Source organism: Asterias rubens, chromosome 10 (assembly GCF_902459465.1).
Source record: "Asterias rubens chromosome 10, eAstRub1.3, whole genome shotgun sequence".
Taxonomy (NCBI): domain Eukaryota; kingdom Metazoa; phylum Echinodermata; class Asteroidea; order Forcipulatida; family Asteriidae; genus Asterias; species Asterias rubens.
In genome coordinates, this window is record NC_047071.1 from 9,306,804 (window position 1) to 9,372,143 (window position 65,340).

General features: G+C 39.1%; 5 protein-coding genes and 1 long non-coding RNA gene across 10 annotated transcripts in view; 5 read left to right on the top strand and 1 right to left on the bottom strand.

Annotated features, from left to right (window-relative positions):
• The window catches only part of LOC117295747 (uronyl 2-sulfotransferase-like), a 48,665-nt gene extending 45,761 nt beyond the window's left edge, over positions 1 to 2,904 (bottom strand). Inside the window, exon 1 of the mRNA XM_033778477.1 lies at positions 2,866 to 2,904. The gene's annotated coding sequence lies outside the window, so the exon portion shown is untranslated. The remainder of the gene's footprint in view (positions 1 to 2,865) is intronic.
• Positions 2,905 to 10,453: 7,549 nt separating this feature from the next.
• LOC117296169 lies at positions 10,454 to 11,619 on the top strand. The gene is made up of 3 exons (XR_004519718.1): positions 10,454 to 10,491; positions 10,735 to 10,934; positions 11,490 to 11,619. It is a non-coding gene; the product is annotated as an uncharacterized LOC117296169 (long non-coding RNA).
• Positions 11,620 to 29,262: 17,643 nt separating this feature from the next.
• Positions 29,263 to 36,390, top strand: LOC117296087 (phosphorylated adapter RNA export protein-like). Its single transcript, XM_033778960.1, has 4 exons — positions 29,263 to 29,606; positions 31,203 to 32,028; positions 34,259 to 34,336; positions 35,187 to 36,390. Exons 2-4 carry the CDS (start codon positions 31,249 to 31,251, stop codon positions 35,508 to 35,510), a joined length of 1,182 nt encoding a protein of 393 aa, XP_033634851.1. The 5' UTR covers positions 29,263 to 29,606; positions 31,203 to 31,248; the 3' UTR covers positions 35,511 to 36,390.
• A 1,746-nt stretch (positions 36,391 to 38,136) lies between these two features.
• On the top strand, positions 38,137 to 42,487 carry LOC117295913. The gene is made up of 2 exons (XM_033778703.1): positions 38,137 to 38,435; positions 41,626 to 42,487. The coding sequence occupies exons 1-2, from the start codon at positions 38,405 to 38,407 to the stop codon at positions 42,048 to 42,050; spliced, it is 456 nt and encodes a 151-aa protein (XP_033634594.1). The 5' UTR covers positions 38,137 to 38,404; the 3' UTR covers positions 42,051 to 42,487.
• A 10,221-nt stretch (positions 42,488 to 52,708) lies between these two features.
• LOC117295965 (transmembrane protein 53-like) lies at positions 52,709 to 57,031 on the top strand. Of its 3 annotated transcripts, XM_033778784.1 has the most exons (4): positions 52,709 to 52,934; positions 54,159 to 54,248; positions 55,499 to 55,601; positions 55,946 to 57,031. In XM_033778784.1, exons 3-4 carry the CDS (start codon positions 55,535 to 55,537, stop codon positions 56,689 to 56,691), a joined length of 813 nt encoding a protein of 270 aa, XP_033634675.1. In that variant the 5' UTR covers positions 52,709 to 52,934; positions 54,159 to 54,248; positions 55,499 to 55,534; the 3' UTR covers positions 56,692 to 57,031. The 3 variants fall into 3 exon arrangements, with proteins under 3 accessions (XP_033634675.1, XP_033634676.1, XP_033634674.1); XM_033778785.1 differs by lacking the exon at positions 54,159 to 54,248 and having other exon boundaries at positions 52,709 to 52,939; XM_033778783.1 differs by lacking the exon at positions 54,159 to 54,248.
• A 2,571-nt stretch (positions 57,032 to 59,602) lies between these two features.
• On the top strand, positions 59,603 to 64,522 carry LOC117295907. Of its 3 annotated transcripts, none has more exons than XM_033778698.1 (3): positions 59,603 to 60,026; positions 62,675 to 62,777; positions 63,426 to 64,522. In XM_033778698.1, the coding sequence occupies exons 2-3, from the start codon at positions 62,711 to 62,713 to the stop codon at positions 64,169 to 64,171; spliced, it is 813 nt and encodes a 270-aa protein (XP_033634589.1). In that variant the 5' UTR covers positions 59,603 to 60,026; positions 62,675 to 62,710; the 3' UTR covers positions 64,172 to 64,522. The 3 variants fall into 3 exon arrangements, with proteins under 3 accessions (XP_033634589.1, XP_033634588.1, XP_033634587.1); XM_033778697.1 differs by lacking the exon at positions 59,603 to 60,026 and adding an exon at positions 60,659 to 60,833; XM_033778696.1 differs by lacking the exon at positions 59,603 to 60,026 and adding an exon at positions 60,659 to 60,828.
• Positions 64,523 to 65,340: the final 818 nt, after the last annotated feature.

Below are 65,340 nucleotides of genomic sequence, written 5' to 3' on the forward strand. Positions count from 1 at the left end.
CATGGTGTTTTCTACCCTATACCCATGGGGTTTTACCCATGGTGTTTTCTACCCTATACCCATGGGGTTTTACCCATGGTGTTTTCTACCCTATACCCATGGGGTTTTACCCATGCACCCTATTTTTTATTTTGTTTACCCTATACCCATGGAGTTTTACCCATGCTCCCCAGGCACCGAGGTGTTTTTTAACCAATACAGCTCATGGGGTTCTATTCGAACCCCCATAATGGTCTGCACTCCATTTGTAGGTTGACTTACTAGGCCTATGAAAGCAACTATATTAATTCAAAAGATGCAATCATTCTTTAGTTACAATTGTGCTCTGGAACACGTTTATTTGATACTGATGCAACAATTATTGGAATTAGAATTAACTTTGAAGATCATGGCCCAATTTCATAAAGCCTGCTGTTAGCACAAAAATGTGCTTAGCATGAAATGTCTTCCTTAACAAAAACAGGATTACCAACCAAATTTCCACACGATCTCCAGTATAAGCAAACAACAGCCGAATGCCAGTAACAAGCAATACGCGACAAATTCAAATTTGGCTGGTAATCTTGTTTTCATCAAGGAAGAAATTTCATGCTAAGCAAATTTTGTGCTTAAAGGCTTCATGAAATTGGGCCCATATATATGTACAAACAATTATAGTGAATTTAAGAATACTATTATCTTGACTTGAAAAACATTTCACACAAAGATTTCTGTAACTTTTTCTGTGAAATGCTTTTTAAAGGTGAAGAGTGTTTGAAATATTACTTTTATTCTCGACTCTGACCAAGCAAGGTGATTACAAGTGGTATGGCAAGATGGTAACAGTAGCACATAATTTTCAATGCATGACACAATTAGGCCTTAACCATTAAAACCAATCGAAAGTGACAACAAACAAGTTAAAGTGTGTACTGCATTTTCAAAACTAATGGGATGTTGATGCTGCACATTGGATGTTGATTCTACCCTATACCCATGGGGTTTTACCCATTTTGCTTTTATTGAGTTATTTCAATATAATACAAGGCTTTACTGTAGATTATTTACACAATAGTCTTTTGGGGGGTACTAGATACTTTGCATCTTTATGGTTTGACTCGTCAAATCATAATGAGGATCATTATATTGGCAACCCATGATAAGGTAGATGAAAGACTGACAAGTATTCAACCTCCAAACAACTTAGCTCGAGCACCAAGGTCATTGTTACATAGACGATTTTGGAAAGGGTCTGAATGGAGGTCTTGGATTATATTTTTTTCTATCCCATGATTAATCGGGATTCTTCCAGATAATTATCTAAAACATTGGTTACTGTTGGTACAAAGTCTTGCAATTTTTTTTTGTGAAGAGCTCGTAAAGTTTAAACACGTTGTTGCAATAAAATTGACGAAGAAAACTGCTTGTGTATCAATTATGTGTATTATTCAACAACTGTGTGTGATCCTGAAACAAAAAGAACTAGACATTAGGTGTTTGTGAACAAACACAAAGCTGTTCCGTGTTCTTTTGCTTTGATTATGTGTTAACAATACCAAGGAGTCTATAACTGAATGTTTGAAAAATACTGTACAGTGTCTTGAGTTACGGTGCCACTTCATGGGGTCACGGTAACCTAAGGCTAATCTCTAACGCCCAAGGAGTCTGTAACTGAAAAAAAGTTAGAAAATCGGTTGTGTAGTTCTTGAGATATGGTGCCACTTCTGGTTGACCCGGAAGTAGAGGTCAACTTGGGGTCATGGATTTTCAAAGTTTATTTTTAATGCCTTAGGAGGATAAAACTGAACCAACAGGATTGAAAATCGGTTGTATAGTACTTGGCGTATGGTCCCACTTCCGGTTCACCCGGACGTAGAGGCCAACATGGGGTCACGAGTTTTCACAGTCAATATTAATGTCAAGGAGTCTGTAAGTGAAAACAAATTGAAAATCGGTTGAGTAGTTCTTGAGATATGGTCCCACTTCCGGTTGACCCGGAAGTAGAGGTCAAATTGAGGTCACGGTTTTTCCAAATTTTTCTCCTATCCCCAAGGAGTCTTATAACTACAAACAGTCGACATTCTTAAAGAAGAATGTCGTCTTCCTGTGATAATTTATCTCGGGATGTCGACATCCTAAAAGTAGGATGTCGTCTTGCTGTGATAATTTATCTCGGTATGTCGACATCCTAAACGTCAGTTGTCATCTTCCTGTGATAATTTATCTCGGGAAGTCGACATTCTAAAAGAAGAATGTCGTCTTCCTGTGATAATTTATCTCGGAATGTCGATATCCCAAAAGTAGGATGTCGTCTTCCTGTGATAATTTATCTCGGGAAGTTGACATCCCGAAAGTAGGATTTCTTTTGTTGAAAGGATTTTACTTGTATACGTTTTGTTAACTAGTATTACATTTCCAACAATATTTATAATATCCATGGTCATAAACTACGTTAAACTGAAATAATGGACGAAACAAAATGTCCCACCTAAAACTCCATAAGGTTTGGAACATAATGGTCCCGCAAGTTCAAATACGCGCGAGACTTGCTTAGTCTACACAGAAGGTAATAAATCATTTATTACAAGCAAATGCAATCGTACAATAATAGAAAACAAAAACTAAAAATCAATGCAAAACACATGTAGGGGATGGAGGGGCCCATAAAAAGCAAACCTTGACGAGTACGGACCCCCCCCCCCTTTTTCTAACGAAGAAAGCAATGTAAGCAATTCTATTTAGTGGGTGTAATCTTATGTAGCGGCAAAACAATTCAAATGTACAGGAAGAACAAACACAAAAACAGTTAAGCCCCACAACTCTTGCTGGGAAAAAAACCATGTCGAAATATACCATTGTTATCCATTAGAGACGTTTTGTACTCACTTTGGTTGGGGAGCGAGGAATCTAGCAAAAACACACGAAAATCCAATGGCTGGGACATCAGTTTATACACCAGACAAATCTATTATATGGATATTCTTTTGAATATATATTTTGTGCATATGGTCCGTGATTTATCCTTTTGATCACCATCAGCCGGGCCCCATGTATAATAAACTTCAAGGGCTGACGATTGCACTTTTGGTATTGTCATTGTTAAACTCCGGTTCCATTGTGTGCTGTCTGTTACCCTCCACGCATAGATTTTCTTGTGAATAGTAGCTGTGTATGATTCATGGTTCGCTGAATAACGTGGCGATAACAAACTTTTATCCTTTTGAACTGAATGCTTGATTTATTATCTAGAGGTAAATGCTTTAGGCCAGTAAGAGTATTGTGCACGTACACCATGTAGTTTTTGTTGGAAACCGTTCGCTAACAGCCATTTATGTTACCCTTTGAAATAAAATCAGAAAATTTATAAGTTTGCTTGTTGCATAAAATTAAATTGAAGATGATGCCTGAATTGATTTTTACGATCAGAGTTGGACTCTAGACTGACGTGTTGGACTCCTTGAACACTCCAAGTGGTTCAATAGGTAGTGCAATTCCAATACTTATGCTGATGTTCTCATGATGTCAGCATCAACAGGAAGTTCCAACAACGTTGTCCCCTTGTACAATTAAATATGCAAATATGGGTCACGTGGTTAATACATAACGATTTAAAAAAAAATTTGGGTCGGTGGTTTGATGTTTGATCTAGTACAAGTTGATTTCACAGAACTCTTAACCACCAAACTCTGCGCTTATGATCACCATTTTTCGCTTACTGTGTTTTTAAACATCATCGTGTCATGCATGCACACAGGTTATGTTGGGCTAACATTTGAGAAAAAGAAAAGGCAACACTATCGATATAAAGATACGAATCAAACTTAAATATTACAAAAAGAAATATATTTTTAGTTTTGGGGGATAAAAAAATATTGATTTCGGACGGAGATTCGAACTCGCAATTCTCAGATGTGTAGTCGCGACTGATGACCGCTAGGCTAGAAGGGCACGATATAAAAATGGTGGGTTTTTACATGTGTGCATCAACAGAGGGGATTATGATCCGGCGAAATAGTTCTCGTTTCATGATTTTGCGACCATTGTCACTAAATATGAACTGCTAACGCCTATAACTATTAAGTAGGGTTGAAATGTAGTATTAGATGCCTTAAGGGGGTTTTTGACGACGACGTCGATGTCGTCAAAAACCCCTATCTAATCACGCACGTTCGTTTTAACGAAACCCATGCACAGAGTAATTGGTCCAGAACGCGGTTAGAAAAACAAGGACAAATTTAACGCACGTTCTAACGAAAATCCCAAACCTCCGTACTTTGTGTGTGTACAGAGTAATGTGTCCAGAACGCGGGTAGGAAACAAAATAGTATAGACTCCTCTCAAGAAGTCAACAACTCATTGAGGTACATACTGTGTTGTATTACCAAAGAGAATGTTTCACAATAACATGAAAGTGACTGCATCAAGTTTACAAATTAAAAATTCAACTGAAGACCACGTGGTTAATTAATTAAGAATTTTAACACTTTTTTGTTAGAGTAAAGCTTATGTTCTAAGCTTCAATTTGATATATGATTTAACTCTTTTATCCTCATACTTTAGGAGACGGGGCCTGAACAAAAACGCTGTACAAACGCTATGGGGTTTTAGGCGGAAACAAAGAATAGCAACAATAACTAGACATTAGGTGTTTGTGAACAAACACAAAGCTGTTCCGTGTTCTTTTGCTTTGATTATGTGTTAACATTACCAAGGAGTCTATAACTGAATGTTTGAAAAATACTGTACAGTGTCTTGAGTTACGGTGCCACTTCATGGGGTCACGGTAACCTAAGGCTAATCTCTAACGCCAAAGGAGTCTGTAACTGAAAAAAGTTAGAAAATCGGTTGTGTAGTTCTTGAGATATGGTGCCACTTCTGGTTGACCCGGAAGTAGAGGTCAACTTGGGGTCATGGATTTTCAAAGTTTATTTTTAATGCCTTAGGAGGATAAAACTGAACAAACAGGATTGAAAATCGGTTGTATAGTACTTGGCGTATGGTCCCACTTCCGGTTCACCCGGACGTAGAGGCCAACATGGGGTCACGAGTTTTCACAGTCAATATTAATGTCAAGGAGTCTGTAAGTGAAAACAAATTGAAAATCGGTTGAGTAGTTCTTGAGATATGGTCCCACTTCCGGTTGACCCGAAAGTAGAGGTCAAATTGAGGTCACGGTTTTTCCAAATTTTTCCAAACTACAAACAGTCGACATTCTTAAAGAAGAATGTCGTCTTCCTGTGATAATTTATCTCGGGAAGTCGACATTCTAAAAGAAGAATGTCGTCTTCCTGTGATAATTTATCTCGGAATGTCGATATCCCAAAAGTAGGATGTCGTCTTGCTGTGATAATTTTTCTCGGGAAGTCGACATTCTTAAATTAGGATGTCGTCTTCCTGTGATAACTTATCTCGGGAATTAAGTTGACATCCCGAAAGTAGGATTTCTTTTGTTGAAAGGATTTTACTTGTATACGTTTTGTTAACTAGTATTACATTTCCAACAATATTTATAATATTCATGGTCATAAACTACGTTAAACTAAAATAGTGGACGAAACAAAATGTCCCACCTAAAACTCCATAAGGTTTGGAACATAATGGTCCCGCAAGTTCAAATACACGCGAGACTTGCTTAGTCTACACAGAAGGTAATAAATAATTTATTACAAGCAAATGCAATCGTACAATAATAGAAAACAAAAACTAAAAATCAATGCAAAACACATGTAGGGGATGGAGGGGCCCATAAAAAGCAAACCTTAACGAGTACGGACCCCCTCCCCCCTTTTTTTGTAACGAAGAAAGCAATGTAAGCAATTCTATTTAGTGGGTATAATCTTATGTAGCGGCAAAACAATTCAAAATTACAGGAAGAACAAACACAAAAACAGTTAGCGTAAAATAAAACTTAACCATATATTTAAATGAAACAGATAAACAAAATACCCCAAATAAATACTAGAGAAATTGGGCCCCACAACTCTTGCTGGGAAAAAAACCATGTCGAAATATACCATTGTTATCCATTAGAGACGTTTTGTAGTCACCTTGGTTGGGGAGCGAGGACGATTGCACTTTTGGTATTGTCATTGTTAAACTCCGGTTCCATTGTGTGCTGTATGTTTACCCAACGCATAGATTTGCTTGTGAATAGTAGCTGTGTATGGTTCATGGTTCGCTGAATAATGTGGCAATAACAAACTGTTATCATTTTGAACTGAATGCTTGATTTATTATCTAGAGGTCAATGCTTGAGGCCAGTAAGAGTATTGTGCACGTACACCATGTAGTTTTTGTTGGAAACCGTTTGCTAACAGCCATTTATGTTACCCTTTGAAATAAAATCAGAAAATGTATAAGTTTGCTTGTTGCATAAAATAAAATTGAAGATGATGCCTGAATTGATTTTTTCAATCAGAGTTGGACTCTAGACTGACGTGTTGGACTCCTTGAACACTCCAAGTGGTTCAATAGGTAGTGCAATTCCAATACTTATGCTGATGTTCTCATGATGTCAGCATCAACAGGAAGTTCCAACAACTTTGTCCCCTTGTACAATTAAATATGCAAATATGGGTCACGTGGTTAATTAATTACGATTTTTAATTTTTTTTGGGGTCGGTGGTTTGATGTTTGATCTAGTACAATTTGATTTCACAGAACTCTTAACCACCAAACTCTGCGCTTATGATCACCATTTTTCGCTTACTGTGTTTTTAAACATCATCGTGTCATGCATGCACACAGGTTATGTTGGGCTAACATGAGAAAAAGAAAAGGCAACACTATCGATATAAAGATAAGAATCAAACTTAAATATTACAAAAAGAAATATAATTATAGTTTTGGGGGATAAAAAAATATTGATTTCTGACGGAGATTCGAACTCGCAGTTTTCAGATGTGTAGTCGCGACTGATGACCACTAGGCTAGAAGGGCACGTTGTAAAAATGGTGGGTTTTTACATGTGTACATCAACAAAGGGGATTATGATCCGGCGAAATAATTCTCGTTTCATGATTTTGCGACCATTGTCACTAAATATGAACTGCTAACGCCTATAACTATTAAGTAGGGTTGAAATGTAGTATCAGATGCCTTAAGGGGGTTTTTGACGACGACGTCGATGTCGTCAAAAACCCCTATCTAATTACGCACGTTCGTTTTACCGAAAACCCATGCACAGAGTAATTGGTCCAGAACGCGGTTAGAAAAACAAGGACAAATTTAACGCACGTTCTAACGAAAATCCTAAACCTCCGTACGTTGTGCGTGTACAGAGTAATGTATCCAGAACGCGGGTAGGAAACAAAATAGTATAGACTCCTCTCAAGAAGTCAACAACTCATCGAGGTACATACTGTGTTGTATTACCGAAGAGAATGTTTCACAATAACATGAAAGTGACTGCATCAAGTTTACAAATTAAAAATTCAAATGAAGACCACGTGGTTAATTAATTAAGAATGTTAACACTTTTTTTATTAGAGTAAAGCTTATGTTCTAAGCTTCAATTTGATATATGATTTAACTCTTTTATCCTTGTACTTTAGGAGACGGAGCCTGAACAAAAATGCTGTACAAACGCAATGGGGTTTTAGGCGGAAACAAAGAATAATAATAATAAAAACTAGACATTAGGTGTTTGTGAACAAACACAAAGCTGTTCAGTGTTCTTTTCCTTGGATTATGTGCTAAATTGACCAAGGAGTCTTTTACTAAAAAAGGACGAAAATGCCGAATAGTGTCTTGAGTTATGGTGCCACTTCCGGTTGACCCAGAAGTAGAGGTCGACATGGGGTCATGGTAACCTAAGGCTAATCTCCAATGCCCCAGGAGTCTCTAACTGAAAAAAGTTTGAAAATCGATATTTCCACACTTTGGGTTGACCCGGAAGTTAAGCTCAACTTGAGGTCACAGTGTTTCAAAAATGTATCTCCAATCCCAAAGGAGTCTATAACTACAAACAGTCTAAAAATCGCCCGTGTACTTCTTGAGATATGGTCCCACTTCCGGGTGACCCGGAAGTAGAGGTTAACTTGAGGTCACAGTTTTACGAAGTTTATTTTCAACGCCTAAGGGGTCTTTACTTGAAAAAGTTAGAAAATTGGTTGTATAGTACTTGAGATATGGTCCCACTTCCGGTTGACTCGGAAGTAGAGGTCAATTTGAGGTAAAGTTTTTTGCAACTTATCTCCAATCCCCCAAGGAGTCTATAACTACAAACAGTCTAAAAATATGCCATGTACTTCTTGAGGTATGGTCCCACTTCCGGTTGACTCGGAAGTAAAGGTCAATTTGAGGTAAAGTTTTTTTGCAACTTATCTCCAATCCCCCAAGGAGTCTATAACTACAAACCGTCTAAAAATATGCCATGTACTTTTTGAGATATGGTCCCACTTCCGGTTAACCAGGAAGTAGAGGTCAACTTGAGGTCACAAGTGATCAAAGTTTATCTTTAATGCCTAAGGGATCTAAAACTTAAAAAAAGTTTGAAAATTGGTTGTATAGTACTTGAGATATAGTTCCACTTCCGGTTGACCCGGAAGTAGAGGTCAACTTGAGGTCAAGGTTTTCAAAGTTTATATTTAACGCCTAAGGGGTCTAAAACTGAAAAAAGTTTGAAAATCGGTTGTATAGTAATTGAGATATAGTTCCACTTCCAGGTTGACCCGGAAGTAGAGGTCAACTTGAGGTCACGGTTTTTCAAAATTGATTCTAACGCCCAAGGGGTCTAAAACTGAAAAGTTTGAAAATCGGTTGTATAGTACTTGAGATATAGTCCCACTTCCGGTTAACCCGGAAGTAGAGGTCAACTTGAGGTCACGGTTTTTTCAAAATTAATCTCCAATCCCCAAGGAGTCTATACCAACAAACAGGGTAAGAATCTGCCGTGAACTTCTTGAGATATGGTGCTACAAAGATTTCCCAATTAAATATGCAAATGAGGGTAACGTGGTTAATTAATTAAGAATTTTAACATTTGTGACATTTAGAATTAAGCTTAAGTTCTAAGCTTCAATTTGATATATGATTTAACTCTTTTGACCTTGTGGTTTGGGAGATTAGGAATAAACAAACAACGTGTACAGATGCAATGGGGTTTTAGGCGGAAACAAAGAATAATAATAAAAACAATAAAAATCTCGACGAAAACAATACCTGTTCCGACGGTAGGTCGGAACAGCTAATAAAAATAATACAAATCTCGACGAAAACAACACCTGTTCCGACGGTAGGTCGGAACAGCTAAAAATAAAGAAACCTTGTATAAGTACAGGTACACACTATAATGCAAAACTGAGACAAATATCCTTAATCTAGCTAATCTGAACTTGTGCAAACCCTAGAAAACTCTGAGTACACTAATGCCTATAGCAAGAAATCACCCAAAAAGGCAAAAACACACTCTAACTACACTGGCCTAGCTAAAGCCTAAAAACGACTGCAGCGAGACTAACTCTGGGCGGCGACTCACCAACCTACACAGACAAATATCAGTCCGCGTCACTGAATGACCGTGGCACCACTATACTAACTTGCAACCAATCACAACAAAAAGTAGTGCGTTGTAACGATCGCCACGTATATCAAAACACACCAAAAGGAATCAACTAAGAATGACATTAGTAAACACCTGAACCTATCGCAGATAAATCCTACACTCCTAGTTATTTAAACCACCAGCACTTATGAGAACTAAAGAGGGGCAATTCCTAACTGAACGGGGAATTTCCAACAAACGATCTAAACCTACACTAAAGAGCTTAACAAGGAGTAATGCAAACCTACAGACCTAACCTGCCTTATCCTGAAATAATCCTACGATAGATAAGTAAGATCTACATACCTTATATCGGCATAAACTTGAGAAAAATACGGGAATCTGGAGAGTAAACTCTAACGTTGAAAACTTTACGAACTCGTGTGTAGAAGTGGCTAGTCTAGAACTCAAGGCGCACAACCGCAAACTTCACACATCTTAGGAAACTATAGTAAACAACATGTCATGTCATGACACTTTCATCAGAGTCTATTTCACTAAATGATTTAATTAATGCAGAAATTATGTTAAAGGAACACGTTGCCTTCAGATTTCACAAAATTTCACGTTTGAGGGTGTTCCTTATACTTATTAAGAGTTGTTCTTGCAATAAAACACATTTAATGTGTTGTAATTAGTGAATGGTAATTAAAAAAAACAAACACTGACCTCTGACCCCGAAACATGGCCCGCGAAATATATACGTTTTTCAAGCCGTCAAAACGATCGTCCGTTTATGCGCGATGCACAGCAGTTAGGCTGGCGCCGTAGCCAATGGCCTGGTAAACCTACCAGAAGAACACGAGGTAATATACCGTTCTCTACCATACGACGTTGTGTGAAATGTAAACACACCATTTTGCTGTCAAAATGGATCGCCGAAAAACACAGATTCAGCTCATTGCTCTACGCAAAGAGATGATTGAAGACACGTCCAAAAAGAAGGAAAGGACACCTCGCCAATCAGGGTAAGAATAATGTAGTGGGACATGGACTAGCCGCCGAGAGAGAGAGAACGGACCGTGATTGTTTATACCCAATGCAATGTTATTGTTAGTTATTATTGTGGACATGACACGTAAATTCACAGCCATGAGACAGCCGCAGCACTGAGTTGTGAGAGTACATAATGTACATGTACTATGACTAGTTTACATATAATTTTGTAGATCTATTCACTCGGTGCAATGGTTTTCAATTTCTTGTTGAAGGTACTATGTGAGCAGATGCCAGGACTTGGCGTAAACATCTTGGAGTCCTCATCAAACCCGGCACCTCCAAGTCCACATCATCCACCTCCGCAAAGCTCTTGCCAAGCTGGTGGGTTTGTACCAACTGTAGGGAGATGCCAACACAACAGGACAGGTCATGCTGCAAACAAAGGCCGGATGAATGCTTCTCAAACTTGGCAGTAAGAGACTGATTATTTCATACTGTCAATGGCATGTGCATGTATAACAATATACACATGTACTGTCAAAGCAGTCCAGTTTTGTTACATGATATTTTGATCTGTGTCCCCCCCCCCCCCAAAAAAAGGAAACAAAGTAAATGTGTAAACAAACATTTAATAAGGAAACACAAATTTAAGCTTTCATTCATTGTAGTTACTTGTAAACAGCCTCCTTCGCCAACGTTGCATTACCAAAATACTTCACACTGAACAGCCACATCCTAATAACATCATGTCTTTGACCAGCAGCCGATTTCACGAAACTTTACGCAACTGCGTAAGTCCACTTGTGCAACGTTTATGGAGCAACTTGCGCCATTAAAATTGCGCAAGTGGACTCACGCAGTTGCGTAAAGTTTCGTGAAATCAGCTGCAGGGAGGTAGTATTTGCTAAAATGTCACTTTAATGAATCAACATCAAGTGCATGGGTTTTATGTTCCATATACATGTACAAATAACCAATTTTTATTTTGTTAATTGTTTCAAAAAATTTTGTGTTTATATTTGAAAAGATCTTGAGGCACCTTGTTCTGGACCACCATTAGAGTTGGCACGACATCACAGGAATGACATGTTCACCAGGGCAGCATGATGTACACAACAAATGACTTTGCCACCCAGCCAGCCTTCACAGACAACATGTGTCATGTCAGAATGGTACTGGAAATAGAGTAACACTACCTGGTTACTGTGTTTGTAAATCAGGGGTATATTTCCAGATAGTTTCAACTTTCATTTACACATGATTTATGCAAAACAGGTTTAACAAATGGCAATATTTCCCGTTGTCAACAAGTAGATTCTTATTCCTAAATTAACACATGTCAATACTTAAACTTATTATAATTTTTTTTTTGCACATTACTTATGTCAACAAATCATTGAATGTGATGTGAGCAGAGTTTGTTTTCATCACAACGACATATGATTAAGTTTAATTTGAAGTACATGGCCAATTGTTTATACAATCATATTTATTGTATTATTTGAGATTTCGATATTTTGTAACAAAAAACACACAAGAACAACAAAATGCAAAAACATAAACAATCCGTATTCAAATAAATTTATCTGAAATATCTTTATTCTGTATTCATAAAGAGACATGGATCATAGATGCAACAAGTTTGATAAACACAGTGCCATTTCAATTTTTTAACCTTAACCCTTGCAAGTGTATTTTGATTTCAAACCACATGCCTGTTATGAAATGCTGTTTTAGAATGATGTTTTAGAACTAGTCATATTGTTGACTAGCAGACCATGTTAGTTCGAATAAGTAAAAGTTTTAAAGGAAAACCACCCAATTTCAAGTCATACTTGTGTTGATCATTCTATTCTACTTTTAAAACATCCTTTCTAACCATACAATGCATTTTACAACCAAATCACTCGATTTAAGGCATTGGTCTCTCTAAAGGGACTTTATACCTTAGATGTTGGTAATTACTAATTTGTGATCATAAAACTCACTTGATAAAGTCTACATGATGAGAGGCATGTCAAAGGACTTGTTTCTATACTGCAATGGTGTTTTTCTTTCACTGTTTCTTGCAGCTTTTATTGCCAAATTTAGCCCAAATTGTCACAGGTTTATTATTTTTATGCATAAATATTGAGGAGATACACCAACTATTACTAAGGATACTGCATGGGACTATAGTGTTCTTTGACAAAGGACAAATTTAATTAATGTTTGCAAATACATCGTGTACTGCTGTGAAATGTAAAAACATGTCTCAATAAATTGACCATATTGTTTTATAAAGTTCCTATAAATTTGTGACAAAGATTCTATTTGATTACATACAAACTCTACAACTTGCCAATAATGCTAATAATGCACTGACCTTATGTCTTATGCACACCTGTACAGACATTTTTGTAGCCAAATTGTGGAAATTAAATTTAAGAAGTGGAAAATCTGGATTTGTGTTTTGCTACAAGTTCTTCTGTTGGTAGTAGTGGTGGTGGTATTAGGGGGGGGATGGCGGCTGTGGGTAGAAGCCATCCTTGCACCATTAGCGGTAAGCCTGGGCGACTAGTGTCGGACTCCAACTATTGAATCCTTAGTCGAGTCGCGACTATTGTTTTCAACTATCCGGTTAAACGTGCTACAAAAATAGTTTAAAAAAAATTGTGTCTACCTGTTTGGTGAACCAATTTAGTCACTCATTACTATTCATGACAACATAATTTACTTACAGAACACAGTCAGACATCAGTGACACAAATCTTCAATCTTTTCCGCTTGAATTAGACTATATTGTGCTTGCGGCACACATTGCCACAGTGCATCGTGATAATTAAAAATTTGTCGCGACTAGTGTCGTAGTCACAACTATTGGATGGAGGTGCGACTAGTCGATTAGTAATTTTCACTGGTCGCCCAGGCCTAATTAGCAGAGTTTTCCTGTCCTGCGAAGAAGCTGGTTGTCATCTAACCGTGCTTGGAAAACTTCTTTGATGTACGTGTACTCTTTCTTGTCCATACCGGCTTCAATAATCACATCACCACCCAACTTTCACTGTGACCTGGCAATCAAGTATCAATACAAAAATGTTACAAAATAATAAAATTGTTCCCCGTTTCTGATTTTGTTTTGTAATTTTTGAAAAGAGTTCTTCTAGACTATGGCCCTTTTTGAAACCACGGCTTTGGCTTTGGATTCAGCTCGGGCTAGCTTGGCCCCGCAGATGTTTGGACAATACTGAGCGTGCTTTGCGTAGGGATTCAGACAAGAGGACGGAGTCTGAAGCCGAATCCAAAGCCGAAGCCGTGGTTTCGAAAAGGGCCTATGGAAGCTTCATTTTTGTGGACAAGAGTATTACTTTATTTTAGCTTTCCTTGCCAACTACCATTTGCAGTATGTGCTCCCTGTTCAGATGCATCACACAGTAAATTTTGCTGTCAAATGATTCTGAGCAATGTAAACAGGAGCTACCTCAAATAGTACCGTCCAAGACCAAGGTCAAGGAATTACATCCCCATAATAGACATAAACATTATTTTATAAAACAATGAATGTATACCCCGAAGAAAGGATCATGTTGGCAAATAAGACAAGTGACATCTATCCTATGGCGATGGACTAGTATTAGATAGACACCACTGTCCTGTTGCCCTGTGACTCTACATGTACATGCAAACAGCATAGGGAAAGGACAGAGAAGTAAAGTCCCTGTAATTTTGTATCTAAAAACGAACTGTGGGGTATATATGTGACTCGCAATTGCATACTATACTTACGCGGTAAACACGGTAAACGCCTCTCCGACATGTCTGAGCAGATGTTTTATGAGAGGATGAATTCTGTAGCTGTAGTTTTGTTTCAACTCCACTCGCTAGTTGGTATTAAATAATCTCGTCTTTTTGCTGCAAAGGCCCGAGGCAAAAAGAGACACACGACTACAGAATCACATGCACTATTAGTATTAGTAAAACGGGTACTAGACATTCTTTCGTGTACAAAGTATTCGCATTACTAGACTGGCCCCGCTAAAATCCTACATCGTACGAGCAAGAACGGGGAGTTCAGTGCGTCTGGGGAGGTCTGGCCGCGGGGGATGATGGCCCGCTGGACGGCAGCCGCTCGGCCCCGGGACGTGGGCTGAACTTGCTGCTTAGATAGATTTATAAAAAGTTAATTCAACGTAGGCCCTTTTATTTTTGTTCATGAACTGTTTTTTGTTGTTGGTAACCATGGAGGAAGAGATAGATACAAATGGGGTTCGTAAAATGGTTAATAATTGCTCAGTCGTATAGTTCAAAGGCTGCGACTGGAAATAAGACTAGTGAATTTGGCGGCCATTTATGGGAGTCAAAATCTTGACCCCCATAAATGGCGGAGCGTTTTGTTTCGAGAAAGTTAGCAAAAGCGAAGCATTTCTAAGGCATGTTTGTGTAGATCATTATATTCTACTTTTTTAACATCTTTCCAACCGTAATCATTTAACATCAAACGCTTGTCATAGCCCAAAAACGCCCAATAAAGCGCAACCCGAAGCCAACGTGTCCCTTTAACAACTTGCCCACAAGTCTAGCTCTGTGTAGGATTCCTACTCACTACTCCATAGGGTGTGTACTAAACGCCTTCAGTGTGGTACATCCATGATACAACAATACGTACCTCGTACGCTCTGCACTGTAGACATACACAGCGACCTCTATTGACAACACTATTGGAAATGTATTGCCTGCATATCCCGACGGGTGCGAAAGAACGTTGCACAATATAATGTTAACCCTTCTTTTTTGTAGACCCTACAACCCTACTCCATAAAACACAGTGTTAAAGAAACCCTACACACACTCCTACTCGCCGAGAAAACCCTACACGCATCTAATGTACGTAAATGAAAAATCGGCATTTTCCTACCCCTGTCATTTTGTAGACCCCACAACCCTACTCCATAAGACACAGTGTTAAAGAAACCCTACACACACTCCTACTCGCCAAGAAAACCCTACACGCATCTTATGTACGTAAATGAAAAATGGGTTTGTTCATGTAAGAAAACTATATAATATATAAAAGGAGACACTTTCCTGCCCCTCTCATTTGATTGTCTCAATGGTAAACCGAACAACCCATACTCCATCAGACACAGACTCCCAATTGCACAAACAAAAACTCAAAACATGTTTGTTTTCTAAAAAGGTCAAGGTGGTTTATTTTGATTTATTCTCATTAATTAGTGCACAGTGAATCTATGAAAAACGTGTTGCACATTCTGTATCACACAACATTACTTAAATCAGTTGCTTTTTAATTGTTTCCTATGGTTCGAAGGCACTGGGTTGCTCAAAATAATTGTTAGCAACTTGGTTATGGAGAGCTGTTGACAGTAAAACATTGTGAGAAACGTGGTTATCTGAAGTTGAAGAACTGGTCGCTACCCTTTTAGTTCCTTATAAATAGTATCACAATTTTCAATACTTAAGTTGGTCTAAGGATCTGCATTTTAATGGGCTAGGGGTATGATCGGGACATTGTTGTACTTTTACTTCAACAAAACTGTACATAACAATTTTGACAATTCTTACAGCTTCCAAGACAGGTGATAGGCAGACCAAAAAAACATCGAGTGAGTATGTTTTTATTGAATTTTTGTGTGTGGGTGCGTGTGTTTGTGAATTGTGCATTATATGTTAATAATGTATTCTCAGCTTGCATTTATTTCGAATTTCCAACAAGGTTAGATCTTAACTAGTAAATGACAATGTGACGCCATCATTTATCAAGTGTCTATTATCATGTAAAAATCATAGAAAGTTCGTCCAGGGGTAAACAATGCCTTGGCTACCATTCCAACACTAGCAGAGTCTTTCCCTCCTTTCTGAAAGTTTATGGTGGGGTCAAAACGTCAGGCCATTAATTGTTTTTTTTTTTTTTCATTTATACCATCGGATCATTTTGTTAGTAAGTTGTTTGCAACAGCTAATTCTATTTTTACAATAATTTCATCAGTTTTTTATTATTGTGGAAGTTAAATAAATTTGTTTAGCCGATGTCTGAGTGTTTCTGTAATAACAGTGCTAACAAATTGTATGACACTTTTGGTGTTTCTTATTACAAGAATCTTTTTTTCCAAGTTTCTAATACTGAATTTTGAATCCTTGTCATTACTATTGGCTATTGAGAACCAGGTCTGACGCTCCTGCCACTTGAGTTATTTGTTTTGTATTTCATTTCAGCATCAACAAACAAATCAATTCCTGTGCCAGGAGAGCAAGCTCTTGCTGGTAAGTGTTATTTAAATATATATATTTTTTAAACGCAACAAAAACTAAGAAGGCATAAGCTTGGGCAGAGATGTACCAAGTGAAATAAGGAACGAATCTGGACATTGGGCCATCAAAAATGGAAATGTCTCAGAATTATGGAGAAAGAAAAGCCTTCACAGTGTAGCCAGCAATGAACAAAATTAAACATTTTCTAAATGGCTGCTTGTTTTTAAAGAACAACTTTTTTATTATGCTTTTTGCTGCACCTTTACTATAATCCCAGATGTACATTAGATACATGTAGCTTTGCCATACTGTGAACTAAATGCTGTTTCTATTTGCAGGATCAAACGAAACAACAAGTGTGAAGAGTGTGAAAACGTCGTTTGGTAAGTGCAGTGGTTGAACAAAAATGTGCATTTTGCAAAATGATTAATAGTTTACATATCTGATGGTTAATATTTTCTTTTTTATTATACCAGAAATAAATAAAAAGTAAGCAGTTACAAACATTCTACAAAATGTTCATCTGAACATTTTGTGGTGTTAATTTTTTTTTTAATCAATACATTTTATTTAATTTGCTTTAACATTAATATTGTTGTAAATACATGTACATGTGATTCAATAACAGACAACAAGATTAAATTGTGTTTGACATTTGTACATCTCTTAAACAGCATCGATGAACCTGGAGAGAAGTGTAAAGGCACCTACTTCATCTTGTAAGTAAATACATATATATTGGTTATCCAAGGTAGAGATTCAATATTTTTTAGTAAGAAATATGCCTTTTCCGCCAAAATTTTCAAGTTGTGTTATATCGTCAATTACCACGACATGTTTTGTTCACCACATGTTACAGCGTTTAATCAATGGTTTCTCCCTATGGGTTAACAACGAAGGAGATGGTTGGCAACAGTATACAGAGAACCATGGCCTTCCACAAGCTTCATTAACCACTAAAGCATTCCCTATTATTACAATGCTAAAACATTTTATGCTATAAAAAATACTTCAGGTCTGTGCTACTTAAATAACAAAAGTTTTTCTAGAAGTAGGACAATTTGTGCCAACCTATGTTTAGTTATATTCGAGGCTACTTACACAAATCAACAGCCATCGATTGTAAACAAAAGACATGACTCTGTTTTAAATTTGTCTTCAAGTGTATTATGAGAGTAAAACTTGTGCAAGTTACTTTTTGTACTAACCCATTGTCATAATTCCTTACAAAAAAAGGTCGACGAAAGAAAGGTGTTACGAAACTGTTCACCAGTAAGGATGACGAGCAAAAAAGGTTTGTGCCATTTGAAGCCTACATGTATGGATATACTTCCTTTGTATTATTTTAAGTGGGTTAGTTTTTCTGAAAAGAGTTCTCATTATTTCAAAGACACTCACATTTTCTTACTACCCTTTTACATTTTCCTTTTTGGAAAACTCTAAAATTTACACATTTTGGGAAAAATTTCGGTTTCAAAATCTCAACTGGTTATATTTATTGTTTTTGAATAAGTTCGGAAATGGAACTTATTTTTAAGCTTTAGACTATAGTTCTGATAATTTTAGATTCAAGTAAATGACAATTATCTACACTTTGATGTTATAGCTAAAGACTACCCAGGATTCAAAAGACTGTTGTTCAAGTTGTACACGTGTTGACAGTTGGATAACAACATTTCAATGTTCGTTAATAATGCAATAGCAGGAAAGGCAGGTCACATAGCAGAGATAGTCTAGCAACACCCTTAGCTGTTGGAAACCAGGGAAATGAGGTGAGTAAAGGAGGGGGGAGAGGGAGGAAGTAAATTATTTATTTATTTATTTTTTTATTTGATTTTTCAGTGCTTTATTTCAAGTTCAATCTATCTAGCTGTCTATATATACATTTTAAGTAAATGGGAAAACAATTTTTTGTTTTAGTGCTGGACTCGAACCCGCGCCCTCTCGATTAAGCTAACTGAGCTAACAAGCTCTATATTGATGAGCGGTCAGGTGCAGCGCAAACCTCTTTGCTTCTTGCCTGTTCCTGATTAAAATTTAGCCAATGTAGTGGCTACCTCTGCTGATGGCCTCCCACATGGAAAGAAAAGTAACATATTTTGTGTGTGTCTTCAAACAGCCCCATTATGAAAAGAAAAGAAAGAGAAAACATTGACATTCAGTATACAACATTAGGAAAACTGCACATTGTGTTCACGTGAAAATGAGAACACAAGAAGGTTATTTTACACATATTGAATTAATTACGTTGTGCTTTGCTGTTTTGCAGGAAGAAGTATGCTATGAGTGCAAGTCATTCAACTTGCGTGGAAAAACAGCAAAGGTGAGATGGTGCTAAAGACAATCAGAAGTGCACACTGTCCCCCCCCCCCCCCCCCCCCGTGGCTAAAAAACAGCACAAGGGTTGGGCTTTGATTGAGTGTCTTAAGCCTGATACATACTTACTGCGCATACAATGTGAAGCAACGTCACGGTAATGTTTTTCGTAGCGATTGTTCCCAGGGTTTTGCGAATATTTCTTTACTAATTTGTGACGTCAAAAAACTTGCTTGGCATTCGCAGAATGTAGGAACTGTGCTTAAGCCTGGTGTGTTATATGTGAAAACCACGTGTACCCATGGGTTGATTTTACAAAGAGTTGGGACTCGTCTTATCTCGAGTAAGAACAAGTAAATGGGGTAAAAATGACATATTGAGGTAGTTTATCAGTTTAAACCAAAAAGCTATAAAAGTGCATTATCCTCTAGTGTCATGTTCATCAAATCAACTAGCCTATTATTCTGTTACGGAGAATGGACGAGAAAGTGTATATTCGTGAATAAAAGGCGAGCTGTAGGCGGGTACATTGTATTCACAAATCTACACTTTAGAGTCTATTCTCCGACTTAAACGATTTACCCCACTGGTTAGGTAACACAGTTTCAATTAATTTGATTTCTCAATGGTAACACAACACTTGTTAGTCTATCAAGTTTCATATATGTTGCCAAAGCGACTTCTGTCAGAGGTTTGATTGACAACAGATTTACAAGTGATTGAATAAAACACAATAAGATCAAACTTATGATTTTTAGTTCACCAAGTAAATAAAGCAGATGAATTTGGTAAACCTACAGTGTTAATTACAGTTGCGGAACTCTCTGGATCAGCTGATTTCCTCTTTCTATAATCTCAGTTTTACCATTCACATGTAAAAATACTATAGGATATCTTTGAAGCTTTGTAGTAAAATCTTTTTCGGTAAAGTTACAGTTTCATGCCTGATATAAATAAACTAATAATTATTATTATTTTATTACAGATTGACTGGATAGCGTGCGACACTTGTGGAATGTGGTTCCACCAGCGATGTGTGAAGTTGGGCACACATGCTGCAGGCGAGGGCTTCATCTGCCTAAAATGTCAGCCTTAGGTCTAATATTTATACTTTACAGACATTGGACACTATTGGTAATTGTCAAAGATCATTCTTCTCACTTCGTGTATCTCAACATATGCAACAAATATTAAACCTGTGAACATTTGAACTGAAATGTTGTGAGATAATGGTACACTACAGTGAGAAATTACTTCGTTCTCAACAAAATAAGTTACTTCAGAGAGAGCCGAAGTTTTATAGTATCAACAGCTCTCCACTGCTTGTTACCAAGTTAGTTTTGATGCTAACAGTTATTTTGAGTAATTACCAATACTGTCCACTGCCCTTAAGTGATCTACCCTTTGGTTTTGTACAATAGTGTACCAAGGACTGTTTTGTATGGTGTTTTATACAAAATACAGAACCTGTGTGACCAACTATTTTGATTACTCCAATAGTCTTCAGTGCCTTTAAGAAATTACAGAATTGGTCAGAAAAATTCTATCTGAAATGTTGTGTTTGATGAGAACAAAAATCAAATCATTTTCACGTTTTGAGTCCACAATGAAGGAGCATTTTATTGGTTTGTTCTCCATTGTTTGTTTAACTCGGAGTCATGCAAAGAAACGTTGGATATTTTCTTTTGACCCCGATGACCAATTGATCTCAAACTTTCACATAATATTTTCAGTTTATATATATGGTGGATAACATAAACCATCAACTGTTTTTAGCAAAACACTTCTGTAATGTTCATTTATGGTTTTCCTAGACTATTTCAAGTATAATTAGGTTAATCTTGGCGTGGTTGTTTTTGTTATTAAACATGTAAAAGTACGTCTGGGCAATTCAATGTTTAGTTTTGCTTCCACTTGTAGCTGCTTGGCCTTTAACATGAATATGAAGGCATATGGTTTTTCTCAAGCAGGATAGAGCTGAATGCTGGAGCAAATAAAACTATTTATATAATTGTATGGGCATTATAGATAAGTCTTTTGATAGAAAGCAATAAAACAACTTCTATTATTTCCAATCATTGTCCAAAAATCATGGTTAAATTACAGCTACAGCCGGCTTGTTCGGCGGCTGTAGGATAAAGGCCCGAGCTGAAGGCAAACCTTAATCGCACGGCATCGACCCTGCAAGAGTCACTACTCTTTTATTCCCATTCATAAATGCCCTTTTGTTAAAAAACGTTAACAAAAATACAATTATAGACAGTATAACAATGCAAAATTCGAGGTTTGAAATACTTTTTTTCAAAAACTTTGTTAAGAATTTGTTCAATGTGCGTGGGTTGTGTATACGCGCACGCGCTCAGATAATGCGCTGCTTCTATAGCCATGAATTGTGTTCCCACAAGATAATCTTGCGCGCCTGACACACAGTAGCCAGCTGGTTACAAACACTGGTCATTATCAAAGGTTGATACACCCCAACGTGACGCGCTCTCCACCAAAAGGGAATAGGGAAACTGTTATGAGGTATTTATGAATCAAGGTTTTTCACTATCAGTAAAAAATTTTTCTTCATACTTACGGGATGGCATGGTGTCATCAAGATCCAGTTCAGTCCTGTAATCTGAAATTATAAGCAAAATACTGGAATGACAACACTCTATGAAGCATTTTTCAAACCATATTCCCAATAAACTGACAGATATCAACCCATCCAGGCCCTGTATGATGTGCAGGATTAAGGTTGAATGCCACTTATGAATGATCTTAACTTATGGGAGCATCTAATAACTTATTTAGTAAAAAGGAAACTTACTTGTCTTTCTTTTGGCCTTCCTCGCAGTTGTTGAACCTGTCACAATTGTAAAGAGAAACAAGACAAATAATATGAAGAAAAAATAAAATTAGGTTAAAATGTGTCAAGAACAAACACACTATTTTGATTGAGTAGTGTCTTAAAAGCTTTTTTGAGCATGTATCAATATTTTCTATCATTTCATGCATTTGTGGTGTGTTAGATGAATACAAACAATTACAAATTAATTTGACATTAATTTAACAGTCTGCATTGGCACCTTCTGCAATCTTTTTTCCAAAGTTTACAAGTTTCCTTGGATTATACCTTTCAATAATCTAACAAAAATAAAAACACCACCAAACATTGGAGCTATCACATAGGTTCTGTATTAGGTAAAACATCATACAATAATGGTACATTGCTTAATAAGAACAATTTAAAAACAAAATCGCTTAATAAGAACAATTTAAAAACAAAGTTGAAGTTCTTGGTATATACAATTTGTTTGAATTTTTGCATCCTTACTTGGTATAATTTGTAGTCAATCCTCCATTATTGTATTCATTTTGAGATACAATTTTATACATGTGCATACATTGAACTATATATACAATGTACAAGTACTATAATAAAGAATGTTACTTTATAACTGTTGTGCATGGAATCTTGAACATCCACATAAGCATCCAAGTCCACAAGGCCATCCACATGCACAGGGCCATCCACGTCCACAAGGTCATCCACACTCACAGGGCCATCCACGTCCACATGATCCAAATCCGCATCCACAGGTTGAACTGCAGTATAATAATAACATTGTGAGTGAAGGCTTGTTACACTTATGAATAAAAACATTTTTATAAACAGTTTATGTTTCCAGATTGGCACACTACCATTCATTTTCTTTGAATTATGAAAGAAGCAGGCTTGTCGAAAAAAAAACAAAAAACTATATGATTATTTTTATTGAGAAAGGTGACTTGAGTACACAAGTGAAAAATATGAACATGTTCATTACTTTGGTGTCACGAAACAGGCTGTTGGACAAGGAAGACAATACAGTGTATTCGGAAGTACATTGCTCTAGACAATTTAATTTCAATCACAACCGGAAAAATCAAAAGCACACTGTAGTTACAATCAGGTATTATGCCAAATAACTACGACCCCCTTAACAAATGGCCTTTTCTGCAAACTGATCCACTTATTTTGAAACTAATTTTACAGGGGAGAGCATTCCCGATCTACTCCTTGACCTATCTCTTGTACATTACACTAAACATACAAGAATCACACATGTTCTGTTTTAGGTAAAACATCATACAGAAGAGTCCTCTGTTCGATATTGTACAAAACTAAAGGGTACAATCTTGGTAATTACTCAAAATAATTGTTTGCATAAAATTATATGTGGTATCGAGCCATGGAGAGCTGTTGATAGTATCAAACATTGTGAGAAACGGCTCCCTGTGAGGTAAAGTATTTTTTGAGAAAGAGGCAATTTCTCACTAAAACATTTGAATTGCTCGAAGTCACGGCATCTCCAAGCACACAACTTGGGCAACATGTGTTTTTTTCTTCCATTACTTTTGCAACGTTGAAGACCAACTGAGTCCAAATGTTTCACAGGTTTGTTATTTTATGCATCTAATACATTAAGTGAGAAGTCTGGTCTTTGCCAATTCAAAGGTGTCCAGTGGCTATAATAAGAAAAATTAGGTTGGAAGTTCTTGGTTTACTTCATCAAATATGTTTGGTTTCCAAGTATTGTTTGAAGCTTTACGTAAACTACAAATAAATATTAAACTTGCTGGTACAACCGTGTGTACAAATTTCTTTTGGGGGATCGTTGGCTCTAAAAAGAGCCGGCGTTGTCTCGCTGTTTCAAACAGTAACTCAACTTGCTTCAGGAAAAAAGCTGTTTGGTTGGAGTTCGTTTTTTTGATATAATTTGCAGTCAATCCTATGGTGGCTTTAAAGGGACATCGCAAATATATATTGACGCCAATATTGACGCCAATATTTGCGACTATTACCCCAAGTTGCAAATATTGACGCCAATATTGACGCCAATATTCACGACTTGGCCCAAAGTCGCAAATATTGACGCCAATATTCACGACTTGGCCCAAAGTCGCAAATATTGACGCCAATATTCACGCCAATATTCACGACATGGGCCCTATGTCGCAAATATTGACGCAAATATTGACGCCAATATTCACAACATGGGTCAAATGTCGCAAATATTGACGCCAATATTCACGCCAATATTCACGACATGGGCCCTATGTCGCAAATATTGACGCCAATATTCACGCCAATATTCACGACATGGGCTACACGTCGCAAATATTTACGCCAATATTGACGCCAATATTCACGACATAGCCCAAGTCGCAAACCCACTCAGGCGTGAATTTTTTTTAAAGCAACTTGGGGAGTCAGAGCGCGCGAGCGAGATCGGGACCAGTGCGCCAGACTATTTTCTTGCCCACCCAGCTACCTAGGTTGCTAAAAAAACAATGAATATTCACGCCTGAGCGGGTTTGCGACTTGGGGCCCATGTCGTGAATATTGGCGTAAATATTTGCGACTTGGGGCCCATGTCGTGAATATTGGCGTAAATATTTGCGACGTGTAGCCCATGTCGTGAATATTGGCGTCAATATTTGCGACTTGGAGGCAATGTCGTAAATATTGGCGCCAATATTGGCGTCAATATTCGCGACTTAGGTCATGTCGTGAATATTGGCGTCAATATTGGCGTCAATATTTGCAACTTGAGGCTATGTCGTAAATATTGGCGTCAATATTGGCGTCAATATTTGCGACATAGGGCCCATGTCGTGAATATTGGCGTCAATATTGGCGTCAATATTTGCGACATTTGACCCATGTTGTGAATATTGGCGTCAATATTGGCGTCAATATTTGCGACATAGGGCCCATGTCGTGAATATTGGCGTCAATATTGGCGTCAATATTCGCGACTTTGGGCCAAGTCGTGAATATTGGCGTGAATATTGGCGTCAATATTTGCGACTTTGGGCCAAGTCGTGAATATTGGCGTCAATATTGGCGTCAATATTTGCAACTTGGGGTAAAAGTCGCAAATATTGGCGTCAATATTGGCGTCAATATATATTTGCGATGTCCCTTTAAAGCCACCATACAATCCTCCGTCATGGTATTAATTTCAGTTTTTTTTTACATGAACATGCATTGAACTACATGTACTAGTACTAATAAAGAATGTTACTAACTGCTGTGCATGGAATCTTGAACGTCCACACGGGAGTCCAAGTCCACACGTCCATCCACATGCACAGGGCCATCCACGTCCACAAGGTCATCCACACTCACAGGGCCATCCACGTCCACATGATCCAAATCCGCATCCACAAGTTGAACTGCAGTATAATATAACATTGTGAGTGAAGGCTTGTTACACTTTAATAGGAAACAGGAACATATAAACACTGCACAATCTGTATCCATGTTTTAAACTAAGATGGCGTTTTACTGTAAGTGAGTGGACCCTTACAAAGGAGCTGAAAATCTACATTGTGTAAGAATGATCAGGTAACATCAACTGAGCACGCATCAGGAATGTACGCTGGTCGAATTGGGACACGCCCTTAATCCATAACCAGGCTCCTCTTACATTATTGAAGTTGTACGTTATTTTTGCCTAGCTTATATAAGGCATGTCAAGGTATGTCAAGCTTTTATATAAACTTTTTTTATAAGCTTTTGTCAAGTAAAAACAAAAATCAAAAATAATCATGCCAAAAAAATAAAACTAGAGCTAAATTGCATTTGTGCAATGATGCAGAGCTGTTTCATTAATAGCATTTTCAAATTTCACAACTTAATTTTAAGTTTTCTTAGCATCATAGCAGAATACTTCAAAAAACAATTTGGATTATACCATGTTCAGAGAGCAATTTATGATTTATTTATGGTGAAAAGATTGAAAAAAATCATAACAATTAATGTGGTGTGATGACGTCATCATTAAATTTACAAGAACTTGCCAGTATTTACATTCTACCAACTTTCTCGCATAATTGCTTCAGGAGATATACGATTTCAAAAAGTGCACCTTTAATGCCACGTCTTGTGACCTATATGATGACGTCATCAATCTGAAACATCACACATATGACGACTGCCTGTCGATCAACATGTGTGTAAATATTGAGGTCATTACAAAAACTTCCCCCACACATCTTCAAAAAGTTCATTTTGATGAGTTTTCAACCTGTCGCTAAAGGGCGCTGTTGCACTTTGTGACGTCATTTATGGGTTTTTGGAACTGCCCACCCTTGCCAGGCACTAACATCATTGAAAGCAACTTGATACCTTTTCCACTTTTGAATTAAAGGGGCACTTCCTGTTTCGACGGGAAGTAGAGGTCATGTGAGGTCACGCAGACAAAACAAAATGGAGACCTAATTTATCCCTCCCCAAGAGACTTTTTATGTATTATATATATGGGTGCACATGTCTTATATATATGAAACTACGTCCAATATAGAGGGCGCTGTTAAATATTTGTGTCTGTCATTTATATTTGAGGTTTTTGGTCCTTTATATATATTTGCCGTTGATCCTTTATATATTTTCGGTGGTCTTCTATATGTCACAGGTTTTTACCTCTTTTAAATAATCAAGAGCCTACGACGTGGTTCGATTAAGAATATCGGAATGTTTGCTAAGAAAGAAAACACAACAGACAGCAATTTAGTTAGATTCTCTTCTCTCTCAATTATAGTTATTATTATTATGAAAATTATCTCAATATCTCAATATCAAGGACTCAACAAATACAACACAATCCATTCAGTTATAAAAACAATCAATAAGGCAATGGTTCAAAATCATATTAACTCCTTCAGTATTATCAACGGTTCACAACTGTGCGAAATGATATTTGAACGGCAATTCACCAAGGTGAAACAAAAAGTAAAAATACTCAACCATATATGAGTCTGAGGAAATATTAACAATCGCAGGTTTGTAAAATGAAACAGCAATAATAAATACTGAAACAGTTAATGGCAATGAAAATACACAATGATATATAATAGGTCTTAGCTGGTTCCGCGCTTCCACTGGACTTGGCAGAGACTCTGTCTTGGGAGGTCGACATCAGATTGGCTCCGAAGTCCAAGAAGTGACTCTGACGAATTCCAGGAAGACGACGAAGGGGGTTGAGAGCGGGACTGGCGAAAAGTTGAACCGGGTCAACTTCCCAAGCGAGGCCTGTGGGCTAGTCTGTATCAACAGAGCACGTGGTAAAGATGCAAGAAGGGGATTTAGGAACGTACTTAGGGAAGTAACAAATGTTCCAAACAAAATCTACGCAAAGTGTAACTATCTAAACACTTTCAAGAAGTCTTCCTTGCATTAGGCCGATTTTCGCTCTGTTAAAAGTATTAACTCATCATAAACTAATTCAACTATGACTTACACTATAAAGAACATACAACAAAATATAAAACGAACACTCTTCCAGTGCGTACTGATAACCTTCATGAAACTTAAACATAAGGGAACGATAAGAAACTTCTGTGCGTTTATGTTGTGTAAAACACGATAGTGGTCAATCCAGATCAAAGGTCACAACTGTTTACGTGCGTAACAGCAAACAGTCGTCTAGCCTACTTAAATGGAAAGGAATGTGCTCGGACATCTTCAAGTGTGAAAAGGGGTTATCTAAGGACAATGCTTGTCCAGCACAACTAAAGTTACGTATTGCCATGGTATTGCTTAGCAAAAATGTAGGAACATACCAATAACAAAGTATATCATAAATACTAATCAGAAATAGTTCAATCACATAATGATCAAATGTGGAAGGCGCTCTGAGTGAAATCACGGTATATAAAATAACAGGTGTTTCGATAAACCAAATAGGTTCTATCAAACAATAAAACGTATCGAACGGAAAAAGAATAGCACTGAGTATAAAATCTAACTGGCTAACTAGCAATAAATGCAATAACTAAATCATATCGGCAATAGAAAGTAAGAGGAATATACGATTAAATAGACGGAACTCCTAAAGCTTTTCCGTACACATGATAAACAACAAAAAGGATTACACAATAAAACACTCAAGGAATTTATACATCTTAGCAGCAGTGTTCGAACAATCAACATAATGGTTTAAACTCATATTGAACTGTACCATCCATCTTGAGTCTTACTCCAACTACCTTGTCGAACAAATCTTTCAAACGGCAAATGCACAAGTGATAAATCTTATACAATATGAAAGAAATAATCAAAGCTTACCTGTATCAACAGAGCACGTGGTAAAGATGCAAGAAGGGGGTTTAGGAACGTACTTAGGGAAGTAACAAATGTTCCAAACAAAATCTACGCAAAGTGTAACTATCTAAATACTTTTAAGAAGTCTTCCTTGCATTAGGCCGATTTTCGCTCTGAGGATCCAGAGGAAAACGAGCCAGGATATACCAAGCTGGTCACGCACTCGGACAGGAAAGTTAAACTATGATTGGCCAGAAATATTAAAACAATAACATTCTGGTTGGGCTTGACCAATGAGAAAAGAATTAGTGGCCTAAGTTCTTAAGAAAACGTGTGGCAGCTAAAGACAATCAAATCCGGGCACAATTCAAGGAAACTACTGACCTTGCAACAGTCATTGCAACATAGCCTTACGTCATGTCCCTGGGGGCAACCAACTGCTATGTCTTATGGTCAAGGAATTCCTGGACAGTGACTCTGGCCACTCCTCTCAAGGATGTGGTACTATAAACAAATGCTTCTCAGAATTATAAAACTAAGAGAAACTAACACCCACACAGGAGGTGAAAGTTGAAACAATGACTCTATAATAAACTTAAGAATCCTCGTTGGACAACTTAAACTAAATAAAATAATCTTCGTCGGACTATTAACTAAAGTAAGAATTCTTCGTCGGACTAATAAAATTATGTTATAATATGCAATTTATAACAGAGTCCGACATATATATTTGTTTTGATCATTATATATTTATTATTTTGCTCTTAAATATAATTGGTTTGCTCTTATGTATGGTTTTGCTCCTATAATACGGGTTTGCTCCTTTATATATGGGTTTGCTCCTATATATATGGGTTTGCTCCTATATATATGGGTTTGCTCCTATATATATATATGGTTTTGCTCCTTTATATATAGTTTTGCTCCTATATATATGGTTTTGCTCTTATATATATGGGTTTGCTCCTATATATGGGTTTGCTCTTATATGGGTTTGCTCATTTAGTCATAAACGGCCCCTCATAGTAATACGTGCACAGTGACATAGATGCCCAAACAGTCACTGCTGTCATTTGTGGGCATCTACTGCACGTGCGTTGTATCCAATGGGAATCACTGGATCTAGCGGCAGCGACCTGTCTTTATATTATAAAGACAGGGCCCAGTCTAGACCCGTGTGAGCCCCGAGCGAAAATTACAAACTTGAGGGCGCGCTTTATACCGTTCCCGCACGCAATTTTTGTTTCTGTACCGCAAAAGAGCCAATACCCACACGCATAAGGTATGGGCGCTTTCCCGGATCCTTTCACAGTTGACCCCGTAGCCAGCGTGTGGTACATAACAAGAAATTGCTTTACCTTGCGACGTCTAGGGGGTACCGCGTCTAGGCGCGCGTAGCTAGGTTCATGTCATTAACAAAAAATGTCAGTACAAAAACGTGGTTGTAAGTGTAAGTAAGTAAGCACCTTTTACTTCTCACCCCGAACCAAATCAGATGAGGTAAGTTTTCTGGATAACATTCCGTATGGCGCCACCACTTTTTCACTTATTTTTACAAAAAAGGATATCTCATTGAGGTAAATTAGATACTATATTATTTCATAGCGAATGAAAAAGTGGTGGCGCCATACGGAAACTTTTCCAGTTTTCTAGTTCATGGTGTATCCACTATCCTTGGGTTGTGTCCTTCGACTCCCAAATAATGATTATTTCGTGTTCATTCATGAGGAGATGCAACCAAACGGCATATACAGTCAGACTTTGTTTTTAGGGGACTTTAATTTAGCCTTTTTTTTTAGGACATTGACATATAATAATATAATAGTAGTATAAAATGCAACAAAACACAAGTACATAGCCCAAGTTGGACTCCTCAGTTGCAGGCAACAGTGGCACTGTCTGACGTCCTACCAAGGCTACACAAGTACAGTGCATGTGATTGTTGTAGTATTTAGCTAACAGTAACACTCATTTCAGTAGGCCTAAAATTTAAAGGCAGTGGACACTCACTATTGGTAATTACTCAAAATAATTATCACCATAAAACCTTTTTATTGGTTATAATATGAGTAATAATGGGGAGAGGTTGATGGTACTATAAAACATTGTGAGAAACGGCTCCCTCTGAAGTGCCATAGTTTTCGAGAATTTGATTTCGAGACCTCAGATTTAGAACTTGAGGTCTCTTGAGATCTGAACGCACACAACTTCGTGTGACAAGGGTGGGTTTTTTCTTTCATTACTATCTCACAAGTTCGATGACCGATTGAGCTCAAATTTTCACAGGTTTGTTGTTTTATGAATATGTTGAGATACACCAACTGTGAAGGCTAGTCTTTGACAATTACCAATAGTGTCCACTGCCTATAATAAGGACAAAGTATTAGTACACTCACTCAGTCATGACACTGAGTGACAGCTAGTATAGTATACAAATCTTGACTGCTTCGAGTGCTATGGTTAAAACTATGACACCCGAGGTGATCCCCGAAGACTTCTATTTTCCCGAGGCGCAGCCGGAACGGTCCAGGGATCACCGACTGGAGGGAGTCGTAGTTTTAACCACAGCACGAGTTAAAGCAGTCAATATTTGTTTTATAACACCCCAACAGACTATTTATCATCTTCGTACACTGAACTTTCAAATGCATGTTTCAGACACACATGTGCACAAAAGTACACAACTGATTGGGTTCGAGGTGGGTAAAAAGACGTCTGGGTACTTCAGGCTGTGTGATAGTCGTCGGACTATCACACGGCAAACGACGCACTAACACGGCAAACGATGCACTGTCACACGGTTGCCGTCTAGTAAAACTTAGACATACCATGTGACGCGCTCTAAACCAATGAAAAGGCAGAATATTTGTAAGGGGCGTTATAATACTAGTTAGCTGTTCTGTACTAACTGTACTAGGCCTACTACTAGTAGTTACTATGTTGGGAAAAGTTTCAGTGTGGCGCCACCACTTTTTCATTCGATATGAAATAATATTAATTATATAGATTTACCTCAATGAAATTCTCTTGTGAATTTTCATCCTAAATTTTGATCTCTGATGTTAAACACTAACAATAAATTATCATTTATTCCAGGGTCGTGGAACCAGCTAAGTAAGTTTTTTTTAGCTTTAGACAAAACATGGCATCGTACAGAGATGTGACTCGAGCAACAAACAGCTCAGACGACAGTGGTAGTGACACAAACAGTGACAGTGATGACGATCAGCCATGGAAGCGTCGAAAACAATCCAACCAGACGGAGAGCAAATGGACCGGACAACAGTCCGGTTTTGACAAGCGTGGCAACAGAGTAGAAAAATCTGACAGGGGACATGGTTTGATGGGTGCTGCGCCTGGCAGTGCCGCACCAAGTTCTGGGGTCAAAAGATCGAAGAGGAACAACGTGTGGGGTGAGGTGGTGCAGAGACAAAATGAAGACCATGTTGCGCGAGAGATGGATGGCTTTAACATGGAGCTGTCTCGCAGTCGCGACATAGAGAGTTATGACTACAAAATGGGTCAGAACAGCACGAAGAGAGGCAACCTTGGAGCGCCCCCTATCACCAAGAATGAGTCCCTCGGGGAACGAGAGCTAAAACATGGTGTCGGGGAAACTTCTGACGATATCTGGCTTGCCAATGCACATCAGCGGCTAGGCGAAAGGGACTCGGGCCGCAGAAAGACTGCAAAGGCCAGACTTGGGAGTCGCCCAAAATCCGACTACTCATCCTCCATGAAGTTTATTTCTATCTGCCCATCATTGAGCAAGCAAGAAATTGCCGGCAAGATTGCGTTCAGTCTTCAGGAGAGCAAGAGAGAACTTATTATGCGTGTTGTGAACGCAGTTGGGGTTGATAAGGCATTGGAGCTATGGAAGCTCACTGCTGACACAGAGAAGAATGGCGGAATGATGACACTGGTAAGGGACATTTGAAGGCAGTGGTTATTATATAACACCCAAGCAGATCCTTGCCATTTGACTGGAGGATTGTCCGTCACGTGATAGCAAATAAAAGTACCATTGCACGCTGAGTCACTCACCGTGCTTTTTCGTTCCATCCGAAAAGTACCATTGCACGCTGCCAGCGTGCAATGGTACTTTTCGGATGAACGAAAAAGCTGAGTAAAAACATCACTGCGTGTGCGTTGTCTTCGGTAACGCAGCAAGGCATATTAGTAAAATTACTAGCATTCGTCTTCTACAATTAAAAATTGGAGGCCTACGCTTTGTTTGTTTTGAAAGTTGTATCTTTCAATCAAAATGACAAAGATCTACTTGGATGTTATATAAAACAAATAATGATTGTTTTTCACGCCTCGTTGAATAGAACATTCCATCTTTCAACTCATGAACATATTTGCACCATTGCACTCATAAACATTCATTATGTGTATACTATTGGTAATTACTAAGAATAAATTTTTGCATAAAAAGTTACTTGGTAATGAGTAATGGGGAGCTGTTGATAGTATAAAACAGTGTGAGAAACGGCTCCCTCTGTATGTAGTTTTCGAGAAAGAAGTAATTTTCCACAAATTTCGTATTTCAAGTATCTGAAAGCACACAACTTCATGTGACAATAAGGGTGTTTTTTCTTTCATTATTATCTCTCAACTTCGACGTCTTATTGAGCTCAAATATTCACAGGTTTGTTTTTTCATGCATATGTTGAGATACACCAAGTTAGAAGACTGGTCTTTGACAATTGTTACCAATAATGTCCAGTGTCTTGAAAGGGATTTTGGTAATAAGCCATTTGCGAGTTAGATTTGAATAATGTCTGGTACAATGACTTGCTTAGTTACATTGTTCCGCTTACATTTGAATTCCTCGGACTATAGAGACGGTTGCTATGTCAAATAGTTCAGGGCAAGCCTTTTCATAGCGACCTCCAGATGAATAAACCCAGATACCATTGTGCCATACACATGCATTCATTAAATTGTGTACGAGTGTCCGCCTCTTAGGTAACAATGCAAAAGCGTGCCCCTAATCATGTGACATAGCAACTGTCTCTATAATCTGATGAATTCAAATTGAATTGTTATACCTCTGTACAAATTGTGAAGTTTGATTGCCTCAGGTGCCATTTTTGATTGCCTCGGGTGCCATTTTCCCCCTCGGGTGTACAAATCGCCATGGACCCTGTCACAGAGTGCAACAATTGTATAGTGGTAACTTGTGGTCAAGCACATCATTGTACCAGACAGTATTCAAATCTAGAACACAGACATGGCTTATTTGAACCAACCGTTTGTTTCAATCCTAGTTATAGACAGGCCTGATGCCATAAAACCAACCTGTGAACTTTGTATTTCAAAAGGTGGTAGCGTTTTTAAGATATTGCTGAAAATGTGGAGCTGCTATGTCCTCGCAGGGAGAAAAATCTGCAATTGGGGAAACAAACAATCTGAGAACCGTTGCTGTCAGTAACACTTCTCAGATTCAAATTTTTGGCAAAACAAAGTTATGCTTGCAAGAATAAGGAAACCAACCAAATCACCATTTCACATGTATGGCAGACACACATGCTAAGCAGAAAACTGTCAGGCAATATTTGCTGTTTTTAAAGCCATTGGACACTTTCGGTAAACAGTATTGTCCAAAGCCCACACTTCGTGTATCACAACTTATATATAAAATAATAAACCTGTGAAAACTTAGGCTCAATCGATCATCGTCGTCGGGAGAAAATAACGGGAAAACCCACCCTTGTTTCCGCACGTTTCGCCATGATGACATGTGTTTACGATATCGAAAATTGATAATTGTTTTAATGTTTTCTCACAAAGTGAAGCATTTCATGGAATACTATTTCAAGAGAAGTCTTTCACCATTACCTTCTGTAAACCCTGTAAGTTATTTGTAAATCTGTGAACTTTTTTTATTCTTTCTGTTCCGAAAGTGTATAATGGCTTTAAAGCATTTCTAAAGGCCTGCACGAAAACGAGAATGTTAACAATGCACACCCTAAGTTGGTTGAATAAGCGTGTCGGTATTCAGGGTGGAGCAAGTCATCCAATAGAATGCGTTCTCATAGCGTCGTTATCGTTTTCGTAATCGCTGCAGTGTGACTTGCCATTATGAAATTGGGCCCTGAATGTTTAACAAAGAACCATAATATCATTCATTTCTCTCTTTATTTCAGAATGGGTCTCGAAGGCGTTTGCCGGGAGGTGTCTTTCTCTTTCTCATGAAGACAGATCCCCAAGTTACAAAGCAACAGGTTTGTGTTATGATGGATTGTTCTCCTCCCCTAGCTATCACCCCATCCCATCCGAAACCTAGGCCCAATTTCATAGACCTATTGAATTGTTACCACCCGCCCCCCCTAAAAACGAAGAAAAAAAAGTTACTCAAAATGAAAATAAGCAGAAGAAAAAGTCCACCAACATTTTTATAAAATCTTACAAAGATAATATGCTCAATATGGCTTGAGTTGGGCTTTCGTTGTCAATTCTTTGTTGCCACTCCCCTCTGCATAGATGCGCAGTTGACGGCGCTTAAACGCTGATGTACATTTTCGTTCATTTTAACCACACCCCGGGCCCCCAGTATTCTTTTCTCAGATTCAAATGCTATGGGGGTAATCAAAACCGTATTACTTCAAAGGGAATCTTTTCTCAAAATAGTTTTTACTATCAAAAGCTGCAGTGCTTTTGACCAAGAAAGTGTCTATGGTCTTGTTTTGTGGAGTGTTTACCATTCTATATGGCTCTACTTTTAGATTGGTCAGTCAATAAAATATTAACCCTTGAACTACTGTTAATCTGGACATGAACTCTCACATACCTGGAAATAACCTGCGGCTACCACAGCAACTGCTGTGGGGCCCTATGCTTTTGCTGTGGTGTAAGATTTCCTCATAGAAATGCCCCTTGCCAGAGGAGAATTGTAGTGCTCCTTAAAGGCAGTGGGCACTATTGGTATTACTCAAAATAATTACAGCATAAAACCTTACTTGGTAATGAGTAATGGGGAGAGGTTGATGGTATAAAACATTGTGAAAAACGGCTCCCTCTGAAGTGACATAGTTTTCGAGAAAGAAGTAATTTTCCACGAATTTGCTCTCTCAGGTTGCTGAAATCTTCGCAGAGGAGAAGAAAAAAGAGACCGACCTGAAACACAAGAAGGACAGACACAGGCGTAAGATGGCCGCTCAGGCAAAATCCATGGAGGAGGGGGAAGAGGAGTTTGCCAATGACGCAGTGGAGGAAACAAAAGACACAACTGTAGTAGTTGAGGAAAGTAGAATGGATAGCAGTGTAGAGTCTAAAGTAGAGGCAGCTAAGGAGACTAAAGACAGTATTGTCGAGGGAAACCCGAGCTGCGTGGAGGATGGGGAGATCGAAAGTGGCGAGGATAAGGATGATAATGAGGCACCAGTCAGCAAAAATTAACAGATGGAGTAAATTTACCATGCCTGGAATTTCATCTTTGAGAGGGCAAGGTCACTTTCATTTTGCAAAGGGTAATTCCATTTGAAAATCTTAAAAGTCTGTCGTGGGCAGGTCTTTGGAGGGGCACCAAGGCCAAGACCAGAGGCGAGGGGCCATTGCTTCTGTGGCACGCTGTGAAATTCTAGGCCTGATTTACTGATGGGAGAGCCTGTGAAAGGGAAACCAGGGGAAACGGAGGCATTTGCTTCTGTAGCACTCTGTGTAATTCTAGGCCTGATTTACTGATGGAGAGGTTGTAAAAGGGAAACCAGGGGAAACGGAGGCCATTGCTTCTGTGGCACTCTGTATAATTCTAGGCCTGATTTACTGATGGGAGAGGCTGTGAAAGGGGAAACCAGTGGAAACGGAGGCCATTGCTTCTGTGGCCCTCTGTATAATTATAGGCCTGATTTACTGATGGAGAGGCTGTGAAAGGGAAACCAGGGTAAACGGAGGTCATTGCTTCTGTGGCACTCTGTATAATTCTAGGCCTGATTTACTGATGGGAGAGGCAGTGAAAGGGGAAACCAGGGGAAACCAGGGGAAACGGAGGCCATTGCTTCTGTGGCCCTCTGTATAATTCTAGGCCTGATTTACTGATGGAGGGGCTGTGAAAGATGACCCAAGAAGGTTTCTTGATTCCAGAAAGAAGAAAAAAACTAAGATAAGGGAGGGGTTTGGTGTACATTGTGTACCTTCACCTAAGTCCCCGTCATCAAGTGGTTATAGACTGCAGGACTTGCATGCACGAGGTTATGGGTTATCATCCCAAGCTAACCGCTGATGTCACAATAACCAAAAAATAAGTTTTGCCGTTAAAGGCACTGTATGTACTTGATTGGTTATTACTAAAAATATTTCCGAGCATAAAACCCTTCTTGGTAATGAGCAACGGAGAGCTGTTGATAGTATAACACATTGTGAGAAATGACTCCCTCTGAAGTAACATAGTTTTTGAGAAAGAGGTAATTTCTCAGTAAAATAATAGAATACTTCTGGCCAGAAGCCTTTTTTTTTCCTTTCTGAAAGCACACTATTTTGTACAACAAGGTTTTTTTTTTTTTTTTTTTTTTTTTTTCATCATTTTCTTGCAACTTCAATGACCAATTCAGTCCAAATTTTCACAGGCTTGTTATTTTATGCATGTTATGTTGTGATACACCGAGTGAGAATACTGGTCTTTGACAATTACCAACCGTATGCAGTGCCTTTAAACCATTACTACTTTCGTCACATCAAAGATATCATAGTCAAAGTGGTTTCGTTTGTGCTATAGAAAAAAGTTTAACAATTAATTTTAGCAGTAGATTTGTTCTCCTTTAAAAAAAGGGGGCGGCTTTTGATTTATTATTATAGCAGGTGTGTCATTAAATCATGTTATACAATTTATTGAACAATTTGTAGTCAGCCTGAGAATTTTTTTCTATAATACAAGATCTTAAAAAAAAAAAAAAGTTAAAATGGTCACCTTTCTTTGGTTATTTTGCCAAAAAGTAATGTCTGTTTCTGTTTTGTGAGTTGTTTTGTGAAAGGCACCGGACACTTTTGGTAATTACTCAAAATAATTGTTAGCATACAAAATTACTTGTTAACAAGCAACGGAGAGCTGTTGATAGTATAGCACATTGTGAGCCCTCTGAAGGAACATAGTTTTCGAGAAAAAAGTAATATTTGAATTTGATATCGAGACCTCAGAATTAGTTTTTAGGGTTCCGAACTCAAGCATCCGAAGCACACAACTTCGTGTGACTAGGGTGTTTTTCTTCCATTATTCTCTCGCAACTTCGACGACCAATTGTGCTCAAATTCCACAGGTTATTATGTTGAGATACACCAAGTGAGAAGACTGGTCATTGACAATTACCAAGGTGTCCGGTGTATTTTAAGCCCGCTTCTTGGGAATGCGATACGAATGTTGACATGACAGCGCTGTCTTCGCTGCAAACATTTCGCAGGAGAAGTAGAGCACATGTCAACTGACGCGAAATAGTCTGCAAATTTGCGACTTCAAAGTTCGTGTCGACGCATCATTCGCAGAAAGTATGAACCAGGCTTTACAGGTTCTGGGATTGGAAAGCCTTTTCTTTTGGAGGATTTCAGCTTGAAATTGGCAACATTATGGTTTTTCAAAGTGTGTTTTCGTCCGTGTAATGAACACTGCCATTGTCGTGAAACTGGCTTTTTTTATGTTCAACTTTCTGCCAATGGGTGGATTTCACAAAGAATTGTGACTAGTCCCAATTAAAGTTAGGACTAGTCCTAGGAGATATTGAACACGTACGGCTAGTCCTAAGTTAGGACAAGCAAAAAAGAACCCAAGGCCTCTGGTTCAAACCCTAGAATAGTCTCCACAAATTTCTAAATATCATGAAAACCTTCGATCGAATGAACAAAATGCAGTAATCATTGTGCACTTTACGAAAAACGGCACTTTCCAATGGCGGTCACCTCATTAAGTTGTGACTTGGATTGAGAGCGCAATCACAGTCAACAGATTTGTGTTTATCATATTATTATTCCACGCGTTGGGAAATTACTTGCATATTCAGTTGACCTTTGAACCGTATCAACGGTTTCAAGTGAAAAGTGCACCCTTTTAAATTACCCGTTCACATCCAGCCCTGGGTCATTGTTGTTGGCAGGCACTCGTTGAGGTCACCTCCCAAGGTTTTGTCCCACCATTCGTGCGTGTAATAAATGCAGCTTGACGCATAATTGGATATTATGTATAGATCCATGCAGTGACAAATCAACTATACATGTATCTAGGCTTGTCTGAGGCCGCCTATACGTGAGAACATTGACTGTGGCACATTGTGGGTACATAACATTGACTGTCACTATCGAGAAACCTCATGATGGGGTTGTGTGAATGTAAACAGCCAGGTATGTACACGTATATTATTTCCGTAGTGTTGTTGATTGTGAATATTGATCAGGCAGGAAAAGTACTTGTTGTTTTGCAATGGGTAATGGCTCACCACTGGGAAGAGACCTGTGTATGTGTGCTTTCAACCATAAACACGATTGTATAGTATAAGGGAGACGGGAGAGACGGTGTGATTGTCTGTCATGTGGGGAGTGGTTAACGGAGAGGGCTTATCATTGAAACCCCCCCCCCCCCACACCGCTGTGTTTATGGTGTAAACCGAGGACTTCTCTTTGTTCTCCCATTGTTTGGACATAGTTTGTTTTTCAGACGTCCCCATTGGTTTTGTACACGAAATCGAATTGAGGACGTCCTCGATGTGACTTTTCCCGGATCCCCTTTTGTTAAAGTCCTCGGTTTGAATGCGTAGACATGCCCACACACACACCCCCCCCCCCCCCCGCAAATCCCGGAGCCGCAAACCATCATCATACATGTAATTTATTAGGCTAAGTTCATCAAGTGTATGATGTGGCCCTCGTCATGTAAACGCCATTCATTTCTATTTCTTGCAGTTCTGGTCCATATGTTGTTCCTCCATAATACCGTGATGTCATCTCTCCATCTTCTTCTCTGTCTACCTCTTTTCCTTTTCCGTGTCCAATCGGTTGCCAATCCATATTCTTGTTTTCCATCTCCAGTTTAGTTTGTTTTCTTGTCCTTGTGGTGTTTCTTACTCTACTTTTCTTTCGCCAACAGCTGCAAAACCTTCACCCGCCGTTAATTGTATTCAAGTGCCTTTCCATATTTAATTCGATTTATACTCTTGGCAGATTCAGCAAGCCAAGACTAAATATTTCAGTATGGCCACCTCGATGTGCACGCCATGATCTCTGACACTTCAGTTAACAAAATGAAGGGTTGAACTAAAACAATTACCTTGTTGCACTTTTACTAGTACAATAAGGCCTAATAAAAATAAAGCTGAAAGCTGATGTTTTAATTATGTACTTTTGATTTTTGTTTATATTCAAATTAACAAAACGTATGTTTTAATAATGAACAATATTCATTTTGGTTTTTACCCATATCCACTGACGTGTGTTAGCACTGGAGAAAAAAACAGGCATAATATTACTCGGGTGGGATTCAAACCCTCGACCTTTGCCATTCTAGAGCAGTGTCATACCAATTGCAAAGGTCGTGGGTTCGAATTCCAACCGAGTAGTGATTTTTGTCCACAGAACTCGGGTAAGTACTGAGTATACGTACTGAGTGTACAGTGCTAAAACACATCGGTGTGCATGTATTATGGGTTAAAATGAATATTCTTTATCACCGATGCAAAATTTAAAATCCATTAAAGGGAACGTACACGTTTGGTAATTACTCAATACAACTATTGAAAATTCAACTTGGAGCACTGAAAAGTTGATATACAATACAATTTTCTGTATCATTGTTGAGTCTAGACACACCTGGTAGGCCTACCTGTTTAAGTAGTGTAGGCCTACATTATAAGAGAAAATAATCAACGGTTTGTGCTTTTAACAACAGAGAAATTATGTTCAAATGGTAAATAACTCTTTATTAGAAAAAAACACCGACTAAAATACTTTCAAATTGACATTGGAAGCACATGTTGGTCCCTCTGAAAGTGCAATTCGGTTGTAGATCTATCCAGTACACTCAAAAGTTTGTTACGGATACCTGACCTGCACCCGGGTACCTGCCCTGTATGGTATCCTGACAACATCAATATGGAACCACAGCAGAACCTGACTATTTTTCACGTGAGAAGTCCGTCGTCTGCTAGGTTTTCTGTATTGTTTTAAATTTGATTTTTCACGGTGAAGGACTAAAAAATTAGCCTTGGTATCCATCATTTTCGGATTCAGCACCCCCAAATTAGTTAAATCAGGTATGTTACCAACTTTTACTCAAAAATGCCGCTCGAAGTTGTTTTTTTTTAAATCTGATCTAGACTATAGCTAGAAGTCTGTTATTCCGGCTATCTGAAAGCACACAAATAAGTCCAATAAGGGTGCTTTTTCTTTCATCATTTTCTTGAAACTTCGATGACCGATTGAGCCCAAATTTACACAGGCTTGTTATTTTATGCTTATGGTGGGATACACGAAGTGAGAAGACTGGTCTATGACAATTACTAAAGTTGTACCTTCCCTTTAAACATAACATAATTAATAATAACCATATTAAGAAGAGTTACCCACAGTTGAAATGGACTTGCGAGGTCGCTCAAAATGCAGGCAATGAATTTGTGGTTATAAAAATGAATTATGCGGTTCAGTTCACAACACGTCGAGTGTTTTATTGTTATTATTAGCAGGACTTATATCTATATGTCCATTGATCAATAGGGACAGTCTGAACGTCAGCTTCTTTCTGGCAAGGCGTATCACTTTAGATGTAATAATGATGTATTGTACAACTTGTACGGCTGTTTCATGATGGTTTTTCCTTTTGGTTTTCGGTTTAACTGTTTGGGTTTTTTGCAGTAATTGGCAGTTAGTCTAACGACTGGCCGGGGGTGTACAAAAAAAGAAGGCTGGAGATTTAGACTTAAAAATACGCTCGTGTTTATGATCGATCGTTTTTAATGAAAATTGGCTCACTTGTTTGTTCTTAAAGCTGTTGAGATAGAAGCTACTTTGCCCAACCCCCAACCATCTTTGCCCAACCCCCAACCATCTTTGCCCAACCCCCAACCATCTTTGCCCAACCCCCAACCATCTTTGCCCAACCCCCAACCATCTTTGCCCAACCCCCAACCATCTTTGCCCAACCCCCAACCATCTTTGCCCAACCCCCAACCATCTTTGCCCAACCCCAACCATCTTTGCCCAACCCCGCTCCTGCTGTGAAGGTAGTACTTTTCCATATTTTTTTAAATTCCGCGGTTTGTGGTTTTTACTATTGGCTGATCCATTTTTGTGGTTTAAAATTTTAGAAATATTTTATGCTCTTTGGTTTTTTCTGCTTCTTGTTTGCAGCTATTTTGAATGTGTACAGCGCCTTGGGGTCCAGATTGATGTATGGCGCTTTATAAGCGTTGCTTATTATTATCATAATGCCGCGAATCATCATGAGATAGAGAACTCGAGACAGTGAAGTGTTGTTTCTCATTTTGCATCCTTTAAAAACAATAGTCTTATTAACCACAATCACACTGTCGTTATTTTCCAGAGCCAGTATACTTTTCCACCGTGTTTACTGGAATGCTCAAGGGCTCCGACGATCCTCTGCATGTCCCGTTCGACCGAATCCTGACCCAACACCCTTCCGGAACATGGGACGCGAGTCAACACGAGTTCATCTGTCCGAAGGCCGGACCGTACATGCTCACGTTCGCAGTCCGGCCGGAGCTCGAGCACACGGCATCGGTCCACCTGATGCGAGGTGAGGAGATCGTGGTAAGCATATTCGCCGATCAGAACAACGGCAACGCCGGAACGTCGTCCCAGAGTGCTATAGTCGACCTGAAGGTGGACGAGAGGGTTTGGATCCGGCTGGATTCCGGGTCGAACATGGGGATACGTAGCCATCCTAAGTCTCCCACCACAACCTTCAATGTGTTCCTGCTAAATCCATTTCAGGAAAAAAACACTTAATAAGGACCAATTGACAGATGAGTCCAAACTTTTAATCTAAAGGAATTACTTTTAGCTTTCCTATCCTTTCATGGCAGGCAATAAACTTCGCTCACGTATGCCGCCTCTGAATTGGGGGCTAGGGCTATTGATTATAGCAATGACTGGATGGCAACGTCCTCATGCGTTGAAGTATAGGACGTCCTTAGCAACGCACAAGTCGTAGCCGTAGCCGCCAATTTAACAATACTGACATTGTTCCCACTTGACGTCACACAGTGTAAAAGTCGACCATGTTTTTACTGCAAACCCTTGTTTTATCAAATCTCTTTCATGATTGGTCGATAATTAATTGTCCTTGGCTGCGTAAAGAAGTTGCGAGCTATTAATGAAAGAAAAAACACCCTTGTCGCATCATGGTCACACGAAGTTGTGTGCTTTCAGATAATTGATTTCGAGACCTCATCAAATTCTAAATCTGAGGCCTCGAAATCAAATTCGTGGAAAATTACTTCTTTCTCAAAAACTACGTCACTTCAGGGGGAGCCATTCTCACAATGTTGTATACTATCAACCTCTCTCCATTACTCGTAATCAAGAAAGGTTTTATGGTAATAATTATTTCGAGTTATTACCGATGGTGTCCAATGCCTTTAACACCCCAGTTTTGTTTGTTTTAACTTATGGATTGTTTATAGGCACAGCTTCTACATTAGAGTGGGTGGGGTAGTGTATAGATACTGACTGAAACAGCCAAAGCACTCACTTTGTACACAGTCATGTGCAACCACAATATTAAAGGCAGTGGACACTTTTGGTAATTGTCAAAGACTAGCCTTCACAGTTGGTGTATCTCAACTAAGATGTGCATAAAATAACAAACCTGTGGAAATTTAAGCTCAGTCGGTCTTGTTGCGAGATAACAATGAAAGAAAAATAACCCTTGTCACTCGAAGTTGTGTGCGTTTAGATGCTTGATTTCGAAACCTCAAGTTCTAAATCTGAGGTCTCGAAATCAAATTATTGGCTTATCCCCTATTGGCTTTCAATGTAACTGCGATCTCAAACTTGACACTAGTATAAAATTATTGTATATGTCCATGTATTCATAACTGAAATTTACTTAAACCAAGGAGGTAAGGGGCACAAAAACTCTTGAGGCTGCGTGTATTGCCAGCAACTTGAAATGTAAACATGTATTGCCTTCATTTTGTTTTACAGTGCTTGGTACTAACGGTATTTAAAACGTGTAGCTAGCTAAAGTAAATTATAATCAAAATTGTATTGTTGATGAATAAATTAACATGCGTCTTCTTCAAGGCAAATATTTGGTTTGAATTGAGTGAGTTCTCCTCTCCAACAAGCTCTTTGTTTTGATTTTGAATTCATAAATACCTCAGAGAGTTTCGCTATTCCTATTAGTGGAGAGCGCGTCACGTGGGGGTGTTTTAAGGAACACGTTGCCTTGGATCGGTCGAGTTGGTCACTGAAAAGCGTTGGTAACCGTTTGTTATAAAATGCATAATATGGTTAGAAAGATGATTTAAAAGTAGAATACAATGATCCACACAAATATGCCTCGAAATTGCACGGTTTTGTACTCTAACCTTAGTACTCTAACCTTAGTCTGTGTTCGAACTTGCTCTCTTACTAGTGGTTTCATTATAAGCGCCACCATTGTTATAAACATGAAATGCATTGTTCATAAACTCAGGATTGTTGAGAGGCGTGGGAGGGGCGTGTCTATAGTAAAGGTACCGACCGTGCTTGGATAATAACTCGTTTAAACAAAGTTGCAGAGGGCGGTTTGTAAAAATTGTATTACATTTTTATTTAGTTTCTATAAATTGCTGAGGCAAGACATGTTTTGGTAATAATATATAATGTAAGGGGAAGGGGTGGGGAGGAGGACTTCATATTGTTACAAGAAAGTCCTCAAGCAGTACAAAGTGCAATTACTTCTAGCTCAAGAAGGCATCAGATAGATTAAATGTATTTAGATGCATTACCAAAGAATCGATTGCGATTTTAATTCACACAAAGAAACCTAGAGGTGTGTAGCAGGCGAAGACCAAAACTATAAGCAAATACAAATTCATTTATTCAAATTATTTAAGATATATTTGTGTAAAATATACTGTTCGTAGTACTGAGATTCTTTGCAACTATAGACGGTTTTCATTTAAAGTGAAACATTTGTTATAAATATGAAAATGCGTTATTAATTAATTCCGTATTGTTCAGGGACGGGATGTTCGTATTTATTTATTTATTTTGATTTAATTATTATTTTGTTTGTTATTGTTAAATGAAAAATGTTATTGTTAAATAAAAAAGAATTTAATTTAGAATTTTTGTAAGTACTAATGTTCGGTATTCTTGCATGGTTTATAAAGGGTGTGTACTTTTTGTAGGACAAAACACACAATGTCCACAGATTTACACTAAACTTACACAGTTTTAAGATAATGATAGTAGAAAGCTTCCCTGAAAATATTACGTGCTGAGGTGCTGTAGTTTTTGGGAGTTGAGTAAAACAATGTAATGAAATAATTTTCGTCTCATGAGACCAAAATAATTTTAAGCATTTACAAACGTATTTTCATGACATTGTTTTACTCAACTCTCAAAAACTACAGCACTTCAGTAAGTAATTATTTGAAGGGAAGCTTCCACTATCATTAGCGTCTAACCCTGTAAGTTTATTGTAAATCTATGGACATTTTGATAAAAGTACCCAAATCCTTTAAGTGACATCGAAATCCAAATTACTTGAATGTTAAGAATATCTGTTGATAGAAGAAAAAAAAAAAAAAAAGTTGTGAGAAACGTCTCCCTTTAGGGTTACATAGTTTTCTTTTTCTCACTCAAAATATTAAAATACTTCATGGCTGAAGCCGCACATTAGGCATCTGAAAACACACGAATTTGCGCAAAACTATTATTAATAAAACCACTCTTTTAAAGATATCATTCCGCATGAGCAATGGAAAGACAAGAAGTATCTCCACTTGGTAATTAGTCAACCGTAGTGGTCACTCTATGATTTTTCATAGCTGGTCCATTAGTCTGGGTTTTTCTCCTCATAATTTATAAAGAATCATAATTTATGTTTCAATCTTATTTAATTGTAGTCGTCATATACAGCGCATGCAGTATTATTATACCTAAATTCACTAAAAAAAAAAGACCCTTCAAAATAAAAACTTTCTGTTCTGTAGATTTTCATTATAATAATAACAATAATTGTTTTTTTTAATAAACTGTATGTTGATTTCTCCAGAGTTCCAACTAAATACTACAGTGAATCTCGCAGTATGTGTTTGTTTTTGTGTTTCATTAAATATTCTCTCTCGAAAACTATGGCACTTCAGAGGGAGCTGTTTCGCACAATGTTTTATACCACCAACCTCTCCCATTACTTGTCACCAAGAAAGGTTTTGTGCTAATAATTATTTTCAGTAAGTCCAATAGTGTCCACTGCTTCTACCAAACAAGGTACTCAAGGCGCTGGGCATAATATACAAACTTGCAGAAAGAAAGGTAATTGCAGTGATGAATTCGGAGACCCAATGTAGCACCTTATTATGGTTTACAAGGTGTTACGGCGCATTCAGCAGCCACAGCCAGGAACACTGGGTCGAACCACTTTTGAACAACTTTTAGTCGAATAATTTTTATTTCCCAATAAAAAAGGTGGCCCAAACTGTTCTTTTCGTAATACAAATCTGCTTCCTCCATTTAGAGCTAATGGCTTCAAGGTGCACAAATTCAACCCTCAAAAATTCAGGTGGGTAATTTTTTGTTCACGCCACGTGAGACAAAAACAACGAATTATATCTACAGCAAAATAATTTCAGAAGTTAACTATAACCAACACGATACCGTTCTGCTTTATCCAAGCTCTAATCGACGCAAGAGCGAAGTCTTTTGTTGAGAGAAGCATCAAGGTCTTTATCATTTCTCTCACGACAGCAGCCCAATTTCATAGAGCACAAAAAGTAGCTCAGCACACAACCAAATCATGCTTACCAGAATAAGGTTACCAGCCAAAATACCATGTCACATGTACCATTAATTTCTGACTGGTATCCTGCTAATTTGTGCTAAGCATGAAGACTTGTAAACAATACTTTCTGCTTCAGCAGCTTTATAACAATTGGGCCATGTATAGCTGCGCGTTGGATGGATTGACTATAGATTATTAAAATCCAGGCCTGCTGGATTGGCGGCATCTTCGCAAAAAATAATAATACTAAAGCACACACTTTCCCAAGTGTGACGTATATGTAGTTCCACTGCAAGTCCCGCCCACTTCGCACAAATTAATTAGCTCCACTGATAACCAGATGTGTTGCATTTAGCTAAAACGATTTCAAATGAAAAATTTACTAACTTGACTTGTTTCTTAGATATTATAGAGTGGTGTTCCTGTAAGGGGGGGGGGGCTTTGTCACAAGAGTGTTGGGGAGTATTGACATTAGTGAGGGTGTGTTGCTATAAGCAGTGGGGTAACCAGACGGTTTTATTTTGTGGAGAGAGAAGCATGTAGGCAGGGGGTAAGGACATAATAAGGAGAGGGCAGAACCAAAATATCGAACCAATCATTGTGGAGAGAGAAGCAGGCATGGGGGGGGGGGGGTTAAGGACATACTTGGGAGAGGGGTAACACAAAATATCGAACCATTCATTTTGACATTTATTTTCCTTCTCATGGGGGATCAAGAAGGCCCCTGTCTCAAGGCGCTCTGGCTTCATTAGACTTGGTTCCAAGTCTCGATTGTGGCTTTTTAGTCGTCCTGAAGGCCGCTACAAACAACGCCCTCTTGTGATATTTCTTCGTCATTTTATCCTACGAGTTAGGGCGCGTGATAGCTAATAATGTGGGAGCGTTTTCGTGGTTGAGAATCAAGTCTATGGCTTCATCAGTGCCAACACTGATAATAACATGACAAAAGACCAGCGTGAGGGAGGAGCTTAAAATATAAGTTACACGATTTCATTCTGCTCTTTCCAAAGTCTGGTCGATACAACTGCCAGAGCTAGGTTTATGTCCCATAATTTGCATCACGAACGATGCGATCGTGTGCTGGACTCACTGGTGAATTAAAATCTACTGGAATTACGTCAGTTAACAATTCCCAAAATAAAGACATGTATGTTTCACTCCAAATCTTAAATTCATCGGCGATAGACCTATAATTAAATTTTATGTTCAGGAGAAAAGGCCTTGAAATTATTTTCCAACCATGAATCTCAAACAAGCCTGTATTTTGATGAGTGGATTTCTTCAATCTGATGATTGTCGGTCAATCGGTGGTCAGAGCAATTCGCTCCCTTGGCTGTCCCTGTGGTTGGAGGCAGTTTGGTCAGTCATGCTACATGATGGTCACTGATACACCACTCAACTGGACTCAAGCTCGTCAGGTATGCCTTGATGCTTGAAGTGACCTGGCTGTACAAAACTCAAAAACCGAAAACGATTTCATTTGGAAATTACACAAGGAAATTCTGAAGAAATATGTCAAGAAATTAAACATGTGGTTGGGTTGCACTTGTGGCATAGAGGTTCCTGGACAGTTAAAATGTTACAATGATGATCAGAATGAGTACCAGAACTTGGACCCGAATAAAGAACACGCCAACAACACATGGTTAACCATAAGGAGTTCCAGTGGCTATTGGGGTAACCCACAATGTAGTCAGGAAAAAAATTTTCTGTGTGAGAGGAACATCTGCCCATGGTCATATTCGCTGCTTCGCTGTCAACATCAAGGAGACAGATCATCAAGCCACACCCTACTGTCTGCTCGGCCACACCTTCAAGGAAACCTACATCCAAGACCCCATACAGTGCTGCATGGCTTGCTCCAAGGATCCCAACTGCCACTCCTTCAACCTGTCTGGGAAGATGTGCCAACTCAACAACGTCACCATCTCCCAGGTTGATGCTGACAAGTACTTGAAGGAGAACTGCGTCTACTATGAATATCAGTGAGTGAAAACCATGTTTAGCTGATCATCAGCGCAATTGAACACCAGTTAAACAAAGGTGTTGTCAAACACATTGAAACGGACATAATGAACCAACATTTACATTGAAACATGTTTGAGACTTCAGACTGAAGCAGACGCATGTTCGTTCGTTTTTGTCTGGTGCGATTTTCGTATTTTCTGAAGTGGTGTCGTAGAAAAAAAGGTTGCTTAAATGTCTGTTTCTGACTGATTTTCCGCAATTTTTTTAGACTTATTGAGCTATAGTTAAAAAGGGGGGGGGGGTAGTCTTTAAAAAAAATACAAACAAAAACAAACAAAAAAACTCGGGTACACGTTTGGTAATCGTCAAAGACCTGTCTTCTCACTTGGTGTATCCCAAAATCATAAAATGACATGCCTGTGAAAATTTGAGCTCAATTGGTCAACGAAGATGCAAGAAAATGATGACAGAAAAAACACACTTGTTGGACGAATTTGTGTGCTTTCAGTAGGAATAAAAGACTTCTGGCTAGAAGTTTTTTTTATTATTTTAGTGGGAAATTACCTCTTTCTCGAAATCTATGCTACTTCAGAGGGAGCCATTTCTCACAATGTTTAATACTGTCGACAGCTCTCCAATGCTCGTTACCAAGTCAGTTTTTAAGTTAATATTTGTTTTGAGTAATTACGCAAACGTGTACCTTCCCTTTAACATTTTCAACTGCAGTCCTAGCTATCAAAATCGGCAGGAATCGAGAATCACATTAACCTCAACACGCACACTGCTTTGGCTGGTCACCTGTTCTTTCTACTCTTTTCTCTTTGAGGTATGAATGGTATTAATTTATCTTTATATTCAATGTTAATTATTTAACGCCCAGGTAGAGTGCACAATAAGAACACAGTATTAGGAAGTTTATCAATCAATTTTCAAGAACCACCTTTGTAAGTAGATCGATAGTGTTTTAAGATAAGGAATAATGTAACCAGGCGCCAATATCTTAGAGTTCAATAGGTTCTGAAAATCAGCACCCGAGATTGTGGATGTAGTAGAGCTGCAGAGTCGCATTGTTTAGTTCATTGCCGGTGTCGCATGCAATACTATGTCCTCTATGCAATATCCGGAGGACATTATTGCATACGCAATAATGTCCTCCGGACGGACGGTTTTGCATATGCAATCGTGTCCGCCCGGACGCTGCTGCATAATGCAATTGTGTCCGCCCGGACACATTAGCATATGCAGTTGTGTCCGCCCACGTGCAAAACCGTAGCCCCGGACACGATTGCATATGCAAAAGTGTCCGGAGCAGACAGTATTGCATGGCGGACACAATTGCATCTGACACCGGTACGGCATACTAATGTTAAAATTAAAAACTGCTGATGGTGCATGCTTACTCTGACCATTCAGACATAAACTAAAAAAACAATCTGTGAAATGTTTTGCTAATATTATTTTTTTTAAGCGAATACTTAATATTTAAAGGAACTCGTTTACTGAATTCGGAATAGTCTTTTCCATGATTTCATCTTACTTTAAATTTACTTTTCAGACAAATCCTTTTCTTGGGCGATTAATATTGTAACGCAATGCAGTTTCTATTGGTGGTGATTGGCTGAAGGTTTTTAGGTTGCTAAGCTACCATGGTAGCTTGCAGAGTGTAGTCTAGATTTCAAGCCGTCCAGCTAACTAAATCATACCGTGGCGGGCGCGCTTTGGCGATTCAACCGCGCGTAGTACACTACTGGTAGCTTGCAGAGTGTAGTCTCGATTTCAAACAGGCCAGCTAACTAAATCATACCGTGGCGGGCGCGCTTTGGCGATTCAACCGCGCGTAGTACACTATCCAAAATCAAGCACCATAGTCTTGGGCCAAGACTAGTTGTAGTCGGATACTACGCGCTAGTCTTGGTGCAAGACGTTTCTTGAGTTACGGGAGTTTCTTACTTTACTACGCCTTTTAACCAAAAAGGCATTATGAATGGGAATAAAAGAGTAGTGACTCGTTTTTTTAATGGAAAGGTATACACGTTTGGTAGTTATCTCAAAACAAATATTGATTTAAAAACTTACTTGGTAACAAGCATTGGAGAGCTAATGATATCATAAAACATTGTTGTAAACGCCTCCCTCTGAAGTAACGTAGTTTTTGAGAAAGAGGTAATTTTTCACTAAAATAATAAAATACTTCTAGCTAGCTGTCTTTTAAAAGACTTCTAGCTAGTCTTTTATAAAAGACTTCTAGCTAGACTTCTAGCTAGTCTTTTATAAAAGACTTCTAGCTAGAAGTCTTTTATTCTTATCTAAAAGCAAACAAATTTGTCCAACAAGGGTGTTTTTTCTTTCATCATTTTCTCACCATTCGAAGACCGAATGAGCCCAAATTTCCACAGGCTTGTTATTGTATGGTTATGATGGGATACACACCAAGTGAGAAGACTGGTCTTAGATAAATTACCAAATGTGTCCTTCCCTTTAACGGCGCCATTGGCGACCTGGGTTGTTGTATTATGTCAGGGCATGCATGGAAGAAGAACATTGCACAATTTTCTTCCTCCATGGTCGGGGGATGGTCCAATGTGGAATGCGCTCGTACTCGTGCGTATGCAACCCATCATTTCTCTGGATCGATCCAAAGATGACCGAACATCCTAGACCGTGTCCGAAACGGCGACGTCTGCTACTGAGCTGCTACGTACGGCTAGATCAGCGCATCTGTCATTGTTGAAGAATGGGAAGACGCGCGCGATCTAGCCGTTTTGCTGTCGCCGTTTCGGACGGCGTGTACGGAGATTCTGTCCCCCGGTGAATCTGTGTGTGTCCCCCCCCCCCCTCCCCCAGCCCCCCTCACTCGGACCACTTTACCTGGCTTATCTAGGGTACACCGTCCCCGCGAGACAGTAGGGACTTTTCGTTTTCAACGACGGATGGTTCTGCGACGGTAAAGATGACATTTGGCGTCATCTGCGCATGCGTCGGCTTTGAGGACGGTCGTCCCTCAATTTCTACGACAGTACTTGGGATGAATCTTCGTTGTGCTGAAAACGACAACGTTTAGCTGAACAACCGTCGCAAAACCATCCGTCGCCGAAAACGAAAAGTCCTTGGTGTCTCATTAGGATAAACTGTCTCTAGTTAGGTTATTGTGTCCACCGTAATCAACGGAGATTGTGTCCCAAACGGAGAATGTGTCCCCTGTCCCATGCATGAGCGCCCACCGACGGAGCTTCAGCCTGTGGGGACATTTTCGCTAGGTTTGGCAATTCACCCTTTAAACAGCTACTTTGTGAGCAGTAAAACACATTGGATCAATTTAACAATAGCATGACGTCATAGGTGTGGGTTAACTTTAAGAATAGTCAATATTATTTCACGATTCTTTGGCGACACATGGACATTGCGGACGTAGGGTACACGAAAAAATAGTTCCGGTCAGCCGTCCCAACAAATACCGACTTGATTCCAAGACTAAGGGGACGTAGGCAGGAAATAATACTACTGACATATTTACACAGGTAGCCTACATTGCACATTATAGTTCCCCAAAATTTGTGCGTTTTGAACGAAGAGGGTTTTATTGTCGAAAAAGATTACGAGAGTCCCCTAGAAGATTCTCCGCGGACCGCTGTGCGGGGGGACAGAATTCCATGTGACAACGGGCCCTAACTCGATCCAAGCTAGTTTATGCCCATAAAGATAGATCCCCGCCACTAGATTAATTTTGTACAACGATATTATTGTTTTGATAAACGTGCAGTGACGTCCGCAATATAATTTGTCTGCGTATCTCCATGTTAATGATCATGAATGTAGGTCAAAGGTAAAAATACACGCCGGTTTTGATGCCGGTCTCTTCACGAGCCTCGAAGTGTGACGTCGGATGTTCAGGCTAGATCCAAGCGTGATCAAAGAATAATCCAGACTAGTCTGGTTCCCAGACCCAAAAATCTCCGACTAGGCTCTGTCGAATTTAGGGTCCGGTATCACCCAAAATCACGTGACCAAACAGGAGGAATTCCTCCTCTTTCGAAGTTTTCCGAAATGTTCCGAACGTGTTGTCGTCAACATTCGGACAGTATCGTTGATGTTCGGTACGGACTCGTAATGTCAGTCCTGTCGGCCGTAGATTCAGGAGTTTTTATGCCAGTTATTGCCAATGCAGGCGTTGTGCCTAAATAAAGCGTTTGCAAAGCGATGCGACAAGTTCAAAAAATATAAACCTAGGAAATCGCTCCGGGATCTGGTAAGTTTTTGTTCTTTTTCATCAAAAATATTTTCTCAAAGGTGTTTTTACTTGAGTGTTCATTAGACATTGATTGAGGATTAAGTTTCATGATTTTTAAAAGTGGTAAAAATGGGGCAAAATCTGGTGACTAGCTGTCGAAATTATACGTGTTGAACCAGATTGTAAATAATTGACGATCAAAATAATCTCGTAACCCTCCGGCCTGGCGGCCGTTGGGAGAAGGGTTACGTTATCGCAACTAGTGCAGACATGGTTTCCCTGGAGATGACCCCCCGACCCTGACAAGTTGCGTCATGCTCTATTTTTAACCGTGGGTGATACCTGACCTAAGATGTATAACAAGAGACGTCAAGGAATCTTTGGTCAGGGAACCAGACTAAATCCAGACGAGGGCGCTAGACTATTTCAGAAAAAAATATGTTCACAGACTTGGTACAAGTCTATGTTGCCGGTGTGTGTCCTTGAAGAATCGACTAGACCACAGAACAAAACAGCGATAATGTAACCATTTCTCTGGATGTGACCACTAGGTATTTGTTTTCGTGCTATAATAATGTCCTTTTTGGTCTGCGGGTTTTGTCGATTACTGTGGTTACCACGTGCATGTGTTCTCAATCAATTATCAGCAAGATTACGAGGACCACGACGAGTTCGTAAACAGCTTTCTGGATTTCATTGGGTAAGGTAATATTTTGGCACAATGGCCCCCGCCACTCAAAACGCCCTTGTTGTAGCCTTGTATAGCTCCATGTTGCAGCCAGCTACAGCTACCAACAAGGTCCTTACTCTATGCATAGAGTGTCCTTTCTCTATGCTCTATGCAGCTGCAACGACTTATTTGACCTCCTCCGGCCAGCGGTCACGATTGAGTGAGCGTTAAGAAATTCATGTAAACTGTATGTACCCAGTCTACAAAGCAGTGCACAGAAAAGTCGTTCCTAACACTTCCTTTAATATGCAGATTATTCATGGGTTTCGTGCAGGACCTCGGTATGGATATTTAATTAGTCAAAAGGCCTTCTGGAATTCATTCTTTTTCGGCCTTTTCTGAAAAGTATGAGCATATCTGTCGTTTTGTATGAAAAAAAATGGTGCAACTCCAATTTGAAAAAGAGAAATTTGCCTTAAAAAAAAAAACGTCTCAAAAACACGGCAGATTGTCCCGTTATCAAGGTCGCCAGCAGTCCCCAAATATTACACATGGAATTTCTTACTACATAATATCACATGGATAGATTATTTCATATTCTACCTGGAAATGTTAAAAGCGACACGAGACAGTCCAGTAAGGATACAGCGATTTCCACCTGTAGTCCCAACTCCCGTTAGGAATAAAATAGACATTAGACAGCATGGTTTTCCTGCGCAGAATTCTCGCTTGGTTTATCTCAACACATGCATAAATAACAAACTTGTAAAAATTTTAGCTCAATTTTGGTCGTCGATGTTGCGAGGAACAAGCACCCTTGTCACACGAGTTGTGTGCTTTCCTATTATGCTCGAAATCTAATTCTGCCTTGGTCTCGAAATCAAATTCGTGGGAAAATCACTTCTTTCTCAAAAACAAGGTTACTTCAGAGGGAGCCGTTTCTCATAACGTTTATTTAGTAATATCAACAGCTCTCCATTACTTGTTACCGAGTGAGGATTTATGCTAACAATTATTTTGAGTAATTACCAATAGTGTCCACTGCCTTTAAAACTACAATACCGTGTAGCAGAACCGTTGTCGAAAACAAACAATTTTAAAAATTAATAAATAATAAAAATTAAACAAAATGTCAAAGTTCATCAGCTGTGAAGTAAACGCATTTCAGCGGTAGGCTGCATGGTTTATCAATGGCAAAGTATGCGCTCATTGATTTTACAGAATAATTCCTCACGAGTATTCCACCACTCACAGGTTCGTGTGTTTGGGAGCATTGTGGTTGTGTACGTGTCAACGATTTAAGTGCCAGTGTAACGTTTAACAAGCCAATCCAATAGTTCAAAGGTAATTGTTGAGAAATGTTGAAATAACACTTAAATTGTTGAATTAAAGGCAGTGGACACTATTGGTAAATACTCAAAATAATTATTGGCATAAAACCTTACTAGGTGACGAGTTGATGGTATAAAACATTGTGAAAAAGGGGTCCCTCTGAAGTGCCATAGTTTCCGAGAAAGAAGTAATTTTCCACGAATTTGATTTCGAAATCAAGCATCTGAAAGCACACAACTTCGTGTGACAAGGGTGTGTTTTTCTTTCATTAATTAATATCACGCAACTTCGACGACCAATCAAGCTCAAATTTTCACAGGTTTGTTATTGTATGCATACGTTGAGATACACCAAGTGGGAAGACTGGTCTTTGACAATTACCAATAGTGTCCAGTGTCTTTAACCCTTTTGGCGTTGGATCAAAAAAATTAAATGCTAGATTTAACAAACAACACGCTGGACCCAACACTCTCAAAGTGTAGTCACTCACCGAAGTGTAGGATTCAACTCTTTTGAGTGACGAAAATTACCGTTTGGTCTTGAACTTCGCTCTTGAAGGGACAAGGCAATTTCCGTTTGGAAAAGAGCACTTCTGGAGGAAAATGTAAATTGTAGTTGGAAATCAGCCAAGTAGCCAACATTTTAGTGATGTATTGTCAAGTAATGGTGCACAGTATGGTACATCAATCATCTAACAAACTGACTATAAATTATTCATAACAAGAAATACTGGCTCAATTGGAAACTTTAGACTATCTGCCAATCACCAAGAGAGGGCGCTCTTCACCAGGTAATGTCAACAACTTAGGAATAGGAGAAGCATGAGTGACGGTCACTGACAGCAAATACCTTGTGTTTTGCGTGTTTTAAATTTTGTATTTTTAGATTTAGCCAAACTGTATTTTGTTTTTCATAACACATTGCCAGCATAAACCAAACTGTTCTGGAACAGGACGTACTGGACACGAGTTTCCCAAGGATAAGAAGCGGTGTGCATGAGTTTTGGGGAGTGTTTCTTCTAGGGTAATTAGCAAAAATTCCAAAATGCTGACCTACCAAAACTTGAGAAGAAATCTGAAGTTAGTTGTATGACAATGTATCTGATTTAATTTTCAAGAGGCTGAGGGACTTCTAAATATTTTTGGAGTATTTTTGAATGTTTAGCATTTACCATTGTTTGCTATAGGAGTTGTGCACTCTTACCTGGTAGGTCTGCTGCCCTCTAGTGGCAGAGCTTTCAAAAAGTCCCCCATTCTTTTCAGTTATCAAGCGCCCGTAGGTCAACTCCTACAGCAACAATGAAGAGCATAGTGGAGCCAACGATAGTGACCATTTCACCTGTGTTGCGGCTACATAAGTACAAAGGTAGGTTACCACATAGTGAGGATACAGCCGTCGATTTAACAAAACCCTTCCTTACTTAGGATTAATCTTATGACTTAGGACGAGTCTCAACCGTGCACTGTAGCCTGCCGTTGATTTCACAAAAAAGTTAGGACTCGTCTTATCTCGAGTGGCACGAGGAACTCGTCCTAACTTAGGATTAATCTTAAGGTCTGCATGTTACAGTTTTTTGCTACAAATTATTTTGAGTAATTACCAAACAGTGTCCAGTGCCTTTAGAAGAATAAATATTATAACACTTTCCAATGATCTGCCCCCTTCACTTTCTTTTGATGTTGTGTGTTTCGTATGTTATTTTATTTTAGAGGATGCCAATACTCCATTAGTATTACTCATGCCATGGGCTACAGCCACCGAGAGAGCTCTAGATCGGTTCCGTACACTCTACGCACAGCAGGGTTTCAATGTCTTAACAGCATACGCTCTACATCCTAAATTCTTCTTGTGGCCTCCGACTTCTGCCCCGGTCGTAGCTGAAATATCCAACTATTTAATCACAAAGACTGACGCATCGCCAATTGTTGTTCATGCTTTATCCATTGGTGCTTATGTCTACTCGTTGCTGCTAGCCCGTGTTATCGAACACGACCAGGAATTCAAAGAGCTGCAACCGAGAATTTACGGCCAAGTCTTCGACAGCATGGTCCTTGGTACGAGGAAGGAACAGCGCACATCCCTGTCTGATGTAATTACTAAATCATGGATCCTCCAAAAGTTGATGTCAAACACCTTCTCGCTATACTTTTTCCTCACTCACAGTTACACATTGTCACAATATGAGAGACTCCATGACATTTTCTGGAACAACCCTTTTAAGACGTCCGTTTATTGCATATACTCCTCTCAGGATCCCATGTGTAAGACAGAATCCATGGAGGAATTCATCGACTTGTGGAAGGTCCGCACTGGTAACCTGCCTCACTTTAAACAATTTGACGGTTCCCATCACGCCGAGTGCCTTCGTAACTTTCCGGAAGAGTACGAAGATTGCTTGGTAAAATATCTCAACACTTTAAACCTTGATAAGGTTACATCAATGTCAAACCTCTAGAAGAGCTAGATCACTTGGCGCAGCTCAAAGCGAAACCCAACTTGCCCGTGATGCAAAGATGTCTGGAGCTATAACAGTAGTCAGTCTTAACTTGTAGGCCTACAATAGTTTTTACTCGTCATGTCAAAAGTTGAAGAAACATTGGCAAAATGTTATGCGTTCGAGCTTCACTTAGCATGCTTGCACTTTGTGTCTGTCAGACAGAAGTTCATGGCCATGTTCCTCGGTTGAGAAGTTCTGATGACATGATTATAATATGCGGATAAACTCCCCTGTTTTGTTTTAAAGTCACCTGGAAATAGATTTATTTTCTTTCAAACATAAGAGTATATGCTTACGAACAATAAAACAATTTTTTTAGTAATTGTTTGTCACGATTTATATGTTTAAAAAATATATAAAGTTGTTTGGGGGGCTGACTCCGCCTACCCCTTTTGTGACGTCAATCGAGGCAGACTTTGCCTGCAATGCGTATAGTAAACCACGTGCAAAGTACATGTACGTCCAAGTCGTGAGTTGGTACATTTCAAAAAGTGTTTTTCTGCATTCAGAAGCAATACACCTGGTCGGCATTGCCGGGAAAAAAACAAAAAAAATATTTTGTTGAAACGTACAAACTCACGACTTGGTCCGTACATGTACTTTGCAATTGTGTTTACTCTACGCATTACAGGCAAAGTCTGCCTCGATTTACGTCACGAACAGCGCCCTCTCGGGTCGGGGTCACTCTTAAATTTGTAATTAACATAAGAACTGATTTTGTAAAACCTTAGTTAACTGTTTATTCACATTCCACTCATCAAAACACATTAGTGACAAAAGCTTTATTTTGAAAAAATACCACTTCCAGGTGACTTTAAACTTATTGACGGTTTAATGCATTATGGCATTGCTTCTAGCTCGTACATGTGAGTGGATGGTTCACACTGACTGAAACAGTCGAAGCACTCATAATGCGTACCCGTGATCATGTCATGGATTTTGTTCGTGTCGATTTTATGAACAACATATTGAAAACCATTGATGTAGCGGTTTAATATCAATGTTATCAATTATTAACAATCGCTACAATTTAAAGATGTTATTTGCCTTATTTTGTTTTACAGTGCTTTGTACTTCAAATAATGTGTCGCTAAAACAAAAATTACAATTCAAAATATGATTTTGTTGATGAATAAAATAACATGCGTTATTACCCTAAACAACGTTCTTGATTTTAATTTTGAATTTTGAAACCAAAATCAAAATGATGTTACATGAGAACACCAATTGAATCATTGAGCAAGGAATGAATGTATTGCATGTGCATTAAATTTGAATAATACATTTCATCGAAGGTTTTTAAAATCCCAGCGAAACTGGTTGTTATATTAATGTTTTTTGCAACCCAAGACCGATTAGTCTTGTCCACCACTCTTTACGCAAGCAGCCCAATCGGAAGACACCGGTGTGGCGGTTTCAACTTTCCGCTGTGTTCAGTTTTCCGAATGACCAAATACGGTAGCATTACGTCATGCGATGCCTGCGCACAGCAAGCGAAAGTAGTCAATTGTTAGTGCCGTATGAGTCATCCGTTACCCTCCGGTAGCTGTCATGGCGGCGTCCACGAGTCGAGTACAACTAGCGGCAAACGCGTGGATCGCATGAGTTGTTTTTTTATGCAAGCAGAGTGTGACCTGCCTAAAGTTGTACCCATGAATACATGTAAAGATGGGGCAAGAGATTATGTGACTACACAGAAAAGAATCGTAATATAAACAATTTGGAGTCACTGCTGAGAGAACTACAGTACTCGCCAGGGTACTCGCGGCGGTATCTGACAGGTCTCCCGGAAAACTGAACACGCCGGAAAGCTAAAACCGTTCGAACAACGTGCTGATATGTCCGACTACGTCACCCGGAAAACTGAACACGGCGGAAGACTGAAACCGCCACACCGGGGCCCAATTTCATGGCTCTGCTTACCGCTGAATTCTGCGCTTGACTTACAAGGGCCGATTCTGCGCTAGCCTTGTATAATGTTAATTGGATTACGCACGCGCAGAAGCCAAAATTCGCCGTTAATCCAGAAAACGCTTGCCGCAAGCACACAATTCCCTGTCTCCGTAAGCGCCGATTTTGTGCTTATGGTAAGCACGGGCATCAAAGTGTGTTCAAATAAAATTGGATGCGTTGTACGAGGTGAAAAACCTCGAAAAAACATGCTTCGACCACACAGTATCAAGTACTGTTAAGTACCCAGTACCGTGCCAACACATGTATCATGCAGTTCGTCGTCCAACGTGTGATTGTTAGTACCTGGGCCCAATTTCATAGCTCTGCTTACCGCGAAATTCTGCGCTTACGATCACGATTCCCCGCTTACTTGAAAGCGCCGATTTTTTGCGCTAGCCTTGTAAGCGTAGAATGCCTAGTAACGTGGAGTAGGCACGCGCAGAAGCCAAAATTCGCTGCTAACCCGTGAAATACGCTAGCCGTTAACACGGAATTCCCTGCTTCCGTAAGCGCCGATTTTGTGCTTACGGTAAGCAGAGCCATGAAATTGGGCCCTGGTAAATTCAGAGCGGGGTGCTTGCTAGCCTTTAGCCAAGGCGCACGCGGCACCCATGTCAAGCACGACCCTATATGGCCATATCACGCACGAAAAAAGACCAGCACGAGCGGCGAAGCCTCTGGTGTTGGGACCTTATGTTTTTCTTTACTTTTTGCCACAGATTTCGGTGGGAGAAATGTATTGCATAACACATGAGCGTGATGAGACAAACTTACCATAGCTCACACGCCGCGTGCACGCCCCATTAATACCCACACACACATTATAAAGTCACTTGCTGAGGGTAACTCACAGAAGGTGCATATATTGATAAGATAAACGAGTTGCAGGACATCTGGGCCGCCTGTTTTTATCCCCAATACAGATACATGTATGTACTTGTTATTCAGATCCAGTGAATTATGAGGTAACAGTGACACGAGATTTCCATAGCTGTGCTTTAAATGGTCGGGGTGATTTGGGATTATGGGGTTACTGTTTGGTCGACTGCCTGCCACGTGTGGGGTGTGCACATGTGTTTCCTTCCGCCATGCTTGTACCATGGAGGTATGAACTATCAGTGTATATTGTTGCATGTTTTGACTGCCTAATCTCCCTATGTCATGAATGTGAGCACTGGGGCGGAATGTTTGTGTTTGCGATATAAAAAATTACCGTGTTTATCTACGGGTTTCGTCGGTTACTGCGGGTACCACGTGGATGTGTTAACAATCAGTTATCAAGAAGACTACGAGTAGGCCTACCACGAGTGCGTCGTGATTGGTTTTCTGTGCTTCAATGGGTAAGATTACATTTTCTTTGATTTTGCTTTATATCAACAACTATTTATGCTGCAGTGCTGTTGTACAATGCTTACGAACTACTATTTGATGGTCAGATGCCACATATACTTTCAGTTCTACACATGGCCTATCTTCAAGATACACTCTAAAAACGAAAGAGTAGAATCCAACACTTGCATGAGTTCGGTGAGTGACTTCACTTGAAAGTGTTGGATCCAACTTTTTTTTTTTAATCTAGCATTTACATTTTTTGATCAAACGCAATAAGAGTTAATTCAACAATTTAAGTGTTAATTCAACATTTCTCAAAAAAGTCCTTGTAATTGTTGGATCAGCTTTTTAAATGTTAAACTGGCTCTTTAATTGTTGACCGAATACTTTACAATGCTGGATTTAACATTTAAAATGCTGGATTCAACACTTGCCGAACTCATGCAAGTGTTTGATTCAACTCTTTAGTTGAGTGTATAACCATGGAGGTAGAACCGATCCGGGGAGGTAGAAATGAGTGCCCATTTTTACGATCTGCAACCCACAATTGCACACAGCGTGACCTTTGAAACCTTATCCACACATGGTTATATCAGACATCACAATAGAAATACATTCAACTGTGCGTGTACAATGTACATCAAGATTATTTTACAAACTGATGCGGTAAACAAATAGGTAACAAAAGGTCCAGCAGGAAGCATATTTTGAAACTGGATGGCCCATCGCACAGAATGACAATCGCTCAGTGTGGAGAAGGGAGAGAGACAATTCCTTCCTCCCGATAGTGAGACCATGGAGGAAGGAAGGGTGAGGTACAGATCATTTAAAGTGTAGTTTATTTAAACTGTAAGGCAGTGGACGGACACTATTGGTAATTGTCAAAGACTAGTATTCACAGTTGGTGTATCTCAACATATGCATAACATAACAAACCTGTGAAAATTTGAGCTCAATCGCTCATCAAACTTGTGAGATAATAATGAAAGAAAAAACACCCCTATCACATGAAGTTGTGTGCGTTTAGATGGTTGATTTCGAAACCTCAAGCTCTAAATCTGAGGTTCCGAAATCAAATTTGTGGAAAATTACTTCTTTCTGGCAATTCAGAGGGAGCCGTTTCTCATTATGTTTTATACCATCAACCTCTCTCCATTACTCGTCACCAAGAACGGTTTTATGCTAATAATTATTTTGAGTAATTACCAACAGTGTCCACTGCCTTTAAAGCCAAAGGATCGTGGTTAAACGATAAAAGGTTCTGTGAAGCTGCAGTCTAGTACAATACATGTACATTTTTTATCAGTATATACATTAAACTTGTGTCATCTGCGATTATGCAATGGGTCTTAAAAACGCACACAGTGTCTTAGATCGAGCGAGTTGATCTGTGGCAATGAAAGAATAGCGTTTTATACCGTTTGTTGTGGAATGCAAATGGTTCAGGGGTGGATTTCACAAAGAGTTAGGAGTAGTCTTATCTCGAGTTAGAACCAGTTACTCATCCTAACTTTGGACTATATCCATGCAATTTGTATATCTCCTAGGACTAGTCCTAAGTAAGGACTACCTTTGTGAAATCCACCCCAGAAAGATGTAGAATATAACAATTCACACAAACTTGCCTCGTAATTGCGTGGTTTGCTTTTACTTTGCGAACCGACACGGTCGGCCATTTAGTGGAGTCATATATAATTGACTCCATAAAATATATTGGCGTGCCGTTTTCGTTCACGACGTATAAAGGAAACTATCTTAGGGAGGCATGTGTTTTGCATTTATAACAAACGGTTTCAAACGCTTTTCATACTGACAAACTCGACCGATCCAAGGCAACATATTATGTCACTTAAAGGTTTTTCAGACACTACTTATAAAAGATTAATCCTAAGTTAGGAAGAGTTTGGTGAAATCGACGGCTGAAGACATTTCAAAGTTCATCCGTGCAGTACATGTGTACGTACTAGAGACTTGTTTTGTATGCATTCGGGTTTATCAATGGCAAAGAATGCGCTAATTTTTAATGAATTATGGTTCCCTCATGAATATTCCACTTGGGGTCGTGTGTGTTTGGAAGCATGTGTTTGTACACAGTGGATTTGTTCAGGAAAATATACTGTGTGCATGCTTGCTAATTCCTGCGCAACCTCACGTTCATACCCTTTACAAAAGTTAGAAGTGCTCACCCAAGCATGAGTTATTTTCAGATGTTGTTGGTGTCATTTAAAAGTTGAGTCCATATGCAGTTCATACATATAACCTTTTCCGGAAACCATTTCCCCCCCTTTTTTTGAGACACCCTGTATTGGAGGCTATATGGTAAGACCAAATCCCGCATGCAAATTTACCATTAAATCGTTTGCAGTACCCGCTGCTAAAACATAGGATTCAACCTGCCCCGGGCAATCTCGGTGGTCTAGTTGGTATGGCACTTTATATGGATCATGGAGGTAGGATAGTCATCATTACTAACCAAACACGTTCACGGCCGCCGAAACTTCCCTTTCGAAACATCACTTCTGCTCACATCATGTATACATGCAGGTACAACATTTGAGTGATACCGTAACAATGTATTGTACACAATACTGATGCACAGTGGTATATACATCATCTAACAAACTGACTATTTAGTGGCTCTGTCAACTCTTTTCAGTTATCATGCGCCCATACGTCAACTTCTACAGCAACAATGACGAAAATAGTGGAGCCAACGATAGTGAATTTTTCACCTTTGTTGCGGCTACACAAGTACAAAGGTATGTTAATTTGCATTGTGGCCACACTCAATGAATATACACGTGATAATGTCAGACTTATCGTACATTGACTGGCAATGAGGTACGTAGTGCACGTCTGTTCCCCCGAGGGACTTTAGGCGTAGGGAAATAGGCCCCTCTTCTGGTCACTCACAAGCCCAAGGGGGAATAGACGTACGCTAGTTACCGAACTACGCCAGTCAATATGTATTTTATAACACAGCTCGGTCTTAAATGTCAAATAAGAACAGAAATCTGGAAAACGAATGAAGTTTTGTAGTTGCTGTTGACGGTTCAAGTCAAGAAGAGGGCGCTGTAGCCGGGCACTATTATCAAACACTAGTGCCCGCTCGGGTACTAGTTCCCGCAAAATCACTAGATTATATTATTAGTTCATCCCACATGACCGTGAGTGACACGAGGAGGGGCCTATAGGTCGCTCTACTGGTCACTCAAAGTCCCTCGAGGAATAGACGTACACCAGTCAATTATATAGTTCATCCCACGTGACCGTGTTTCAGCCAACAAGAATACAGAACAAGCAAAGTGTGTTAAATATACTCCAGTGATTGTTTTGTGAAAGGTGTTCAGTGCCTTTAAATTCATGGTTTACTTTTTAAAGACCGTATGTTATATTTTATTTTTTAGATGATACCAATACTCCATTAGTATTACTCATGCCATGGGCTACAGCCACCGAGAGGGCTCTAGATCGGTTCCGTACACTCTACGCACGGCAGGGTTTCAATGTCATAACAGCATACGCCACTCACCCTAAACTCTACATGTGGCCTCAGACTGCTGTCCCCGTTGCAGCTGAAATATCCAATTATTTGATCACGAAAACTGACGCGTCACCGATTGTTGTGCATGCCTTTTCTATTGGTGCTTACATCTACTCGGTGCTGCTAGCCCGTGTCATGGAGCACAGCCGGGAGTTCAGAAAGCTGCAACCGAGAATTCACGGCCAAGTGTTCGACAGCATCGTCATTGGTACGCTGAAGGAGCAGAGATACGGGCTGTCTCAGATACTGGCTAAATCATGGCTCCTCCGGCAGGTAATCTTCTCGGCCACTTCGCTGTACTTCTATCTCACTCGTAGTTACACAGTGGCACACTATGACAGATTCATTGACATCTTCTGGAACAACCCTTTCAAGACGTCCGTCTTGTGTATCTACTCCTCTCAGGATCCCATGTGTAAGACAGAATCCATGGAGAGATTGATCGACTTGTGGAAAGTCCGCACGGGTAACGTGCCTCACTTTAAACAATTTGACGGTTCCCATCACGCCGAGTGCCTTCGTAATTTTCCGGAAGAGTACGAAGATTGCTTAGTAAAATATCTCAACACTCTAAACCTTGATAAGGTTACATCAATTTCAAAACTATAGAATAAACATTAAAAAAAACTGCAAAACAGGGAGCCAGTTTAAAGTCTGGGGGGATACCATTTTTTTTTTTGCGAGGCGGATGCAGAGAAAATAACTGCGATATCAGTCTGGATATCAAGTCTAGACGCTCCCCCTACACAAACTTGCAAAGGTCGCACTTTTGCCGTGTCGAACTCGACAAATTTTCACTTGATTTTCACTCGACAATAATTCATAATGATATGGTTTTCCACCGTAAGTTCTGGCCTTATTATTACCAACGTTGGTGAGTGGCGTTCATCGACTTTTCTTAAAGCCATTATACACTTTCGGTAAACAGTATTGTCCAAGTCCCACACTTCGTGTATCACAACTTATATATAAAATAACAATCCTGTGGAAATTTAGGCTCAATCGGACATCGGAGTCGGGAGAAAATAACGGGAAAACCCACTCCTGTTTTCGCGCGTTTCGCCGTGTCATGGCATGTGTTTATACAAAATCCGTAATTCTCGCTAACGAGAATTTATATTGTTTTACCGTTTTCTCAGAAAGTAAAGCATTTCATGGACTAATATTTCAAGAGAAGTCTTTCACCATTACCTTCTGTAAACCCTGTAAATTATTTGTAAATCTGTGAACTTTTTTTTTTCTGTACCGAAAGGGTCCAATGGCTTTAAGCTTGTCAAAATTATTATTTGAGTTCACTCGACAAATTCATAATGAAAGGGTTTTCCACCGTAAGTTGGTGAGTGATGTTCATCGACTTTTATTAAGCTTGTCAAAATTATTATTTGAGTTCGACACGATAAACGTGCGACGTTTTAGCACTACCACCGCAACCCTTCGGCGAAAGCTTAGAAAAAAAGGATTCCTTAAAAAGAAAGAAATACTCTGGTGGAATTGATTAACATTGAACTAAAGTTGTTTTAAAAGGTATTTAATTATTTGTGTTTCCTTAAAGATTTATTATCCGTATACATAATGACAAAACAAAACAGCCATGGTGTTCACGTTCGTTTAATTACCCTTTGCTATTCGTATTCTTTGTGTACCAGTGTGGTAGGAGATTATGTACCAACTACTTCTGATGGCGCCCTCTTTTGCAGCAACCTTCTTAAGCCAACGTTGATTTTTCCACATTGTGATGGACAGAATATCTGGCGGACAGATTTGCCTGGGATTGTAAT

Bases quoted from the DNA above. Each gene is read 5' to 3' on its own strand.
- LOC117296087 (XM_033778960.1), top strand. From the start codon at position 31,249: ATGGCATCGTACAGAGATGTGACTCGAGCAACAAACAGCTCAGACGAC. The intron at 32,029-34,258 runs GTAAGGGACATT...TCTTTATTTCAG, and splicing joins ATGGCGGAATGATGACACTG to AATGGGTCTCGAAGGCGTTT. The intron at 34,337-35,186 runs GTTTGTGTTATG...TTGCTCTCTCAG, and splicing joins CCCAAGTTACAAAGCAACAG to GTTGCTGAAATCTTCGCAGA.
- LOC117295913 (XM_033778703.1), top strand. From the start codon at position 38,405: ATGATGGGGTTGTGTGAATGTAAACAGCCAG. The intron at 38,436-41,625 runs GTATGTACACGT...GTTATTTTCCAG, and splicing joins GTGTGAATGTAAACAGCCAG to AGCCAGTATACTTTTCCACC.
- LOC117295965 (XM_033778783.1), top strand. From the start codon at position 52,809: ATGTCCTTTTTGGTCTGCGGGTTTTGTCGATTACTGTGGTTACCACGT. The intron at 52,935-55,498 runs GTAAGGTAATAT...CATTCTTTTCAG, and splicing joins AGCTTTCTGGATTTCATTGG to TTATCAAGCGCCCGTAGGTC. The intron at 55,602-55,945 runs GTAGGTTACCAC...ATTTTATTTTAG, and splicing joins GCGGCTACATAAGTACAAAG to AGGATGCCAATACTCCATTA.
- LOC117295907 (XM_033778696.1), top strand. The intron at 62,778-63,425 runs GTATGTTAATTT...TTTATTTTTTAG, and splicing joins GCGGCTACACAAGTACAAAG to ATGATACCAATACTCCATTA.